The following is a 54,472-nucleotide window of genomic DNA, read 5'->3' as shown; positions in this document are numbered from 1 at the left end:
TATAATTTCCACAATCTATGGGATCACTTTTCTTTGGAATGGGCACAAATATGGATCTCTTCCAGTCAGTTGGCCAGGTAGCTGTCTTCCAAATCTCTTAGCATAACCGAGTGAGTGCCTCCAATGGGGTATCTGTTTGTTGAAATATCTTAATTGGTATTCCCTCAATTCCTGGAGCACCTAGCCAATTAGAGAGAGAGAGATTTCTGTAGAGATACTGCCTCGGAAACCCAAGGAGGGGTTGCTATGAGTCCCAATCGCTTGACGGCAGTGAGGTTTTTTTTTTGTTGTTGTTGTTGTTTGTTTGTTTTAATTTATGGCATAAATAGACTGCCAAGCATAACCCAAAATGCACAAACAGCAGGAGATAAACTAGATGAATGGGACCTTCTAAAAATTAAATTGTTATGTGCTTCGAAAGATTCTCCAAAAGAGTAAAAAGAGAACCTACATATTGGGAAAAAGTAGTCAGCAACGACATATCTGACACGGGACTTATCTCTAAAATTTATAGAAAAATCCAATACCTCAGCAACAACAAAAAAACAATCCAGTTTAAAAAATGGGCAGAAGACATGACCAGACACTTCACCAAGGAGAATATTCAGGTGGCCAACAAACACCTGAAGAAATGTTCATGATCATTAGCCATCAGAGAGATGCTAATCAAAACAACAGTGAAATACCATCTGGCCCCAGCATTAATAGCAAAGTTCAACATGACAGAAAATACCAAATGCTGGCGAGGATGTGGAGAGATTGGGACTCTCACACATTCCTGGTGGCACTATGAAATGATACAACCACTGTGGAAAGCAGCATAGTGATTCCTTAAAAAGTTGGAATTAGAAATATCATTTGATTCAGTGATCCCATTACTAGATATATATCCTGTGATACATAAGTGATAAGTGAGAGCCAGGACAAGAGCAGATATATGCACACCTATGTTCATTGCAGCACATAATGAGAATGAACTTGGAAAACATTATGCTGAATGAAAAAAGTCAATCACAGAAGGAGAAATATTGTATTAGTTCATTATTGTAAAAAGTCAAGGAAAGGTTTATATATAGAAAGAAACTTTCTTTGTTGGTTAGCAGGAGTGGGAGGGGAGGGGAAGAAACATGGCAAAAATAAAAATAAAATGAAAAAAAGAAAAGAAATCAAATGCTGTGTTGTACTGAGCAAATATGCTGCAAAAGATCTCTTTAAAGTGTTAAAGAGCAAAGATATCACTTTGAAGACTTAGGTGCCCTAATCCAAGCCATGGTATTTCCAGTAGACTCATATGCATGTGAGAGCTGGACAATGAATTAAGAAGAATTAATTGATGCATTTGAATTGTGGTATTGGCAAAGAATATTGAATGTACCAGACTGCCAGAAGAAGAAACAAATCTGTCTCGGAGGAAGTACAGTCTGAATGCTCCTTAGAAGCGAGAATGGCCAGACTTCATCTCTCGAACTTTGGTCATGTTGTCAGAAGGGGCCAGTCCTTGGAGAAGGACATCATGCTTGGTAAAGTAGAGGCTCAGTGAAAAAGGGGAAGACCCTCAATGAGATGGAGTGACGCAGTGGCTGCGACAATGAACTCAAGCATGACGATTGTGAAGATGGCACAGGTCTGGGGAGTTTTTCGTTCTGTTGTTCATGGGGTTGCTATGAGGTGGAAATGACTCAATGGCACCTAACAACAACAACAACAACAGGGACAGATTTTTTTCTAGGTGACTGATCCCTTTATTAAACTAAAAAAGAAGCAAACCTATTGCTGTTGAATCTATTCCCTCTCATAGTGACTCTATGAGAGGGAATACTCAACAGAGTAGAACTGCCTCATAGGGTTTCTAAGGCTGTAATCTTTATGGAAGAAGACCACCACATCTTTCTCCCATGGAGCAGTTGGTGGGTTTGAATCGCTCACCTTTCAGTTAGCCAAGAGCTTAAGCAGTGCACCACCAGGGCTCTGTGATCCCTTGATTATATACAGATTTTCCCTTAATTTCATCCTCAGAAGGTAATCTTAACCTCCAGTTTGGAGGTTTACTATGTTGTAGCCCTCCTACACTCGCATCTCCTACCCCATTTCTGAAACTCCTATCTTTGTAACTCTTCCATAAACTGTAGTACTTGGAACACCTGAACAGCTCCCTCCTGCCCCTATTCCATTTATTAGGTCACATAGGAGCCCAGCCCTAAAAAGTCTTAGGCTGCTTCCTGGAAGAGCCTCTTTCTGTCTTCCAGAGTTATTGCCCTGACAAATCCCCCTAAAGGGTCCACAGACCTCACCCACTCTCCGGGGAGAAATGTGGGGAGAGATTAAATGACTTGCCCCTGGACACACAGTTCCGAGAACCCTCAGGAAGATGGTGGAGACCTTCCTTCTCTCCCCTGGCCTGCTGCCCTCACAATAGTGGGGTAAGAATGGTTTCCTGAGAACTCACATCCCCAAGGGAGGGCCCTGGGGCAGAGAGTTAGCAAGACAAGAAGGGTGAGCCTTAGTTCTCAGATGTCACTGACTTCTGGCTAAGCCCCACCTAGGCCCCCTCAGCTGCTTATGAAGCCAGAACCAGGAAGCAAACCCCTTCTCCCTCACGGCTCCACCAGGCAGCAGGTCACAATGCCCCAGCTGCCCAGTCTGAGAATGGCTGGCCCAAGTGGAAGGAGGTAAGGAGGATGGGTGTGGGGGAGAGGGAGGTTCATATCCAATTCACGCCTAACTCCCTACTCTCAGAGGTTATCTTTGAGTGTCTGCTAGATCCCCATCCATTCCCCCACCCCACCCCTCATACTTTCTCCCAGCACTAGTCCTTCCTGTCACCTTCACATGTCTCCATGACCTGGCTCTTCTTATCCAGGCCCCAAGCCCTGAAAGATCCAATCCCAGTCCCTCCCAGGGGCCTGGCTGCTGGAGAAGGGTCGGGCAGTCCAGTTGGTCCAGGTGTGTCACTCTGGGACTCAAGCCTGGCCCAGATTCTGGACAGTGCCCTAGGGCTGGCAGCACTGGGGCTGGCAGTTCTAGCAGTCCTTTTCATGCTTGGACCAGCGTTGCTGCTGCTGCTGCTACTGGTCAATTTCCTTGCCTTCGATCTGCTCCATGGGTAAGTGAGCAGGTGGCCTGGCAGGTGGGCAGGCACATAGGCAGGTAGGCAAGTGATCAACCTCTCTGAGCCTGGCTGCCTCCCTTTTTTCTACACAGGCCCACAGTTCCCCGTCTGCCACAGCACAGGCTTCTCACAGGGGGCCAGAGTCAGGGGGCTGGCGAAGGTCCAAGACAACAGGGGGGTCTACTTCTGCCACCGGTGGCAGTCACAAGACAAGTCAGCTTCCAAGATGCGCTGTTACTGCTGTTCTTGGGCCTGCGTCTGCTCCTGGGGGCCCATGGCATGCCCTTGGCCCTGCTTGGCTTGGTTTTCTGTTTCCACCCTTGGGTCTGAGTACCCTCTCAAAACACTGGGTGCCCTCCTAAAATACACTGGCCATCCTGCTTCCTTAGGCCTTTTTTCCCTTCATCCTAGGCTGGGCAAGCAGGAGGTACCCTTATCCCCAGCCTGAACCTCCAGGAACCTCTGACTCCACGATGTGGGCAGTGGACAACTAGGTCTGATCTGGGGGTCCAGCTGGGGAAGGAAGGTGAGGGATAATATGATGAGAGACAGGGAGCCCCAGGCAGGATGGGAAAGTGATTTCAGAGCCTGCAGGTTGGAGGTAGCCACTCTGGCTTTCTCTGTGGTTCGAGAAAATGAGGGTCTAAAGAAAAAGCCTGTAAGAGAGTGGAGTGGGGCTGGATATTGGGCAGCAGAGAAGGGACAAGGACCTAGGAAGGGGCTTCCCCATAAGAAAGCTTTAGACACTGCGTACAAGGGTTCATCTGGCTCCCCTGCCAGCCTGGAGGGTCTACAGTGGCTCCTCTCTTGGCTGGACCCCACCCTGACCCGGGTCACAATAGGGCTCCTCTGGGGAGGGTGGGGGTGGGCAAATGTGGGGGCTTGGATCTGGCTGCCAGGCCGTCCTGGACACTGCAGGAAGCAACATGACTTAGGTGGCTCTGCCCAGGGGTAAGTTCCAAGCCCCTCTCACAGCCCCACCCCAACTATCCTAGTGCCCTCGCTACCCCTGCACCCTCACCTGTCCTGGGATCCCAGGCCTCTTCAGGGTTGCTCCTGCAAATTGCTGGGCCCTCTCCCCAGGTGCACCAGCTGTGATGCAGCAGCCACGAGTGGACACAGATGCCATCGGGGCCGGTGAGGGGCTGCAACCTGCAGCGCCCTGGTCCGTCTGGGTCTCGCGGCAGGGCTGGGCGCGCTGGTGGGCGTGCCATGTGCCCCGGAGCTGGGCCCAGTGGTGGACCACATCATGCTGGCGGCAACCACTTCAGCGCGTGCTGTGGGGTCTTGAGGGAATACTCTACTTGCTGCTGGCTCTGATGCTGTGCCATGCCCTCTTCACCACCGGCTCCCATCTGCTAAGCTCCTTGTGGCCCGTTGTGACTGCAGCGTGGCGCCATCTGCTGCCTGCCATCTTGCTGCTGGTGCTCAGTGCCCTCCCAGCCATGCTCTTCACCACCTCCTTCCTGCTGCTTTTCTCCACACTGCTGAGCCTTGTGGGCCTCCTTGCCTCCATGTCTCACCCTGGCCACACTCAGGACTTGGACCAATAGAAGGCAACCCCATCCTGCTGCCTGTGTCTGTTGAGCCCAGGCCTAGGGCCTGAGGCCCAGGGAGAGGGAGGGCAGTGGGACCAGGACCCTCAAGCCTCAGCAGGCCCCAGCACCCTAGCCACTAGCCAGGGCTTGTGTAGTGTTTCTGGAGCTAACAGGACAGACTGGCCTGACTTTTGGGCACCTCTCTCAACTTGATGCTACAGGTACTTGGTATGGTGAGACAGGGGCTTTGAGAGGAGGCAATGGGGCAGAGGGCTTAACCAGGCAGAGTTTGGCCAAGCCACTGAGGGCTCCCGTGTGGATGTGGTGGCACTACTGGGTGGTTGGCAGCTGGCAACATTTTCTTCTTGCTCAGCTGTCTTAGCCTCAGACCTCACTGAGGACTTCTACCCCAGTACCCCTGGACTCTCCATTTCTCCTATCAACCCCTCTTCCCACTTTGAGGTCCCAAAGATCAGGAGAGAGCCTCATTGACAGAAGTGTAGCTGGGAGAGGACTAGGCAGAAGCCCCGTGAGACTTTAACTCACCTTCTAGACCTTTCTATCCAGACATCCTCTGCTTCTTAGACTTCCTAGCACCTATCTCAGTCTACAGGATCTCTGGTAGCATAGTGCCTAAGGCACTTGACTGCTAACCAGAAGGCTGGCGGTTCAAACCCACCAGCCACTCCTCGGAAGGAAGGTTGGGCAATCTACTTCCGTAGTGATACTGCCTCAGAAGCCCAAGGAGGGGTCACCATGAGTTGGGTCCGACTCAATGGCACATAACAACAACAACATCTCAGTCTACATCCTCAGGTCTGGTAAATGGGCCAACCATGGTAGTAAGGTTTCCAGAAAGTAGCTACTCACTTAGTAAGACTCCCTATGTCTGTTGTGGGAAAATGAATAAGTCCTATTTCATCCAGCTACATAATGTGTGACCTTGGCCAATTAATTCCTTTGAGCCTCAATGTCAAGTGGGTTCTAACCCTGTCATGGGGTTGTTGGGAGTCAAAGGCAGTACGTATTTGTGAAGTGATCTGTAAGGACCAGAAAACAGTAAGATATTGTTTTGAACACTATAGTCTCAGAAAGTCTTTTGACCCTGAAGGCCCTTGAAAAAGCAGGCAGTTTCCCTAAGGCCTTCAGAGAAATCCTCTGTCATAGATAGAATTTGGGTCCTAAGATGGTGAATGGATGGGTGTGGACAAGATGTAAAAGGTCGTGTACCATGAAATCTCAAAATGTGCAGATATGAAATGCTTCTGATTGTGAAATGCTTGGGGCTGGGACTTGGTGCCAGGAGATGCTTGCACAGCTAGCTCATGGGTTCCCAAAACTGACCCAGCAAGCTGCCTGCAGCAACAAGAGGGCCTTAGAAGGTGCCGTCCCTTGATATCCTGGATGCTGGCCATTCCTACATCTCCTGACCCCCTCCAAACAAAACACTGATTAGTTATTACCAAGTAAGGTACATGATAAACAACCTTACCCACAGCTGAGACCCACTCACCTGACCCCACCCCACTCCTGACTCCCACCCAGTCTTTGAGACTGTAATGATCCCTAATCTCTGTCCTCTACTTATTCATAAAGCCCAAACCCCAGCCCAGTTCTGATTGTCACCTTATACATAATCCTAAAATCCCTGCTCTTGCAGCCCTAGACCCAAAGTTCCCCTCTCCTGTTCCCTAAATATCCAGGTCCTGGGGAACAGTTCCTAGAATCCTGTTGAATACCTGGTTCGTCTTTGCCGAAACCCATTTGCTGTGGAAATTTGTAACTCTGCATACCCCTGGTTAGAGGCTAACCAGTGGCATAGCCCTTCCTTCTCATTTCCTTGTAGTTCTTCCTGAAATATGGCCAGGTAATAACAGCAAGGCAGGACATGAGGTGAATGAGGTGATATAGTTTTGTAGTTATCATGAGCTTTGGCGAATTAGCAGAGGCTGGCCTCAAATCCCAGCATTATTACTATCTAACTCCATGACCTTGGTGGAAATCACTAAACCTCCCTGAACTTCACTTTCCTCATGGGTAAAACTGAGGTAAGAACGCCTGTCTTAGGGCTCTTGCCATATGAGTTGAGTACCATAAATTTCATGTAGGATGTTATTATCCCATGTTAGAGATGAGAAGTCAGGCTCAGGAGAGCAACTTGCAAGTGGCAAAGCCAGAGCATTTGAGTGCTAGTCTACTGTAACAGGGTACAAAAGAGTAAGCCACAGGGACTAGAAGAAATACAACCTTACTGAAGACCCCATGGCCTCTCAACGTTTGTTCTCAAGAACTCGTTAGGTATAAAGCACAGGCCTGGCAACGTCATGAGTCAAACTAGTCTAGATGTCTGGTAGGCTGAAGCTCCAGGTCCTATGTGGGTGGAGGTTGAGACCAGAAGGCCTTGGGGCCATTGGACTAGGGAGAAAAGAGGCTTTGACACATTTGGGAGCAGGATGAAGGCAGGAGCAAGAAGGAGGCCCTTTTCCCTTCTCTCTGTAAATATATACCTCACAACTTCCTGCCCTGCTGGTGTGGGGTAAAGTGGTACAGCCAGACAGATTGGAGAACAGATGGGTGACATTTATCAAATTAGGTCAATACATAACCTGTGACCTAGCAACCCAAAATGAATGCTCACAGAGGTCCGTAAGGGTCTTGCTCCTTAAAGTGTGACCCCAGGACCAGCAGCAGAGACATCACCTGGAAGCTTGTTAGAAATGTAGAGTCTCAGGTCATACCCCAGACCTGCTAAATCAAAACTTGCATTTTAACAAGATTCCTGAATGATACATGTGCACACCAAAGTTTGAGAAGTGCTGCATAAGAGGGTATATTTTAGAATGGTTATAGCATTCTCACTAATGAGTGTGGCATGATGGGAAGGATAAACACTGTGGAAAGGAGGCAACAGAAAGGGTGAAAGCTACTTGGATAGATCTTAAAATCCTAGTGTTGGGTGAAAAGAAACAGAATGAGACTTACAATCCCCTCTACGTACATTTAAAACGCATGCCAGCAAAACAAGACACTTTTTTTGTTTTGTTTGTGTAAATACATAAAAACAAAAGGGAATGGAAAGGCCAACCAGAGGAACAGGCAAATAGGAGTGAGGTATAGAGATAAAAGCAAATAAAGTGAGGGACTTTGTAGAGAGGAAAACCTATCACACACAATTCCTGAAATTCCTTGAAATGTAGGCAAAGTCATCCATTTAGAGTTAAAGGCTTAAAAAATGCAACTCTGGGATGGAGAATGGACGTGCTGTTTTGAAGGAGTTTCTAAGCCTTTCCAGTTTGGGCTAAGGAAAGGCAGCTGCCCTCCTTGGCCTGTGAGGCCTGGGCAGCTGGGTCCTCTGGGAGTCCTCCTCCGCCTGACCATGCAGCCTGTTCTGATGGGGGTGCCTGTAGAAATCCAGTGTGCGTCGCTATGAGTTGGAATCAATCAGATAGCTTTTTAAATTTTTTTTTAAGGCCGGATATCAGTCCCAAGGGTCCTTGCTAGGGGTTGGTTAGCATGGAGATCTTTCGTGGCACACACGTATTTGGGGGGTACCTAGGAAAGGAAGTAAGTGCCCTGCAGGACTTCCCCCCTCCGCAAAACACAAGCAACAGAGGGTAATAAGGAGCAGCCAATTGTTGTCAAGAGGACTCATTGAGGCTGGAAGGAGTGGTCAGTAGCCACCCTGGGGGAAGGAGAGGGGTCACGGAGAGGGGAACTAATAAGGGTCAGCTGTGGAAGCAGGTGCCCCGGGGGGGGGGGCTGTAGTGCCTAAGGCATTTGACTGCTAACAGGAAGGTTGGAGGTTCAAACCCACCAGCCACTCTGCAAGGAGTACGTGGCAATCTACTTCCGTAAAAATTTACCGCCTCAGAAACCCAAAGGGGGTCGCTATGAGTCGGAATCTACTCGATGGCGGTGAGTTTGTTTTTAACGCTGGAGCTGCCCGAGGGGTTGGGGTGGGGGAGCTCTCGGGACAGAGCAGTCAGAGGTCACAGGGGAGGAGGGAGGAGAGGGGGCAGTGGCGGAGAATGCGAGGAGGCGGCTTCTGCAGCGCCTGCGCAGGCAGGACGCCCAAGAACAGGCTGCAGAGCGTGGGGCACTGAGGCCGCAGCCCCCAGCCACAGATGTGCAGGGGAGGGAAGGCACGGCGTCGAGCGGGCGCAGGGAGGGCGGAGGAGCGCGTCGTCTGAGTGGCCACCACTTACGCTAGGGTCAGGGGAAGGTCACTGGTGGGGAGATCACTGCACAGCGTAGGAGACGCCTGATGCGGTCTGTGAGGGGCAGGACACTGTGACGCTCTCCTCTAGGCAGGTATGTAGGAGAGAGGCATGGGCGGCTGGATGTTGACCACAGGGGCAATAAGGGGGTTGGGTGAGAGCCTGAGCCTGGGCACCCTCATCTGAAAAGGCATCGCCAACCCCAGGCAACAACGCAGCACACGGATCCCGGCGACCGATGTTGCAAGGCCTGCACCCTGGCGGCGATCTCCGGCTCTAGCATCAAGGACTGGGCTTGGCGGGGAGGCTGGCCTAGGGGCAGTATCCGTAGGCCTGTACGCCAACCATCGCGGCGAGTACAAGTCCTGGGCCCAGGGAGGGCCACCTCGGGCCCACAGTCTTCCCAGTGGCAGCTCGTTGACTCCTTACTTCTTACTTCAAATCTCTGGGCTGGGTCCCCCACCTTGTATACTCAGTTCTTTCTCCGTACCAGAGCCTCAGGGAATCCTGGGAAAGGAAGGGTACAGTCCAGCCGGCTTCCCTGTGTCGAGCAACTGGCCCAGCCCCAACCTGATACTATCCCATTCTTCCAGGGATAAAGAGCTGTCTGTGTGAGGTATGTCAGGGTCTGGACCCACTCAACTCTAGACAAATGATTTTTTACTGCTGACCAAACATCTCCAACTATTCTGGAACTAACCCTTGCTTCCTTTGCACTGATTCCTTACCTTTCAAATATTTTCCACGTTAAAAAATAAAAGGACTTGATTTTACATCTGTGGCTTCTACCATATTTTCTGGCCTGTGTCTTCAAGTGTCTAACCAAAAAAAAAAAAAAAATCAGTTTTTAAAACTGAGATGTGATATTGGATACTTGCAAAACATATGTAACATATATGAAAGTTATGAAACTCTAAATGGAAGGGAACTGCTAAGTCTGAAAACTATGAGAATAGGCTCTCTTCCTGTGTTCATTTCGCTGTGCAAGTGGGATCCCACACAACAGTATGTGGGATTGCTGTTTAGAGGCACTATTGACGTTGCCCTGATTGAAAGAAACTGCTTCTAACATTTCACCATTAAGAATTATGTTTGCTTAAAATTTTTGGCAGTTAACCTTTATCCAGTTAGGAAATTCTCTTCCATTCCTAGTTCGCCAACTGATTAAATGTTTTTTTTCTGCCTCTATTAGGATTATTTGGTTGTTCTGCTTTACTCTGTTTATAGAGTGAATTGCATTTTTATCTTTCTCTTGGTAAACCATTCTTGCATTCCTGGAAAAAAATCCATTCTGGTTCCCTTTTGATTGAGGGATTTTAATTCACATGCATAGTTTACAAACAAGTACAATGTCCTGATATTGTGTCTAGCTCAATGAATCTGTGTGTGTATGTATATATAAAACCACCACCCACATCAAGATACAAAACTATAAAACTTTTCCATCATCCCAGAAAGTCCTATAATGTACCTCCTCCCCAAAGGTCACCACTATTCTCACTACAACCATAGATTGTTGTTATGTGCCGTCGATTCGGCCCCGACTCATAGCGACCCCTCCTTGGGTTTCCGAGGCAGTATCACTACGGAAGTAGATTGCCCCATCTTCCTTCTGAGGAGTGGCTGGTGGGTTTGAACCGCCAGCCTTCTAGTTAGCAGTCAAGTGCCTTAGGCACTATGCTACCAGAGCTCCTAACCATAGATTAACTTTGTCTATTCTTGAAATCATACAAAAATGTACTCTTGTGTCTGGCTTCCTTCAGTGCTTTGGGTGTGAGAATTATCCATGTTATTGCACTTGTTTTTTCTCCAACCTTGTTTTTCCTTAACAGTGTATTTCATTGTATGGACTGACCTCTTTACGGACATTTGAGCTGTTTTGAGGTTTTAGCTACAGTGAATAAAACTTCTATGAATATTCAAGTATTCTGGTGGAAAGATGCATTAATTCTTCTTGGAGTAGAATTGTTGTCTTTTCACCAACCAAAAACCAAACCCATTGCCACTGAGTGAATTCCTATTCACAGTGATTCTATAGGACAGAGTAGAACTGCCCTATAGGGTTTCCAAGGCTGTAATCTTTTTTTTTAAATTGTGATTTGGGTGAAAGTATATCTACTTAGTGTAAATGTTCACCTCATATGCCTGTCTTTTCTTTGGCTGGAAGCCACAGGAGTGGGTTCAATTCCAGACCTGAAGGGCAGCTAGGGACCATAGTCTCTGGTTCCACCAAACTCTATCAGACTAGCAAACCTGGTCCCCCCCTTTTTTCCCCCCAAATGATTTTGAGTTTTGTTCCACATTGTCTAAGGCTGTAATCTTTATGGAAGCAGACTGCCACATCTTTCTGCACGTGGCTGCTAACTGAAAGGTTGGTGGTTCGAACTTGCCTGCCACTTTGTGGGAGGACAAATGGAGCAGTCTGCTTCCATAAGACTACAGCCTCAAAAACCCTTTGGGACACTTCTCCTCTGTCCTATATTGTCACTATGAGCCAGAATTGACTCAGTGGAAACGGGGGTTGGGTTATATGTAAATACTCAACATTAGCAGATGTTGCCCGATAATTTCCAAAGTGATTGTAGCACCTAACTTATTATTTAGGGTTTCTGCTTTCTTCTGGTTTCATCAGATAGTGTTTGCATTTCTGTTTTCCATTTTTACTTTTGCTTGGGTGATTTCTGAGAGAAGAAGGAAATGCCATTTTTATTCCATCACCTTCAAACTGCACAACCTCTTTCCTTTTTTAAAACCAGGAATGCAAATTTGATTTAATGTTTCAAAAACAATTAATGTAATTCACCATATTATAAAAATAAGAAACTATATGAACAGTTCAATACATGAAGAAAAGGTATTTGACAAACTTCAATATATAGGCTGGATAAAACTCTCAGCAAACTAGGAACAGAAAGAAAATTTCTCAACTTGATAGAGGGCATTTATAACAAACATACAACTAACATCATACTTAATGATAAAAAAACCAAATAATTTCTAAGAGCAGTAATGAGACAAAGATTTCTATACTCTTACCACTTCTATTCAACAGTGTACTGGAGGTTCCAGCCAACACCATAAGGAAAGAAATTTAAACAAAGGGAATGAAGATTGGGAAGTAAGAAGCAAAAGTATTATTTATTCACAGATGACATGGTTGTCTATGTAAAAAATTCCAGTGGGATCTATAAAAAACAAAAGCCATAGGATCTAGAACTAGTAAGTGAGTTTAGCAAAGTAAAAGACACAAGGTCAATATACATCAATTAATTATATTTCTCTACACTAGTAACAAGGGAGCTCTGGTAGCCTAGTGCCTAAGGCACTTGACTGCTAACCAGAAGGTTGGTGGTTCAAACCCACCAGCCACTCCTCGGAAGGAAGGTTGGGTGATCTACTTCCGTAGTGATACTGCCTCGGAAACCCAAGGAGGGGTCTCTATGAGTCAGGTCTGACTTGACGGCACATAACAACAACAACATACTAGTAACAAACAATTGAAAATAGAAATTTAAAAAGCATTTGCAATAAAAAATATGAAAAAGGGATAAATCCGACAAAAGATATGAAAGATCTGTACACTGAGAACCACAAAATATTTTCGAGAGAAATTAAAGAAGATCTAAAGACATGGAGAGATATACCTTGCTCATGAGTTGGAAGACTCAATATTGTCAATTTTTCCAAAATTGATCTATATAGTCAATAAATTCACAATCAAAACCCCAGTAAGCTTTTTGGTAGAAGTTATTAACCTGACTCTAAAATTCACGTGGGAATGTAACAAAACAGAATAGTCAAAATAATTTTTTCAAAATGATAATAAAGTTGAAGAACTAACTCTACTACTTAATTTCAAGACTTATTGTAAAGGTACAGTAATCAAGACAGTATGCTATTGGCATAAGGGTGGACAGATTGATCAAGGGGACAGGGCAGAGAGTCCAGAAACAGATGCATACATATATGGACAATTGATTTTTGACAAAGATAAAAGGCAATTTGTGGAGAAAGGAACTGAGGTGACCAATGTAACAGATGACAAGTTTCCTGCTTTTGTTAGGAAACTTCTAGTTTGGATAGTATGTTTATTGGGAAAAAAAAAATTCATCAATTTTCTTTCATTAAAGAAATATTTTGTCCCCTGGAAAATTAAGGCGAACCATCACAACTGAAGTGATCATGAAAATTTTACTCCTTTCAGGAATAGCTTCTATGACAAAGGAATGGCTATTGGATCCACTCTTTAAAAATCAAACTTCCATGAAAGAGGCAGTCAACATAAAACTATCTTATTAAATGATTTTCAATAGTCAAGTATGGATTTTGAGACAATGAAGTTTGAAAAGTTCTTCATGGTTAACTAGCAAGCATGTCTACATACTGGAGCAAAGTAAGATTTTCATCATGTTTACATCTGAAAGCAAATGCCAGGGAACTATTTAAATGTAAGTGATGAGTTGCATGACTACTTTTTGTTGAATTCCTTATTTCCCAACTATAACTGAACAAACTCTGTAGGGAGTAGTCACCAACTCTAACTTTTAATTGTTTGGTACTATATGCTTATATGCTTATGTGGGAGCTCTGGTAGCATAGTGCCTAAGGCACTTGACTGCTAACCAGAAGGCTGGCAGTTCAAATCCACCAGCCACTCCTTGGAAGGAAGGTTGGGCAATCTACTTCCATAGTGATACTGCCTCAGAAACTCAAGGAGGGGTCGCTATGAGTTGGGTCTGACTCGATGGCAAGTAACAACAACAATATACTTGTATGACAACAAACTAAAATTAAATTTACCTTCTTCATTCTATTATGGTATTTTTCTAATTTTAAGAGAAACTACTTAAGTGATTTTTTTAAGGGCTACAAGAAAGTTTTAAAACTAAGAGGTGTTGGGACACTCCAGTAAAGGTTATGAAACATGGCCGATGGGAGTTATATAACAAGATGGGATAGAAATCAGAAATATAGAGGTAAAATAATGGAGATATTAAAGACAACACATTGGTAAGTCTCTGGTCTGCTTACAGAGTGAGAGTTCCAGAAGTAGAATACGGTCTGAGGAGAGCACAAAAGCCTGGGAAAGGCTTGGTGGGGAAAACCAAGCCAAACCAAATTCACTGCCACCTTGTTGATTCCAACTCACAGTGACCCCCATTGGGCTTCTAAGGCTATAAATCTTTACCAAAGTAGATTGCCCAATTGTCCTTCCATGGAGCAGCGGGTGGGTTTGAACCACTGACCTTCTGGTTAACAGCCAAAAGCCTTATCCACTACCCCACCAGAGCTCCTTCTTGGTGGAGAAGGTGACAGGCAATTCTTAAGAGAACAAGACGGCAAGACAACAAAAGAGTGAGGCTCGGTAACTCGTATTTTCTCTGTAACTCAGTCCAGGTGTACAAACTTCTCCGGCAATCCTGAGAAGCCACAAATCAGAGATGCAGAAGTGCCCAGACTGGGTTTTGAGAAAGAGTAGTAGAAAGGAGCGCACAAAGGATGGGGCAAAGTGAGTGCAGCTGAAGGAGGATGCTCCAAGGATAACAGGTTTTTGCTAATGAAAAGAAAAAGATAATTTCTGCACAAACTATCTAAAATCGTAGCTCCCTAACAAGAAGCTTTCTCTCATACTTGTATATGTCTTTCTACTTTTTGTCTGTACCCGATTCAGGCTTGTTTCAGATATTGGGCTGGTGCCTTTGTACCTGGTGTCATTTGACTTTCAACAGCCCTGTCCAGGTTGCTCTCTGAACTCACACTGTCTTATGAGTTTCCCTAGCACCAAAACCAAAACACCAAAACACCCAGTCCATTGTTGTCAAGCCAATTCCAACTCATAGTGACCTTATAGGACAGAATAAAACTGCCCCATAAGGTTTCCAAGGCAGTAAGTCTTTATGGAAGCAGACTGCCACATCTTTTTCCCAGAGTGATTGGTGGGTTCGAACAGCGATCTTTTGGTTACTAGCCAAGTGCTTAACCACTGTGCCACCAGGGCTCCTTTCCCCAGCCACAGTGCGTGTTAATTTAACAGCTTCATTTGCATTCTGTAGATCGCTAACAAGGATCAACACTTTTCTAGTCTCTATTTCTATCTCCTTTTGTATGAGGTTATCTGTCTCTTGTCAAGGTGAATTCTCATTGACAAGTATGAATAGTTAAAACAAAAAACCTGCACCCCTCTTCCTCTTCTCCAAAATTCTTTAATGGGTCTCTGTGTTACCCTATTTTCCTGCCCTACTCCCACCCCACATTCCACTATGTTCTTCAACCTAGGGTCAGGCCCACTTGTCAAACTCAAAACCCCTTAACCCATCTCATCTTTCTTTTCTTAGGGACTTTGACACAGTTTCTTCCTTCCATGAAACTCTTCTTCCTTAGCTCCTCTACTGCCTTCCCTAACAGTTTGGCCTTCACTGTGCCCCCACTGCACATCATACCTATTAAATGAGTTTCTGATCTCCTTCACTTGGGCTTGGGAGCTTATTTAGTTCCAAACACTTACTAAAGATCTACTGTGTGCCAAAAATTATGTAAGACAAGATAGGTGTCTTTCTATGGCTAGGTGAACACTGAATGTGGAAATGAATGCATGAGATTGGAAAACACAGGTAAGGAGACCTAGCCAAATCCAAAATTCCATATAAAATGCTGACAATTTCAACTCTGCCCTTGATTTTTTCCAATCCCAAAGAACTGCTGACAAGAGGGGACCCCTCCGATGTCTTTGTGCAGCACACGTGTGTTCTGGTGAATGTGGGAATGGGTGTGTGACACAGGAGGAAGGACACAGTCAATGGTTTCTAAATAACAAGGGGCCAAAGTTCCACGTTGGAGAGAGATTGGAAGAAGCCTCCCTAACTGTAAAACTTGGTTTGGGAGACCCACTCCCTCACACAGGAAGATGTCACTCTGTTCTTCCAAGCCTTTATTGGTGACAGCAATAGACAGAAAAACACTGGGGCATAGTGGAGACCCTGGCCCAGTTCCTAGGGTGGCAGGCAGGTCCTGAAAGGCCACTGGAAAACCCAGCCCCAATTCCAGTCTACCCAGGCCATGTCCCTGAATGAGGAGGAGGCCGTCCATCCAGTTTGTATGTCTGGATCAGTCTGTCTGAGTGCCTGAGCCGTTGCCTGCAGGGCCCTCCCATCCTTGGCACAGGGTAGGGGCCACTGGGAATACAGCGTGGCATCCCCCGGTGGACCACTGGGCCCCGGTGTTGACCATGAGGGACAGGGCCAGGGACTGGAGGTGGCAGCGGACCAGGCACAAAGTTCACTCCAGGGCCACATCCTAGAAAAGAACCAGTTGTTATCAGAGTGGGCTTCTGGCCACGTTCTCTGGGCTTCCATTTCCCCATCTGCACAATGAGGATAGCACTTTCCCTACTCTAGACCAAGATACTGTGAGGATCAATGAGCTGATTAATGAGTCTACAGATGCTGTTCCAGACTCAGATGCTGTGACCAATCCCAATCCTGGGGGAATAAGGAGCTACACAACCCTCAGTCTACCTGGACACAGGAGGCAAGGCTGGGGAGAGGTGCAAGGGGAGGCGAGAAGAGGTGTGAGGGGAGGCTGTGGAAACACCTACCTAAGTGGGGTGGCATCGAGAAGTCCTCCACTGGATTATAATTGAAGAATTCATGGGGTGGGAAGGGCTGGCCTGGGAAAAAAGGGGCATCCTGGGGCAGTGGTGGGAACAAGGGAGGTGGTGAAGGCTGAGGAAGGGGGTAGGGATAGGGTATGGGTGGGGGCAAGGGAGAGGGCAGGGGTGGGTGCAAGGCCAGCTGCTCCCCGAAGTCTGGGGGCTGCCTATGGACTCCCTGGAACGAATGATCCGCCTCTGGCCAGTCCTCAATCCACGGGTCTAGGAACGGGATGGTTGTTTTAGGTAGGCCTGGGAAGCCGAGATGCCCTTAACTCTTGCCTTCATACTTCCAAACCTCTCAGAGACAGGGCCAGTGGGCGGGAGCACCTTCTACGTTCTACTGTTTCCTTCTTATTTCAGATCAAGCCAAGGCATGTTCCTCCTTTCTTGGCTCTTTGAAAGGTCAGGATGTACCTTTGTTCTGACCTCATGCTTCCCTCCTGTGCCTGCTCCCCAGTTTTCCCATCTCCTGTATCTTTAGCTTTATTCCTTTTTCAGCTCCTCCCTGTGGATACCTTCTCTCTTATAAAGATCCGGTCATCCCTTTTCCCACTGGTCATTGTCTCCTTTTTCTTCCAAACTTCCACAAAGTACATTTTGCCCAACTTCCATTCTCTCACTGCCACTTTTCATCCTTCTTCACTCCCTCAACACTTCCTATTAAGCATAATCACATACTGACAAGTTTCACTAACTTTTTTCTTCCCAACAATCACGTGATATGGCCAATAGCCTCTGCCCTCCCTTAGAGTGCCTCCACCCTTATCTGTGTTTGTCTCCTATGTTGGCTCCTCTTCTCCCCCAACTCCAAAATGTGACCACTGTTATGCTCTCTCCTTCACAGTGCACACCGGAGCCTTCAGCTTCATTCATTCTGCAGCATGCTGCGGACTCCAAATCTGTGGCCCGCTCTGTATCTCCAAAGCACTTCACACAGACCTGCACTAGCCAAACTCACCGACTCATCCTCCCGCCTGAAATCAACTCTTCCTTTTGACATCCCTATTTCTGCAGCTCAAAACTTCAGTTCAAAACTAGCTTTAAAAGACTTGAGTCATCACAAATGACCATTAGAGCATTCCTTCCCTCTGCTGGGCATCTCTCATAATCTAAAAAACAAGGACACTGGACCATTATAGAGTCAAAGTCCTAATTCACCTCTTCCATGCTCCTACCCTCGGCTATCAAATCCTTGAGAGTGTACCTCTGTGATGCTCCTAGCCTCTGTGGCCCCCACATTCTCTGCTTAGCCTGCTGGTACCATATACAGAGAAACTATGCTAGGCATGGGGGTGAGGGGGATCAACAACTAAGGCAGAAACCCTGTCCTGTGAGAACATCATCCAGGGGAGAAGCAGACATGGAAACAATCAGCCATAATGCCTCCTTTGTGAGCACACAAGGTCTGAGACTGCCAAGGAAATAGGTTTCCTACAGGAGATAGCTTTATAACTGAGATGAGATAGGCAGCACACCTCAAAATGCGCAGGAGGCGTGAGGTGGGGTTGGGCCCATCATTCTAGACTCAGAAGCCTCCACTAATGACCCAGAGACGGGCCAGAGGAGAGCTGCACCAAGCTGGGTGCACTGGGATCCTGAAACTGAACCAGAGTCTGTGGAATATGTCCATTCCGTTCTTGCCATCAGACTGACCATCCCAAAATACCCATAGCAAACATCACGTTACTTCACTGCTCAGTTGCCTCTCTCCTTCCCCGCTGCATTGCCTTCCTCCCCTCAGGTTCTCCTGCCACATACTGCCTGGTTACTGCCTCCATTTCCGTCTTGCCACCCCAATAACTGTGCCTAGTTAGAAGTGCTTCCCTTTCTTTCCTGTTCATCCGTAAGGCAAGGCTCCTTGGATACGTATTTGATACAATGCTTGTATACGTTCATTCATGTACACAAAGCTGACTACAAGGCTAGACCATACAGAATGGAACTTGGACTGGATCTAATGTTCCCCAGGAGTTGAGGGAAGAGCACTCAGGAGCCACAACAATCCTCAAGGGGCCCCCACTCCCCATGACAGCAACTCTGAACCTCTGTCCTATTACAGTTTTGAGTCCTGCACTCTTGGGGCCCTCTCTGCAGCACTACCTTCCTCCCTTGTGGCAAGGCTCACCAGGGCGATGGTCTCGCTTGGGCAGCTCCACACCCCAGGCGTCAGCCACATGGCTCAGAAGCAGGTGTGAGAGGTGGCGGTGGGCATGTTGGTCCCAGTGGACACCGTCCCAGTGACGGTGCTGTACTGCATGCCGGAAATGAAAGTGGAGGTCCAGGACATCGAAGCAGTGGTCCCTGGCCAATGTGGCACTATAGAAGTTCCCTTCAACTACATCCCGCCGCAGAGTGGCTGCCAGAGACTGGAGCTGAGTGAGGAAGTACAGTGTCTAAGAGCAGAATGAAGCAGGGTGGAGAGTGAAGGTCCCCTACCTACCAGCTAGCTGACCCCTCCCAAGGCCCTGCTCACTTGCCTCTGGCAGAAGGAAGCCCCCAGTGACACGTTCTCCCAGAGGCATCGCCATGTTCCACACAAGCAGGCAGGAGTCTGGCAACACCTGGTCCATGCGCACGAACACCCGCTCTAGGTTCTCCCGGTAGCTCTCCATGGGACAGCGGCCGTACCTGTGGGGCAGCACACAGGGTGGGCAAAAGCACAGCTCTGGGGGATCTTGGAGCTACACCTCCACTTTCCCACCCTCTACAGGTATCTCCCACCTCTCCTGCCTCCCAACCTGGAAAGATCCCAGAGGCAGGAGTTGATGATCACCAGGTCCGGGGTGGGCCCATATGTCAGCTCCTCCAGGACGTCCTCCAGGTACTCCGAGTAAACGCGGGTGAGGAAGTAGAAGCGCACAAGATGGTGGCCAGACCCGGAGCAGAACTGGCGGACCTCGCGGTACTGTGTTCCGTTGTGCAGCTCGCCCAACTGGCCCCCAGCCACCAGCTGGTCCTGTTCAAAGCTCAGCTCCCCCTGCCCCCCCACCCCTAGCTGGTCAGACCCATGCCAGGGAGGAGGACCCTGCCAGGCCAGGGTCTGTGCCCACCCACCACTGGCATGGCCACCCAGCTTCCCTCACCTTGGCTTTTAGCTGGGCTGCTGTGAGCAGTGAGTCTTTCTGGAGCAGAAGTACCAGGTCCTTGTACACAGCCCGCTGGACTGCAAAGAGACAGACATCACAGGCTGACAGGCCCCACCCAACTGCAGCTCCTCTAAGTTTAGGCCTTCCATCCTCCCAGAACCGGGGCTACCTAACCCCAACTCTGTGGAGTGTTTACACAGAGGGAGGAGAAAAGGTGAGGTTAAAATGTCCTGCATCATTTCTGTTTCTTCTAACTCTGCTCCACCTCACCCCTCTTCTGTATGGGGTGACCCAAGATCATTTGGCAGAAGTCAGTCAGGCAAATCACCAGGGAGACAGACAACAGACAACACATAAGCCACTGCTCCCACAGGGAAATTATGGGGTACTGGAAATCTGGGAGAGAAATGCAGAGTAAGGCAAGGGTAAAGAGTGCACAGGGTACGTGTCAGGGCACCTGTGAATGGTGTGTACGGACAGAAAAAGAATAAAAGACCTACTAGACTGGGAGAGACTAAAGGGTGAAGAGGAACTTTGAGACGGAGATGAAAAGGTCCAGATACAGGCAGTGAACACGCTGCAGGTACATGACTGGGAAGGGTGATCCTAAAGGGGCACTCACTGGAGTCCCCCAAGATGACGACGAACTTGTTGTGTAGCAGCTGCTGGACTTCCGAGGCCTGGATGTGGACCATGGCGCTTGGCAGAGGGCGGCGAGGCTCCTTGTTCTCCAGATAGAAGACCATGCCGCTGCCGACAATGGCAGGCTGCAGGGAAAGGCCACTAAGCCGCCTGAGGGTTGGGGCTCAGGACAGAGTGGCCCGAGGGCCCGCTCTGGATAAAGAAGGCTTGCACGGGCCCCTCCCAGGCTGCCCAGAGCTACAGGGAGGAGGGGGCAGCAGCAGAATGGGCCCCATCACAGAGCTGGCCTTGGCCACGTTTGGCACTGAGGCAGGGGGTCACAGCGCGCGCCTCCCGGGAACTGTGGCGCTTTCTGCGCAGCACCGCCCAGCGCCTGGCCACGTGCCCGCCGCCAGCTCGCGCATGCGCGCGTCAGAAGGCGCCAATTACCGAGTCCCGGGGCTCGGCGCCGTTCACTGGCGACCCGGGCAGGCCCGCGCTCCTCGCGCCTCGTCTGCGGCCGGCTCCTAGCCTAGCCTCATGTTCTTGCGCCCCGGGAGGCCAGTCGGTTCTGTAAAACTCCCGCCCCGCGGAACCCGTGCGTCCGGGTTAGCCGTCGGTGCACAGCCCGTGGCCCAGCGTTCTCCATGCGTGCGTCGCGCCTGCCTCGACGGCGCTTCAGGCCTCGGGCAGCGCACCGTGAGCGCTCACAGCTTCCACTTCCGGTCACCCATGTCCTTCCCTGCGCGACCCCCAAAGCCTGATGGGGCGGGGAGACGACAGGGATGCCCGCCGCGGCGGGGAGGAGCCAAGGCCAGGTCCACCCGGGCAAGCTAGAGGCCCGGAGTGCGAGTGGGGGATGCTGCGGCAGCCGAGTGCGGCTGCCCACAGTGGTGATGGCGGCCGCGGCGACCTCGACACGTGAAGCCGATGGGCGGAAGCGGAAGTGCCAGCGCCATCCCTGAGCCCGCGCTAAGCGAGCGTTCCTTCAGCGCTGCTCAGCAGTCTTCTGCATCAGCCATGGACTGTTACACGGCGAATTGGAACCCGCTCGGAGAGTCTGCCTTCTACCGGTGAGCTGCCCCGCCCACCCATTACCCGGCTTACCCCGTTCGCCTGCGGACAAGAGTCTCCTGGTGCAGCCGGTGGGGCGCACCCCAGTCACTACAGGCGCTGGGTCTCTTAACGCCTGCTCTCCCCGCAGCTGGCGGGATCCCGGCACTCCCCGACTCTCCCAGCGCAAAGACCCCTATGGGCTGGAAGCTGGGCCTTCCCCTCCTCCAGAGAAGGAAAATGAGGCAAGCACGGTGGTCATACAAGTAGGGACAGAGGCCAGTACCGAAGCACGGGTGTGTCAGCCTCTGGAAGGATGCTCAGATCACGTTGAGGGTGGCCACCCACAGGTGGCAGCTAGTGCCCAGTCTCTGGCGGAGAACTACTGTTGCAATCAGACCACAGGAGCTCTCTCAGGGGGCCGGAGCGTGCAGGGGGCGAGATAGTGAAGTGGCCATCTCTCCCTGCCCTCACTCCCGTGGGTTGGGGTGTGCCCCCGTCCCCACCCTAGGCTCCCCAAGCAGCAACCCTGGCTATAATAGATATCAAAGCCAACACTCCTCAAATCTTGGTAAACAGCCTTAACCTAAAGCACCAACTATTCCCGGAATGTCCCCTGGGTTCTTGGAAGTGGGAAGTGTAATCAGCTGCAAGCTTCTGCAAAATCCCCTTGTGGTTTTAGCGTTTATAAAACAGCTTCTAAAACACAAGACACTGCAGCATAGGAGCGTGTTTCAGCGCCCTGCAGTTAGCTACCCTAAATAAAACTTTTACCAAAAGTGGACATTATAGTCGCTATTACTTTAAATTGAACCCATAGCATTAGCACTACTGACCAAGGTTGGGAGAAAGGGACAAGTCGTCAGTGACTCCAGGGGTAGCGCGAGTGAGGACCCCGGCTAGGGGCAGCCCTCCCATGAGAGTCAGAGTTCTAAACCACGAATCTTTCAAAACTATAAACGATCACATTAGGATTTTTCCGTGGCTTCTCTTGTTTGTAGGATGAAGTACAAAATCCTTGTGGAACATCTACCCTTCTTTATCTCTCCATTCTCATCTACCCTTCTCCTACCCACAGAATTACAGGCCCCAACACATCATGATGTTTCATGGCTCCCTGTGTTTGCACCAGCCTGCAGTTGCCTCTGTGGGGACTGCTATCACCTTCTCTATCTAACTGGAGAAGTCTTGCTCATTCTTCAGGACTTTGTTCAGGGAGTGTTCTTAAAACCTTCTTTGATTTTCTCCAGTAAGGTCCACTGACTCCTTTGTGCTTCACAGGGCCTGATGTTCTAGTGTGTTATGTATGACACCAAAACCAGAAACCAAACTCTCAGCTGTGGAGTCCATTCCTACTCATAGAGACCTTATAGGAGAGAGTAGAACTGCCCCCATAGTGTTTCCAAAGCTGTAAACTCTATGGGAGCAGACTATCATATCTTTCTTCCTAGGAGCTACTCAAACTCAAAAACCAAACTCACTGCCGTTGAGTTGGATCCAACTCATAGCAACCCCTTCTTGGGTTTCTGAGGCAGTATCACTATGGAAGTAGATTGCTCAACTTTCCTTCCAAGGAGTGGCTGGTGGGTTTGAACCTCCAGCCTTCTGTTACCAGTCAAATGGCTTAGGCACTATACCACCAGAGCTCCCTAGGAGCTGCTGGTGGGTTGGAATTGCTGCCCTTTTGGTTAGTAGCTGAGCACTTAACCACTGTGGCACAAGAGCTCCTATGTGTGGCACAGTAGGGCAATTTTGGAATCTCTGTAAGTTTCTTCTGCTAAATTAAGCTCCTTCAGGGCTGAGATCATGTTGTTTGCACCTCTTTATCCCCAATGAATATTTAGAATAAAACCGAAACCAAACTCGGTGCCATCGAGTCAGTTCCGACTCACAGCGAACCCATTGTGTTTCTGAGGTGGTGAATCTTTATGGAAGTAGGTCTCCCGGTCTTCCTTCTGTGAAGTGGCTGCTGGGTTTTAACCACCAACCTTCTGGTTAGCAGTCAAATGCCTTAGGCTCTATACCACCAGAGTGCCTTTATGTTTAGAATAGTGACTTCTATTTTTCCTTCACCCTGACTACTCACACCAGTGCTGGCCCACTGTTCTTAGTGACATTGTCCACTGCTTGGCTCCCTGGAATACTGGACAGAGATGAGCCCCCCTTCTTTCCTAGTAATTGTTATTTAACCTTTTATTATGAAAAATTTCAAATATGCGGCATAGTACACAATAGTGCTCAGTAGTAGAATTAACACCATATAGTCATCTATTATCGCATTGCTATGTTTGATTCAACTGTTTTAGAAGTTTTTGAAAAAAAAACTTTATTAAGGAAAAATTCAACTATAAACAAACATAGTGAAACTAATACAGGCATACCTCAGAGATATTGTGGGTTTGGTTCCAGGCTTCCACAGTAAAGCAAGTATCACAAAAACTGAGTTGAATGAATATTTTGGATTCCCACTGCATATAAAAGTTATGCTTATACTATCCTGTTGTTTATTAAATGTGCAATGACATTATGAAAATGGTTGAAACCATATGAGAATTGCCTGACTGTGACAAAGAGAAATGTAGTGAGTGGATGCTGTTGGAAAAATGGCGCTGATCAACTTGCTTGACAGAGGGTTGCCATAAACCTTCAGTTTGTTTAAAAAAAAATATAGCAACATCTGCAAAGCACAGTAAAGTAAAGTGCAGTAAAATGAGGCATGCAGCATGCCTGTATAGTGAATATCCATGTACTCATCACCTAGTTTCAACAACCATCAACATTTTGCCATTCTTTTTTTGTCTATCCCCTCACTTCCAACACAGGTGTACACGTGCGTGCGCACTCGCGCGCACACACACTTTTGTGGACTATTTAAAAACAAAGGCATCATATAATATCAATCATACTTTTCCTGCTGTATTTTAAAGTAAATCACAGACATAGCTTTAATGTACATCACTTAAAAAAAAATAGTTTCCTATAAAACTATAATGTCATTTCACACCTGGCAAACTTAGTTAGCATTTGGTATTATCCAACAACCAGTCCGTATTCAGATTTCTCCAGTTGTCTTCAAAGTGTGTGTTTATAGCTGGTTTATTCAAATCAAGACCCAAACAAGAATTACTTGTTTGTTTACATCTCATAATTAAGTCTCTTGTAAACCAGAATATTATTATCCTCACCACCTGTTGTTTTCATGCCATTGACTTCTTGAAGAGGCCAAGCCACATTCTGGACTTTTCCCCTTGCTTCCTTGTGGTACCTTTTCCTCTCATCTGTTACCTGTTCTCTATCCTAAGGTGGTTGTTGTTGTTGTTGTTGTTGTTGTTATGTGCCGTCGAGTCGGCCCCGACTCATAGCGACCCCTCCTTGGGTTTCCGACGCAGTATCACTACGCAAGTAGGATTGCCTAACCTTCCTTCCGAGGAGTGGCTGGTGGGTTTGAACTGCCAGCTTTCTGGTTAGCAGTCAAATGCTAGGGTGAATTTGTAGCTAAGAGGCAATAAATTGATAACTGGCACAGTCCACCCCTTTGGCTGTTCAGCTTCCCCATGCACCAATCTCTACACTTTCGAACTCCCTTACCCCAGCGAAACAGCTCTGTTTTTGCTTAACAACATGCTGCTTGCTCTCTGTCTTTCAAGCGAAGAACTTTGCTTTCCCAAAACAAGGAGACGTATAGTTTCATGGTCTCAGTAGTTGTATCCTTCAAAGGTGGTATTAATTACTCCTCAAATTTAGCCACAGTCCTGCTGAATACTCTGTTCAGTGATTCAGAATAGGTAGTAGTCTGTTACCTCATGGCTAAATGGTAAAGTAAACCTCCAGTAATTTATTTGTAAAATAAAATGAGGAGGAGAGACAAGATAATGGTTAGTACATGCAAATAAACACATGCATATAACCAGTTTAGAGAAAATATACAAAACTGCTGCAGTCTTCATTTCTGAAATTGGTCATGAGGTCACAGCTGATATCTCTGGCTTCCAACCACCCATTCCCTGTTTCCTTTGCCCTCAGAACCTCCACCACTCTGGGTTCTTTACCTGGTGGAGTAACCCAAGCCTTCATTCTTCAGTTACCTTCTTTTGGTGGCTGTAGTTTTTCATTAGCCTTCAGTGTTGGGGATGGAAGTACCAATTGGTGCCCTAGAGAATCCCTTGACCTAGTCTTTATTGTCTCTATTATGTGCCAGCTACTCAGTTTCCTCTGGTAATCAGGATTAATCACTTCAGCTGGTAGATTAATTCCATTTTTCAAATTCCTAATGGTTCTGTGGTGTAAGGAGCCCGAAATGATGAGGTGGCACAATTCAGTGGAACCACTGTTGTGTCCTCTGGTGGAAGCATTCTCCCTTGGAGACTAGCACCCTTCTAAGCTGCCAGGGGGACTGGAAGCAGCATTTCTCTAAGACGATGATTAGGTGTAAGTGTGAGAGGAGCCACTCCTCCTCCCACCCCTTGATTCTGAGTCCCATGTGTCCTGGCAGGAGGACAGCACCACATAATGGCCTCTGGTTCAAAGCATAAACTGCATCCTGTAAGACAGAACCCATGCTCTCAGGGTATTATCTCCTAATCTGGCACCATCACTGGGCCTACCAAACCCACTGCCATGGTGTCACTTCTGACTCATTGCAACCCCTGTAGGGTTTCTGAGGCTGTAAATTTTTATGGAAGCAGACTGCCTCATCTTCCTTTTGTGGAGTGGCTGGTGTATTTGAACCAGTGACCTTCTAGTTAACCACTGACTGCCTTAACCACTGTGCCACGAGAGCTCCTTTTTTAGTGAAACAGCCCATTTTTCATTTAGACTGGCCACTTGTGGCTGATGGGGTATATAGTAAGGCCATTTGATTCTTTCATCCTAAACCTGTTGCTGCGCTTCCTTTGCTGTGTAGTGAAGTCCTTGATTAGATGCAGTGTTCTGCAGGATGCCCTGATGGAAGATTCTGTAAGTCCACCAGTGGTGGCTGGCCAAACACTGCAGGGAGGGAAGGCAAACCCACCTCCAGAATATGTATCAGTGAAGAGAAATCTTTGCCTTCTCCCTGGTAGAAGAGGTTCAAAGTAATCAACTTACAGGGTAGTCCTTCCAGGAATGGTGCCATACTGGGGCATGTCTCTGCTGTTGGCACTCTAGGCACTTGGCAGCAGTGTTGGCCATATCAGCCTTGGGGTGAGGACTTCCCTTCCAAGACCATCAACCCTAAGTGAGTTTATCACAGGGTTTCCAAGCAGAGGAAGGCTTGTCCCTTTGAACATAGGAGGGCAAACTACTTGTACAGGTAAGGAAGGCGAAGAAGTTTTTTTTTGGGGGGGGGGAGGTCCAAGATTTGTTTGTTTCCCCTGGAGCCAACCAAGCTTCAGGATCTTTTCTGATAAATGCCCTTTCACATAAGAAATAAGGTGAGACTGTAAATTCAACTGTTGTAATGCAGCAACCCACACAATTAAGATTTGGGTTTGATTTTCAGCAATATCAATTGTGTAGCTATAAGAAATAAAATACTCTTAGGGCTATTATGGAAGCTCTGTGGTTCTCAGAGTCTGCTATGAGCTGAGATTTAACAGGCCCGAGCTGGTCATTTTCTCTTTGTAAGTGCTCAAGTGCACTCAAATAATTCGCCCTGTTGGTAGAATTGTGCGGTGGTACAGCCACTGTGCAAAATAATTTGGCAATTCCTCAGAAAGTTAAATATAGAATTAATTACCATACCACCCAGAATTTTTACTCCTCAATATCTACCCAAAAGAATTGAAAGCAGGAACACAAACAAACCCTTGTATACCAGTATTCATCACAGCACTATTCACAGTAGCCAAAGGTAGAAATAATCTCAAGTTCATAATGGGTAAACAAATTTCGGGGTACTATTCAGATAGAGAGATAAAGTCCTGATACTATAATACGGATGAATCTTGAAAACATACTAAGTGAAGTAAGTCATTCACAAAAGGGCAAATATCATATGATCCCACTTACTTGAACTATCTAAAATAGGTGAATGTATGAGACCATAGTTTATTTGGTTACCAGGGATGGGAAGTAGGGGAGAAAGGAGTGCTCCCATTCCTTTAGGGGTATTGCGTTTTTGTTAAGGGTGATGGAAAAATTTGGAAACAAGATAGTGATGGTATTTTTACAACCTGATGAAAGTAATTAATGCCACTAATTTGTACATGTAAAAAGGTTTGAAACGGCGAATGTTTTGTTATATATATTTACCATGATAAAAAAAAATCAGTCCTACATCACAGTCCTTATAGTCATTACTGCCTTAACAGTCAAGTGCAGTAGCCACTCGTAAAGCATATATTTCAGTTGATGCTTCATAGACTAGCACCAGTAGCTTGATTAAACGGTGATCCATCTAGTGGGTTAGTAACATCCCAATTCCCATTGGCAAGGAGCTCAGCACTGCACTCAAGCTGAAGAGTATGACTAAACCAATCCCCAAATCTCATCCATCTTCAGGGGTCTTTTGGTATCACTCCCAGTACAAGGTATAGTTTCAGCCCACTGGATGGCAGAGAAGTTCACTGGTTTGCCCAGGCCACAGTGAGCTGCTGGGCAAGCAGGAAGTAATGCTTTGGGGACACAGGTGACCTACAGCTGGTAGCCAGGGTCATGGAAACTGCAGAGGAAGTGGGGGTGCTGGTGTGGCCAGGAGGCCTGGAGCACACGGTCTCAGTAAGGCAGGCCACACACAGCCTGTGGCCTGGGGTACACGGGGGGCACAGTCAGTGACCAGGCACTTGGCACATAGAGGAAGTAGAGGTGTTGGTGTGGGCAGGAGGCAGAATCGTGTGTCAAGAGAGCTGCAGGAAAGTGATCATGTGTCTGGGTTGGGATGTCTGAGACCACCCATTCTGGGAGCATGACTAGGCCAGAGTACCACCAGATGTCCTCACACATTTGCTGCTGACCAGTGCGCAACCACTGAAAACAGGAGAGTCCCTTTTTCCTGCAGTGTTCCTCTAGTGCCCTCTACTGAGGAAATGTAGCATTGTGCTCAATGTAACGGAAATGCTTAAAGGAATAATAACCTATTTTCATTTAGCATGTATTAAAGGGTGAATTTGGAGCCAAGAGGCAATAAATTGTTAACTGGCATGCTAAGTCTGTGTGAATATCTATCATCTCATAAAATTTCATCTGATGGTTTTAGTAATAAAATGTTAAAAGCACGTGGATTGTAAAAAATTCAGATAGTGTAGAAGTATACAGTATAAAAATTTTAAATCCCCCACTTCCCTCCCATAATTCACCGCCCTTCCAAGAGGTAACAACTGTTCCTTTGCTTAGTGTGGTGGCCTCTGGGCCTTTTTCTATGTATTTACACGATTATGTGTAAAGATGCCTACTAAAAATATGCTGGGTTTTTTTTTTTTTATTATTACATAAAGAGGTTCATACGGTTCATACTGATCTGCAGCTTACTTTTTAAATTTGACAATATATCTCAGAAATCATTTTGTGCCAGTGTGCATAGTCATCTCATTAATGGTCACATAATATTTCCCAGAAAGGGCAATTTATTTAACCAGTCTCATTTTCACATAGTGGATAAAGCATTTGGCTGCTAATCTGAAGGTCAGCGGTTCAAACCCACCGGCTGCTTTGTGAAAAAAAGAGGGAGCGATCTACTTCTGTAAAGATTTATAGCCCGACTCAATGGCAGTGAGTTTGAATTTGACTCTCCTTATGATGGACATCTAAGGAAGTTTTTCCAGGTTGGCACAGTGGTTAAGTACTCATCTGCTAACCGTAAAGTTGGCGGTTCAAACCCACCAGCTGTTCTGTGGGACGAAGATGGTGGCAGTTTGCATCTGTAAAGATTTACAGTCTTGGGAACCCTGTGAGGCAGTTCTGCTCTGTCCTGTGGGGTTGCTGAGTTGGAATTGACGCCATGGCAGTGATTTTTAAAAAATTTTTTTTATTTTAAACAGTGCTGCAGGTACATTTATACCTTTGTGCATTTCTACAAGCAGTTTTATCAGTTTGAATATTAGAGTGAAATTGCTAGGTCAAAGGGTGGTGCACATTTAAAAATTACCTAGAACTTCATTGCCTTCCGTAAGGGCCAAACCAATTTATACTTCCAGCACTCTAGAGAATACTATTCATTTTCCACATCTTCAGCAACACTGGATGTGTTAGCCATTTAAAAAGTTTGCCATTCACATGGTCAAAACATGAAAATGATTTTTAAAACTCATATTTACCTAGTCATTAGAGATATCTTTGACTGTTTGACCTTTTACTCTTTTTTCAGGTGTGTTTATTGATTGGTAAAGGAGTGGTTTACACAGTTCTTGATATTAATCCTTTGTTACAGGTGTTACATATCTTTTCTCACAGTGGCCAACTTGGCTTTTATTGTATTTATTTATTTTTAACATTACAGATTTAAAATTTTTTACATACTCTTACCAGTTTTTTCCTTTAAAATTTCTGGATTTTGTGTCTAGCTCTGGAAGACCTTTTCATATTTTTCTTCTACAGATATTAGCCTATATAAAGTTTCTGTGTTTAGTTTTCAAATATTTTTATATAAAATAGTATGCGATACCCCCTGACCATTCTTCTTTCAGTGGTTTTTTTCTCTCCTTTTTTTTCTTATGGTAAAAACATCTGCCAACACAATTTCGATATTTACAGTTTCCTGATATTGATTACACTTTTCATGTTGTGCCACCATTATCGCTATTTGTTTCCCCAAAGTATTTATTAACATCAACTCAAATCCCCCCAAACAAAAACACCCTTTTTCTCACTTACTCTAACCCATGGTAACAATTAATAAAATTTAGTTTTTATGTATTTGCTTTATAAGTGAGACCATACAGTATTTATCTGTTTGGGATCATATAGTATTTATGATACATGGATCATATGGTATTTATTTGTTTTGTCTAGTACCCCAAGAAGACTGTCAAGTAGTAGGTAATGGTGGTCATCTTCCTGCCCTTTAATGGGAGGGCCCCTGGAATGATACCTGTTGAACTGTCCTTAAACACTGTCTTCTCGCGGCATCCTGGAATAGTGCACCCTCCTTCCCTGTCCCCTTTCCCCGTCTCTGACATCAAATGATGGCATGCCGCAAACTGCCTAATCCTCTCGGGCTGCTCAAATGATGGCATGCCGCAAACTGCCTAATCCTCTCGGGCTGCTCTTCTCGCACAGCGTGTGAGCGCGCTCTCTCTCTCTCTCTCTGTCTCTGGTTGCGCACATCTCACTGCAGTTACCGCCTAGTTGTGGTTTCAGTGCCCTCTCCTGTCAGCTAAGTGTTCACAGGTTGGCATCTCCAACGCAGGCCTCTCTCCTAAGCTCCTTTTGGATTGTTCTCAGGCCCTGCAAATGGAGTACCTGTAAAACTGAGTCAGTCGTCTTTACCTCAAGCGTATCTGCTCCTCTTCTTGTGATTCCTGGCTCAGTAAGCAGCACTGCCGTCTTTCCTTAGCTTTTTACTTAAAGTTGATCAGAAAATGCGGTCAAATCTGCCTTCAAACTGTCACTCAGATTTCTCTACTTTCTCTAGTCCCAAAGTCGCAGTCCTGAACAGCTATCTCAGCCGGATCCACACCCTGTGTAATCTCTGCTGCCCAGCCTCTCCCTTGCCCTCCGCACTCTCCACCCTGCTCCCTGCCCACCTACCTCTCTGTTCGCTCTTCTCCCTGCAGCCAGGATCGTGCTGGCCAAGTGACAGCACTCCTGTGCTCTGCACACAGTGTACAGGACCTGGAAGCACTGGCCCTTGCTGTTTTCTGTCATGACGGGGGCTTGGGCAGTCCTAGGTGCTTCCTCTTCTGCAGATGATCTCCTGCTCCATGCACTTTTCCCCACCCAGATATCCCTCCCTGGCTTCTGTCTCCCTGGTTGGTTCACAGCCGTTAGGTCTCAGTGTAAGTACTATACCCACTGGGAGGCCTCCTCAGCCCTCTGACCTGTTTAGGTCACCCTGTTCCATGTTCCTGTAGCAACTGTCATTTCTCTAAGCACCCTCTCTGTTTTTGTAGAAAGTGCTGTGTCCAGTGTCCATTTCCCATCACTAGGGAAAAGAACTTCCCAAGGGCAGGGCTTAGGCATGTCTGACATGTTCCTGTCTACACATACGTGCTGGGCTGGCACGAGGGTGTGGGTCTGTCAACATGTGTGGCATGGACAAGGAACTTTCTTCCCTTAAACCCCTTCAGCTCTAGCCTAACCCTGAGCACTCAGGCCTTAATCACTCTCTTGTTTTCTTCATGGGTGTAATGGGCTATGTAGCTTTGAATGAGGAACTGCCTCTTGGATGGTCCAGGCCCCCAGCCCCCAATCCATGTTCAGAGTCGGAGCTCACAGCATAGACCTGAAGCCAAGCTTTAACTTGAGTATGTTCCTTATGGGTCAACCATTTAACCATCTGGAATTACCCAAAACCTCTATTGGGTCCATGGGCCAGGTTAGGGCATCAAGGAAGGTCCCTAGTGATCCTTTTAGACTGAAGAAGGGAATGTTAAGAAGTGTTGAGCAGGACCCCTGGGTATAATGCCCACAGCTTGATTTACTATTAAGACCAGAAACGGAAGAAAGACTCCCTGAGAGACACCCCCCCCCCCGCTTTTCTCTCTCTTCATTTAGAGATGTAAAAACAGGTCTTGATAAGATAAGAGATTTATTTATTTGCATATATCCAGAAGTTTTACTTCAACTCTCTCTTTATTATTATTTTTTTAATAATATTTTATTGTGTTTTCAGTGAAAGTTTACATAGCCAATTAGGTTCCCATTTAACAATTTTTACACAAAGTATTCAATGACATTGGCTGTATTTTACATAATGTGTCAATATTCTCATTAATTTCATTCTGGTGGTTCTGATTTTAGCAATCTAGTTTCCTTGCTCCCTTACCTGTTATTCATCTTTGCTTTAGGGTAACTGTTGACCCTTTGGTTTCATATAGATGAGTTTTTAAAGGAGTGTAGTCCTCGTGTGTTATATTCTTTATTTTGTGAGCTACTCTGTTATTTAGCTAAAGGTGACATTGGGGTAGTTTCAAGGTTTAAAGAGTATTTCAGGGCATTAGTCTTGGGGAGTCCTCCAGTGTCAACCAATCCAGTAAATCTGGACTTTGTAAGATTTTGAGTTTTGTTCCATATTTTTCTTCTGTTCTATCCAGATCCAGAGAGACCCTCACTAAGGTCTTATTTCCCACTAAAATAGCCCTGAGCCAGCCACCCCACTCTAGTCCTGTTTCAGTATGTGCTCTGGATATTGCCACAGAGCCTGCCTGTCCTGAGAGTTCCTATCATCCATGGGCACTTGCCGCAAGGGCCACATCTTCTCCTGCCCACACTCTTGCCTTCTTTCATCTGCTGCACCTAAGCCTGTGGATGTCAGGTCTACCTGGCTGTGTCTAGTCAGCTTCCCTGCCCACCTCAGGGACCTCACCAACTGCCTGTGGAGGACAAGTGGAGGCTTTAGGGACTCTGTAAGGGATGGGGCGTCTCTCCCTCTGGGAGGCAGGGTCATGAGGAGGCTAATGTCCACTTGCCTCTGTGTGGGCAGGAAATATGAGCTGTACAGCATGGACTGGGACCTGAAGGAGGAACTCCGGGACTGCCTGGTGGCTGCTGCGCCCTATGGGGGCCCCATTGGTATGTCACTCCTCTGCTGCCCTGTGTTCTGGGACCATGGATGGGATGAACTCAAGGTCTTTGGTTCCTTGGGGCCTTGCTGTCAGGCGGTTCTTGCTGGCATATGCCACTCCTCACTCACCATACTGAGATGCTTTTAATTCTGTTCTCATGAGGCCTGCTTCCCTTGGGGTGGGCCTGGGGAGCTAGGTCAGACAGCCTCCTCTCAAACTGTAGCACTGCTCAGGAATCCTTGGCGGAAGGAGAAGCCTGCCAGCGTGCGGCCAGTGCTCGAGATCTACTCAGCTTCTGGCATGCCCCTGGCCAGCCTGCTGGTGAGTACCTCCAACCATCCCTGGGATGGGAAACTGGGCAGGGATTCCACCTTCCCCTAATAGCCCAGGCATCTCCCTCCCTGCAGTGGAAGAGTGGGCCCGTGGTGTCCCTAGGCTGGTCAGCTGAGGAGGAGCTGCTCTGTGTGCAGGAAGATGGTGCAGTGCTGGTTTATGGGCTTCACGGTGACTTCCGGAGACACTTCAGCATGGGCAATGTAGGGACCTTGGGGGCTGAGGAGGAGAGTTGGGGATCTGTGACCCTGTGGCTTTTTCAACCCGTGGCCCTTCTCCCCAGGAAGTACTCCAGAACCGGGTTCTGGATGCCCGGATCTTCCACACAGAGTTTGGTTCCGGGGTGGCCATCCTCACAGGGGCCCACCGCTTCACGCTCAGTGCCAATGTGGGTGACCTCAAGCTCCGCCGCATGCCAGAGGTGCCGGGTGAGCCCTGACATCCCAGGACAGCGATCCGTCGCCCCTGGATATGCCTACACACTGTGGGACCCAGGGAGGCAGGAGCTGTGGGCCCTGGTCATCCTGAGGTTGCCCCCTTCCCTGGCATAGGCCTGCAGAGTGCGCCCTCATGCTGGACCACACTGTGCCAGGAGCGAGCAGTCCACATTCTTCTGGCCATGGGTCCTGATCTCTACCTCCTGGACCACGCTGCCTGCTCTGCAGTGGTGAGAGTGCTAGGGCCAGAATAAAATGGAAGGGCAGAGGGAGGCAGCGTGGAGGGCTCTGAGAGGTCAGTGTACCTGGTGTCCTCCCGGCCCTGCCCCAGACGCCCCCTGGCCTGGCTCCAGGAGTGAGCAGCTTTCTGCAGATGGCCGTCTCCTTCACGTACCGGCATCTTGCACTCTTCACAGATACAGGCCACATCTGGATGGGGACATCGTCACTCAAGGTGAGATCCTGGGCCAGCACAGTGATTCCATGGCCAGGGAAGACCTCTTGGGGCTAGGGGAGGGGCCTTTCAGTCAGTCTGGGGACTGCTGGGACAGGGCTGTGACATGTCCCACACCCTTCCAGGAGAAGCTGTGTGAGTTCAACTGCAACATCCGGGCTCCCCCAAAGCAGATGGTCTGGTGAGGATGGGGGTGTTACACTAGGAATAGGGGTGGGACATAGCCTTATTTCCTGGGACACTTTGATTCATTCTGTGTGCCATCCAAGCCATGTGGAGCTTGGAGCTTATCTTCCCTGTTGTCCACACTTACGGGAAACCATTGCCCTGCTGTGGTCCCCATATGCCCTGGGGAGCTGACAGGGCATTCATGCTGTCTTGTCCCAAGGCAAAGGGAGTGTGGGCTGTGATGTGGGAGATGGGGCAGTGGGACCAGCATCCTGTGTTGTGTTCCAGACGTGGATGTGTGGTGGTGCCCCACAGGTGCAGCCGTCCTCGTAGCAAGGAGAGAGCCGTTGTGGTGGCCTGGGAAAGGCGGCTAATGGTGGTGGGTGATGCACCTGAGAGCATCCAGTATCCTTGGAGGGCTGCCTGTGTAAGGTATGCAAGGGCAAGGGGGTGGTGCCTGTCCTACTGCCTTTCTGAGTAATCTTGGGAGCCTTGACCAAGCTCAGGTTCGTGCTGGATGAAGACTCATACCTGGTGCCTGAGCTCGATGGAGTCCGCATCTTCTCACGTAGCACCCTCGAGTTCCTGCATGAGGTTCCAGGTGAGGCCCTCATAAGGGTAACATGTAATCTAGGATGGGGGCTCCTTGGCACCACAGCTTCCCTGGGCATGGGCCCCAGAGCAGGAGCAAGGTATTGAGGCAGGACTGAGGAGCTCCCAAACTCACCAACTTCCTCCCCCAGCGGCCAGTGAGGAAATCTTCAAAATTGCCTCGATGGCCCCTGGGGCGCTGCTGTTGGAGGCCCAGAAGGAGTATGAGGTAAGGTCTACCCTGGTCTCCTCCCCAGGCCCTGAGATGCTCTCCTCTTTCCCTTTCCCCTTCCCTTGATTGGCCCAGCTTGGGCCTCTGTGGGCATAGCCAGGAGCTACCTGTCAAGACAGGGGACCAGACAAGACACTGACCTGGGCTGGGGAGAACTGGCTTTGGTGGATTTCTGAAGGCTCACAGTGTCCTCCATGTGGTGATGGGGAGGGGCAGGGAGCCCCCAGCCCAGGTACAAGCTCAGGCTGCTATTGGGAAGTCTCGAGACTCGTCACAGGCAATTAGGTTGATGTGAGGGGACGTCTGTGGGCATCTCAGGTGGATTGAGCTGAGGAGGTGTGGGCTCTGGCCTGTTCAGCCCCCAAACAGTGCATTTGAACTACAACTCAGAGAGGCTGGGGGAGCCAGACTTGGGGGTGTCCTTTGTCATGACGCCCCATCCCTGGCACCCTTTTATCTCCAGAAAGAGAGCCAGAAGGCGGATGAGTACCTGCGGGAGATCCAGGAGCTGGGGCAGCTGACCCAGGCCGTGCAGCAGTGCATCGAGGCTGCGGGACATGAGCACTGGCCGGACATGCAGAAGAGCCTGCTCAGGGTGGACTTGGAGGGCAGACGTGGGGGCTGGGTCAGGGAGGCCTGGGGTGAGGGGAATCTCTCCTCTAGTGCCCTCTGACTCTTTATAGGCAGCCTCCTTCGGAAAGTGTTTCCTCGACAGATTTCCACCTGACAGCTTTGTGCGCATGTGTCAGGACCTGCGTGTGCTCAATGCCGTTCGGGACTATCACATTGGCATCCCCCTCACCTATAGCCAGTATCCCTGAGCATCCTGGAAGGGTGTCTATAGCCAGGGGTGGCAGAGGAAGGCGTAGGGGCTGGGGATGCTGCCTGCAGATCCATGGCAAACAGGGTTCTCCCCCAGCTGGATCCTTAACCAAATAAAATACAGATACAAGCAGCTCACCATCCAGGTGCTGCTGGACAGGTACAGCAAGGCCAGGGGGCTGTGAAAAGGGCTAGAAGTGGGTGGGCTTTGTGGCGTTTTGGGAGGATTGTCTTGTGGTCACTGCTCCTGATCCATTGCTTTGAGATCTGGGAGCCTAGGACACAGGCCAGGGCCACTGCCCATGCTCCATCCCATCCATTCTTTGTACCCTTTCCCCCCTTGCCTGCCAGGCTCGTGTTACGGAGGCTTTATCCCCTGGCCATCCAGATATGCGAGTACCTGCGTCTCCCTGAAGTACAGGGCGTCAGCAGGATCCTGGCCCACTGGGCATGTTACAAGGTGAGGATGTGGGTGGGGTCCAAGGGGATTTGGGGGTTTCCAGGCCACTGGTGAGGAATATGAAGTACAAAGTGCAGAGCTGAAGGAGTGGGTCCTGATCAAGGGCCTGTGTGTGTGTGTGTGTGTGTGTATGAGATCGATCCAGGTGTGTCTGACTCACTTCCTCTCCCTCTGCAGGTGCAACAGAAAGATGTGTCTGATGAGGATGTTGCTCGGGCCATTAACCAGAAACTTGGTGACACACCTGGTGTCTCCTACTCCGACATTGCTGCCCGGGCCTATGGATGTGGCCGCACAGAGCTAGCTATTAAGGTATAGGCACTTGGCCCTCCCCAGACACTCTGATGTGGGAAGTAAAGGGCCCCAGCCAGCACCTCTTCTGCGCTTTCATCTCCTCCCCACCCCACAGCTGCTGGAGTATGAGCCACGCTCAGGGGAGCAGGTACCCCTTCTTCTAAAGATGAAAAGGAGCAAACTGGCATTGAACAAGGCCATCGAGAGTGGGGATACTGACCTGGGTGAGCAGGGCAAACCTGAGGCCAAGGCCTGGCCCCTAGGCTGTGTGAGAGGGTAGGCCGGACTCCCCACCTCACATTCTTGTCCTGTAGTATTCACGGTGTTGCTGCACCTGAAGAACGAATTGAACCGAGGAGATTTCTTCATGACGCTTCGGAACCAGCCCATGGCCCTGAGTTTGTACCGACAAGTGGGTGTGGTGGGCAGGGCTGGAGCTGGGGCCTCCTGAGCCCTCGAGTTGGCCTCACTGACTGATTGCCTGCTTGTGGCCCCAGTTCTGTAAGCACCAGGAGCTAGAAACGCTGAAGGACCTTTACAATCAGGATGACAATCACCAGGAGCTCGGCAGCTTCCACATCCGAGCCAGCTATGCTGCTGAGGAGGTCTGGGGGCCATGGGTGGGTGGGGCCTGTGGGTCGGGACAGTAGGTCTGGTTTCTTCTTCCAGGCCTCTGTGTTTGGTGCACACCCCCACTGATCCTCACTGTTGAGACTGTGAGAAGGTGTGAGGCCAGAATGGGGGTGGGTTCCAGTGGAGCTAGCCATCCTACTAGGGACACCAGAGTGGTGTACCCAGTGGGTAAGGCGGCCTCATGACCCTGGGGAATTGAGGAGAAGGCTGTGCCCTGGGCAGGATGGCCAGGTCCTGTGTGCTGTGAGCTCAGGCCACCCTTCATTCCCTTGCAGCGTATTGAGGGGCGAGTAGCAGCTCTGCAGACGGCAGCTGATGCCTTCTACAAGGCCAAGAATGAGTTTGGAGCCAAGGTTTGTCCTGCTTTCTTCTAGAAACCTCCTTTCCTCCTCTCCCAGACTTCCCTCCTTATCCCTCATTCCCACCCTACTTCATCCCGGTCCCCAGGCCACAGAAGATCAGATGCGGCTCCTGCGGCTGCAGCGGCGCCTAGAAGACGAGCTGGGGGGTCAGTTCCTAGACCTGTCAGTACATGACACAGTCACCACCCTCATCCTTGGTGGCCACAACAAGCGGGCAGAGCAGCTGGCACGTGACTTCCGTATCCCTGACAAGAGGTAGGTGAGGGCCTGGCCTATATACAGGTCCTGGGACTGCCTGCTCCTTTTGCAGCACCTCACAGCCCAGCTTCCCCACAGGCTCTGGTGGCTAAAGCTGACAGCCCTGGCAGATCTGGAAGACTGGGAGGAGCTAGAGAAGTTTTCCAAGAGCAAGAAGTCACCCATCGGCTACCTGGTGAGGCAGGGGTCCTCCCTCCGCCTCACCTCTAGTGAGGGTAGTCCTGGGGAGGGGACCAGGCACAGAGGTAGGCAGGATGGCCTGTTCCTGCGTCTGTTTAGCTAGCGATCCCACAGGGTCAGGGAGAGCTCCTTGTGTGTGCATGGTTGTGGGCAGATACCAGACACTGTGCTGGGTGCAGTGCAGGATGGGCCGGGTCTGTCTGCAGATGGCAATGTGAGGGAGAATGTGCTGCCTTCCCTAAGGGGATCCCGGGGCGTCCACGTGCCTGAGGGAGGGTTCTGTCTGAGTGAGGCGTGTATCTGAGGCAGAGGAGGATGTTGAAGGGGTTTATTTTCTGTGGCAGGGGTTCTTAGGTGTGGGCAGCCGTGAGAGAAAACACAGGGCCTGAGAGGGCAGGAACCACCCATTGTGAGGGGATAGCTGTAGATGGTGGAGCAGAGGCTTGGAAATATTGGTTTCAAGGCTCTGAAAGATCTTGGGTATAGGTTGTTTTTTGCCCTGAGATGTTGAGATCACACCTGCTGCCTGTGTGGAAGGTGGTGCATGTGTAAGGGGGGTGGGAGACAGGGAAACATACATAAGGGAGAGTATATAAAATGCACACAGACAATGTATCCGTTAGGCTTTTACTTATAAAAGAGAGGACAAGAAGGCTGTGCCTTCTTTTTCCCTCCACCCTTTCCCTCCCCTTCTCAGCCCTTTGTGGAGATCTGCATGAAGCAACACAACAAATACGAGGCCAAGAAGTATGCTTCCCGCGTGGGCCCTGAGCAGAAAGTCAAGGCCTTGCTTCTGGTTGGGTGCGTAGGCTGGTGGCCCTGTGGATGCTGTGGGGCTGAGGCAGTAGGCTGAAGAGAGGCAAGGTGGGCAATCTTGACACCATCTCCTCTCCTGCTCACACCACAGGGACGTGGCTCAGGCTGCAGATGTGGCCATCGAGCACCGGAACGAGGCTGAGCTGAGCCTCGTGTTATCCCACTGCACTGGAGCCACAGATGGGGCCACGGCTGACAAGATTCAACGGGCCAGGGCACAAGCCCAGAAGAAGTGAGGCGCCCACCCTGCATGTTTCCCCAACAGAGGGTCTCCTCCCCTAGCCTGAGGGTTGGCTGAAGTATCTACTGCTTCAGAGCAAAGCTGAGGAACTGGGGTGAGGTAGGAATGGGGGACTGGTTGTAAATAAAATTGGAATGCTTTGACATGCTTGTCTCATGCAGTCCAGCCTAAGTGAAGGTAAACTCAAGGCAGAACCATTCAGACACCGTAGCAAAGCCCATGTATTTGATTGTGTTGGGGACGGAGGGACTTCTCCAGCTATGCTTACAAGAGGCCTGCTCTCCACAGCGTTACCAAGGAGACACCTCTCAATCTCACAACACTCCCTGAGATAGGTAACATCACCCCATTTTAAAGAAGAGGAAATTGAGGACTAGGTAGGTTTGCAGGAACTCTGGTGGCATAGTGTCTAAGGTGTTGGACTATTAACCAGGAGGTTGGTGCTTCAAACCTACCAGCCACTCTGTGGAAGGAAGACTGGGCAATCTACTTCCATAAAGATTTACTGCATCAGAAACCCAAAGAGGTCGCTGTGAGTAGGAATCAGTGACAGTGAGTTTGGCTTTTTGGTTTAGGTAGGTTTGGTAAGAACAAATACGTGACAAAGCTGGGATTTGAAACCCAGGCTGCTTGCTAAGCCTGGGCTCCTTGGCTAGGCATGTAGGGGTCTCAGAGCTGCTCCTTGGTTGCTGTGTTGACAGGAGGGATGCCTGAGCTGGAACTGGAATCTGGCCCTTGGTGAGCAGAAGAGCCTGAAAGCAGGACCCCCGGTTTGGGAGAAAGGCATGTGGTCAGTAGGGGATTGGAAGAGTAGCTCTGGAAAACCCTGCCCTGAGCAAAACCTGTTGATGTTGAGTTGATTCCGACTTACAGAGACCCTATAAGACAGTACGACTGCCCCATGGAGTTTCCAAGGCTGTAATCTTTACGGAAGCAGACTGCTACATCATCTTCCCATGGAGCAGCTGGAAGGTTCAATCCGCCAAGCTTTTGGTTAGCAGCTGAGCACTTTACCACTATGCCACCAGGGCTCTGCTTCTGAACCAAAAAAAAAAAAACCAAATTCTCTTCTGTTGAGTCACATCCGATTCATAGCCACTCCTCCTTGGGTTTTTGAGGCAATATCACTACAGAAGTAGATTGCCCAACCTTCCTTTGGAGGAGTGGCCATAATGAGCAATTCCTGAATGGTCTCTGGGCGGGAGAAAAAAGATGGAAGATCTCAGTTCTGCTAAATAAGAGCTCCAGGCTGGAGTCCCCTGCCTGACTCCACCTTACCTTCAATGGAGGGTCCATTCCCAGTCAGTAGGAGCGCCTTTTTTGGCCTTCCCATGTCCCTATCTCTAGCCTTCAGTCTGCATTCCATGGCACCTTGGCTTCATGCCTGAGCACCCCCACCCAACCCAGAGGGTGTTACCTTTTCCTCTTTTTGCCACCCCACCCCCTTAGTCTGGAAGGAGCACAAAGGAAGAAACTGAGACCCAGAGAGAGGGCAGGTCACCCTGGGGCTTCAGGCTACCCCCTTAGTCTGGAAGGAGCACAAAGGAAGAAACAGAGACCCAGAGAGAGGGCAGGTCACCCTAGGGCTTCAGGTTCATTAATGCTCCCAGGGCTGACCATGCTTGAAAAGAGATAGTGAGATTTAGGGCTGGGTCAAGTGATCCTTTCCTCACCCTCTGATTTTTAAATATCGGTTTTTGAAGATATTCCAACGGGATATAAATCAAGTGGTAAAACCATTTATTATGTAGGTCAGGGGTTTGGACAAGATACAGCAGGGATGGTTTGTCTGTGCTCCACAACTTCTAGGGTATCAGCTGGAAGACCAGGGTGAGGGTGACTTGACAGCTGGAGCTAAAGTCATCCCAAAGCTTTCTTACTCCCATCTCAGGCAGTTGATGCTGTTTGTCGACTGGGATCTTAGCCTGGCTGTCTACCAGGACATCCTCACATGGCCTTAGCATGTAACCTGGGCTACCTCACAGCGCAGTGGCCAGGTTCCAGGAGAGAGCCAGGCACACACTGTACCACCTTTTCTAACCTAGCTTCAGTAGTCATATCAGGTCACATCTGCCACATTCTCTTTGTCAAGGCAGTCACGTAGACCTACTCCACCCAATTTCAAGGGGAAATAGACTCCACCTCTTGATGGGGGAGTATCAAGCTCTGGAAGAGTATGTGAGACTGGAAATTTTGATGTGGCCAGTTTTTGAAATTAAAATCTGCCACAACCTATCAGCCTTCTTTTTTGGAATCAGCAGACACCTCTGGGAAAAGGAAGTGATTCCAAATACTGGCCTCATCATTCTGGGCTTTCTCCTCCCCAGTCTTGGCCCCTGAATTCCTCATTGTCTTGGTGGCTCTTCACTGCCTTTAAAAAATATTTTGTCCAGCTTTTCTGGTTCTTAATGAAAAAGTGTTGGTACCAAATAATGCCATCTAGGCTCAATGGATAGGGAGCCCTGGGCAGTGGTTTTAGAATGTACACAATGAAAGCTCCACATGCCGAAATTAACACACAGCATGTTTACTCATACACATGCAGACATTGGGAGCCTGGGTGGCACAAGCACTGTGTGACTGGCCACTAACCTAAAGGTTGGTGGTTGGAACCTACCCAGAGGCTCCCTTAGATTACAGCCAAGAAATTGCTGTGGGGTGATTCTGCTTTGTAACACATGGGGTCACTGTGAGTCAGAATCAGCCTGGTGGCAGTGACGGTTTTTTTTTAATGCAAACATTAAGCACTGTATGCATGAAATTGTATTAAAATGAAAACAAAACTACAACTACCAACCCCACTTATGTCGAGTCAATTCCGACTCATAGCAACCCTATAGGATAGACTAGAACTGCCCTGTAGGGTTTCCAAGGCTGTAAATCCTTACAGAAGCAGACTGCCTCATCTTTCTTCCATGGAGCCGCTAGTGGTGGGTTCAGACTACCAATCTTCTCGTTAGCACCTGACTGCCTTAACCACTATACCAGGGCTTTAAGTTTTATAATATGTGAGAAATAACTAATGATGAGAAATTGGTACAAACATGGTGATTATAACTTCATAAAAAGGGCCTATAAAGAGGCAGAAGCATGGAAATTTTACATGGGAAGAGTCATTTGAAAGTTAAGGGAAGTTTCATATACATTTTTGTCAAGCCAAACTCATTTCTCCCCCAACATTTTATTATAAAGAATTTCAAACATACAGCCAAGGCAGCAGAATTTTACAGTGAACACCTACCTGCATACCCACCACCTGGATTCTACTTTACTTTACTTTACTTTACTTGGTTTACCGTAGGTCTGTTCATCTCTCTATCCGATTAATAATCCATCTTACTTTTGATACATTTCAAAGTGAGTTTCAGACATAAATACACCTCTCCCTAAATACTTTACTATGCATATCATTAACTGGACTTCATTATTTGTTTGCAGGTTCTTTTTATTATTATTTTGAGGTAAAAACTCAGTGAAATACACAAAATCTCAAATGTACATTTGTTGAGTTTATACAAATGCATGACCTATCAGTAGTGATATTAAAAAAAACCCTTAGGACTTTTTTTTCCAAGTACTCAACTGCTTATTTCAAATAGTGTAAAATGCCTTCTACCCTGTAGCATGTGCATAGCAGGCCTGGAGCCTACAATGGTGGTGAAGTCAAGCCTTGGCCAACAGATGGGGCTGGGATTGTGGGGCTGGAAGCAGAGAATCAGGAATGTTTCTACTAGTTTAGAATATTGGTGGCTGCACTGGAGCAAAGGGAAGTTGAGAATCAGGGCAGATGTTCCCACAAGACACTTCAGAGTATCCAAACCCCTTGCCAATGAGTTGATTCTAATGCATGGCGACCCCCATGTGTTAAGTGGAACTGCCCCATTGGCTATAATCTTTACAAAAGCAGGTCACCAGACCTTTCTTCCATGGAGCCCCCGAGTGGGTTCGAGCCACCACCGCCTTTTTGTTAGCAGCTGATCATAAACTGTACTCAGGAGCTGCCCCTGAGTAAAGGGGTTGCATTTCCAGGCTCTTTCAGGTGCCAAGCTCCAGTAAATGACCCTTGGGAGTGAGACTGTGGCACTGGGAGGCACTTGGCTCTCATTTACTTGAACTCTGTCATAGCGCTCTGCTTTATTTTCATTACAGCAGTCATGACGTTTCCTTGTTCATTGTCTTTATCTGTCTCTCTATCCAGAATGTAAGCTCCTGAGAGCAGAGACTCTTCTGTCTCTAATTCCTGCCATGCCCGGCACATGGTCTGCACCCAACAGTATTTGTTGACTGAGTGATTCATTATCCCCTTTACCAGATGGAGAGGAGGCCCTGGAAGCAGAAGTGACTTGCCTAAAGAAATGGCAGTCCTTTACCCTGATCTTCCAGCTCTGCTTCTAGTCTAGTCTTCTCATGAACTCTGTGACTCTTGAGACACCTGTGGGGTGGCTTACAAGTGCCTAGCTGAAGGTATATCTTATGGGCAGAGACTAAAGCAGGGCTGGTAGCAGGAAGGTTGTGGCTTTTGCTTGGGTGGGCCTGGACTCAGGGAGCCTGCCTCCCTTCCCTCTCTCAGTCCTTCTCCATGCTGACAGGTCTTTGCCCTGTGCTGAGAGAGGGAAGTTCTGGTCACCAGGAGAAGCAAATACGATGAAGAGGCTGGGCAGGTCTCTGCAGGCAGGGAGCTAAGGCTGGGACTCTGACCTCTCCCAGTGGAGACAAGGTCTGTGTGGTTTGAGCTGAACCCTCCTTCCCAGGGCTTCCAGGTTGGGTCACCCAAGGCCCTCCCTCCCCTTGGTCTGAGAGTCTGTGTCACCCCTTTGCACATGCTCTGACCACAGTGCAGCTGTCTCATAGAGGAAGGAGAAACTCGTATTTCCTGAGAACGTGCTACTTGCCAAGCTGCACATGCCTGTAATTCTCCCCATGAGGTTCCAGGTTCCTGGGCTCTCTGGCTACCACACCCAACAGCAGCATTTCCCAAGTGTGGTCGCATCAGGGCCATCTCCTCCAGATGAGCTCAAGGGTGAATGCTTTTGATTTTAATAGCTATTTATTTAACGTGTATTTGAAACTTGAAGTACTCATGTCAAACTTTTTTATGGCAATATAAGTAAAAAAAAATCAACTAAAAGAAACATTAAGAAATGATGATACAGGTCAGAGGTAGATAAGGCAAAACAGCTGGGTAGGGACTGACTCCGGTTTGGGCCCATGCACATCCTAGCTACCTGCTGCCTCCTGTACTCACAGGCATTGTTTTTCATGGTTTCTTCAAACTTTCAGTTTGGTTTTTCACTTTTCCATTCAATGTACCTGACAGATTGAGTGTGGATTTCCTGGGAAATGTGAATGGTGGGTGAGTGGAAGGGCCTGCTCTCATTGCCTGAGCCAGGACTCTGATGCTAGGAGACTGGGCATGTGGCCTCCGGGCCTTTGGGCTGGAGCGTCTACCTGTCAGAGGGTCCTTGGGTTCTGCCATTTCTGTGCTGGCACTGCTGAGAGGGAGAGGCACAACTTCAGCTCAACACAATTTCCCTGGTTGGGTGGGGGGTGGGGGATGGCCTGAGGAAGGACCTCAGCCCTCAGCACCCCGTCTTACCAGCTTTTAACTCTGGTCATCATACTGAAGCAGTGATAGGAACTGGAAGTGGTCCCAGTTGCCACCACCCACAGACCCTCTTTGGGGCCATTGCAGAGAGAGGAAGCTCAGGCCTAACCCACTGTGGGGCTTGCCAAAGGTGGGGACTCTGCCCAGGCCAGTGGTAGATAGGTGAGGCGCTGCATGGCCTGGAGGAGAGGCTTGCCATCACCCAATAGCAGCAGTGCAAAGATTGGGAGGACTGGCCCCCCAAGCACCCCAACTAGGCCTATTGCAGACTTATGGTGAGCCAGGCCCCAGAATGGTACATCTGGAAACCAAACCCACCACCATCAAGTTGATTCTGACTTATAGACACCCTATAGGACAGAGTAGAACTCCTGCATAGAGTTTCCAAGGCTGTAAATCCTTACCTAATCAGACTATTTTATCTTTCTCCCACAGAGTAGATGGTGGGTTTGAACTTCAGTCCTGTTGGTTAGCTGCCAAACTTATCTGGAAAGCGGGGGAGATTACCCATGGGCGGGGCATGGGTGGGGATGGCGTGGGCTGGTGATGTAAGACAGAACCCATAGTACCAGGCGCCTGACCTAGGGGCTCAGCAGATTCCCTCTTGAACAAGATCTTTTGTCCTTTAAATACTTTGCAGCAATTAATTAAAAAAAAAAAAAGAAAAAGTTTGGGTTACGTTTGGAGAGGGGCAGAAAGACGACTTTCGAGTTCCAGGCCGTCTTAGCCACTAGATAGATATCGGCGTTACCTGCATTTGGCCTCAGTTTCCGCACCTGTAGAATGGGCAGAAGCCCCAAATGCCAGGGTTTGGTGCTATGGAGACGGGGGAGGCGCTAGTGTACGGGCAGCGAGCGCTTCCTGGGCCGTGCATATGCAGGGCTGGGCTGCCGTAGGGTACGTACGCGTCCCTCTCGTGGGCCGTTCAGTCCGTGACACCCTCGGGTTCGGGCTCTGTACTCCAAGCACGAGAGCGAGCGCCCGGAGGCGCGTAAGGGCCAGGCGGGCAAGGGCCCGGAGACGCCCGTTTGGTTTTGGCCAACCAGCGCCCGTCTCTGAACAGCCAATAAGAAGGCGCCTTACAGCCAAGGCCGGGTCGGGAGCGAGGCTGCGGCGAGTGCGGCGCTGACAGAGACGCGCGCGCGCGCGATTGCGCTCGAACCCCGGGCTGTCGCCGCCATCCCCGCCGCCCGCCCCGCCGCCCCTCCCCCGCTTCCCCTCGCCATGGAGGCGAGGCCGCCGCCGCCGCCGCGGGGCTCTGGGCCGCGGGCCGGGCGGCGGCCCTGAGGGCGTGTGGCGGGCCGAGACGCTGCCGCGGAACCCAGGCGGAGCCGCCGTCCTCGTCCCCAGCGGTCCCGCCCAGCGCCGGACTCGGTGAGTGTTCGCGGTCGCAGCCGCGGGGTGGGCATAGGCGGGAGGGCAGCTCCGGGCGCGGGAGGGTGCTTGTCCGTCCGAGCCCAAATCCCATTTGTCCCGGTGGAAACGATCGGGCTTCCCAAAGCCGACCGCGCATCTTTAGGTGTCCCGTGTGTGGGGGGGATGGGGTGTCCCCGGAAACGTGCTGGACAGAGAGCCGACCCCTCTGGACTGCCCAGCAACTTTGCGTGCGTCCTCTGGGGGCCAGGCCAGGAGCTGCCATAGTTCATTCTGAAGGAAGAAACTTGGAACCGTGAGAACAGAATTTGCTCGGGTCCTTTTAATGGGAGGAAAACTCCTGGCATGAGAAAATTTGCTCTTGCAGTGACCGAATTTTCTTTTCCTTAAAGCCCCCTCTGGCCACTTTCCCAGGCTCCTCTCTTTGCTGTCCACTCCCAACTGTTGAGACTGCTTATGGCAGAAGATAGGGGCTCGGAGCTGCCCAGAATTCACAATGTGCCCATTGGTAATGCTGCCCTTCCTTTTCACTTTTGCTAAATGAAATAGTATTTTTCTTTAAATAATTAGCCCCGAGATATATTTCCTGGAGATAAAGATAATAATGGCAGGACTGAGCCTGATGTTGAGGGTTTTTTTTTTTTTTTTTTTTTGAGGTCAGTGATGATATGGTAAGAAAGGAAAAGAGAAATGTTCAGAGCTTTCCTAAGCAGGGTGAATACCTTCCAAAGTCTTTGTCCAGAGGGATCCCTGCTCTAGAACCAGCCACTTCTCCCAGCGGATTCTCTTCACTTGCCACCTGCTTGCTGTTGAGGCAGCCAGAGAACCAGAAGATAGTGGGCTGGGGGAGGATTGAGTAGGAAAGGGCCAACATCTTCCTGTCTGGCCACTCCTTTCAAAAAACGTAGATCTGATGCTGTCACTTGTTTACTTAAAAACTTTCTCAGCTTTCCTTTTCCCATGGGCTAAATGAAGCCCAAAGTGCTTTAGCAGGTCATACAAAGCCCTTGACAGTCTTCCCTCAACTTACTCCTTTACTTTTAGCCCAGTCCTGCAATTCTCCTTCCCGTCATCCTTTTCCCACAGCCATTCAGAATTGCTTGACTGCCCCATAACGTGCTGGGATGCTTTTGCTGATTTGATCCTCTCTCCTCCCCTTCACCTGCCAAGCTCTTTTTCCTTTAAAGCCCTTCCCATTTGAGAAGCTTTTTGAGGGCAGAAACTGTGCCTTGTTTAAGACCTCTACATATCCCATGCTGGGAGAATTGTTTCTCACGATTGTCTTGTAGGTCCTCCCTATCCCTTCCCTGCACACCTTGGCTCTGTTTACCTCCAGGTGCCCACTTCCCAAGTGAATGTTCCGTGACTGCTTACTGGAAGCCTTCTTGGAGAGTACACATAGGACTTTTAGTACCTCTGATTCTCCACCTCCCCATCCCCATCCCACCCAGTCCCCATAATTAGTCAGCAAGTGGAAACTGGCAGGTCCCATGTTCTATCGGCCTCCAATCTGCTTGACTATTCTTAACTTTCTGAATGACCAAAAGCCCCAGGATATCTTCTCACCTCTGCCTGCCTGGAGTGGCTGGGCTGATGTGTGCACCATGAAGTATGATGAGGTCCAGGAAGCTGTTCACTGGGTACCTTTTAGCCACTGTTTCATCATCTGGATGAGATTCAGAACAAGAAAAGCCAGCCCTCTGACTTAAGTACATTCATGTGCCTCTCATTTGTCAGGTGTAGTGCCTAGGTACTTGGGATACAAAACAAAAATGAGGAAGTCACATCCTTACCTCTGAGGGTTCACGGTCTAATGCAGTGACAGGTGGGTACAAATGATTGTATCACAGGTGCTCTGAGACTATAATAACAGTAGCTATTTTATTGTCTTTTATTGACAGGCTATATGATAAATGCTTTGTGTGAATTATTTAATTGTTTCAGTAGTCATATAGGGGTTTATTCCACAGGAATGGAAACTGAGATCATACAGTGAGCAGATGAAGCACTAGTCAGTATTTGAACCTTGGCAGTCTGGTTCCAGAACCTCTGCCAGGATGTGCAGGGAGTACTCTGCCTGCGTTGCCCAGGAAAGCTTTCCTGGAAGAGGGCCTTTGAGTCATGAAGGATGCATGGGAGTCTATGTGGTGGATGGCATTCAGGAAAGGAGGGGCAGCACAACACAAGCAGGCTTGGAGGTGGAAGGAACCCGCTGTTCTTGGGGAACAGGGAGAGGCTAAGCATAACGTGATTGGGTGGGTAGAAGAGGGGTGGGAGAAGAGGTTCAGGTCAGCTTGAAAGACTTTATATGCCATGTTAGAGTTTGGGCAGTGGAGAGCCACTGGAGGAATTAAAAGGAGTTCAGGGACTTGAGACTGACCTGGGCTTTGGAAAGGTCATTTAGGGGCAGTGATCTACAATTTAGGAAGCAGTACCAGGCCTCACAGGCAGGATCCCAGCTTCTTAGACCCAGAGGGAGGCCTAGAGAAAGTCCTGCTCAGTGGTGGTTTTTCCTTTAGTTTTAACTAATGTTGTTGTTGTTGTTATGTGCCATTGAATCAGACCTGACTCGTAGCGACCTCTCCTTGGGTTTCCAAGGCAGTATCACTGTGGAAGTAGATTGCCCCATCTTGCTTCTGAGGAATGGCTGGTGGGTTTGAATCGCCAGCCTTCTAGTTAGCAGTCAGGTGCCTTAGGCACTATGCTAATACTTCCTACTTGGCCAGACACTTGTTTAACTGTTTTAACTAGGTTGGTTTTTTTTTCCCCCCCCCGGAAAAGATAGTAAATGCATATGAGAAAAAAAAATTCCAACAGTACAAATATATATATATAAAAAAAAAAATCCTACCCTGACCCTAAGACTCCTGTGTTCTACACCTCCTGCCCAGAAGTGGCTGTAGTTTACAGTTTCTGTGGCCTTATGTAGACACTATTCCTTTATAAACTTAGGTCTGTGTATCCACCGCCTTCCTCTCATGGTACATGTCAGTCACGCTTTGCTCTTTTTTACTTAATGCATTTAGGAAATAATTCCATATTAGTACATCTGGAGCTATTCATTCTTTTGGTTGACATCCTTGTTTCATTGTATGGCTGTACCAAAACTTGTAACTAGTCTTCAGTTAGAGAACATTTGTTTCCAGGTTTTTCTACTGTAGTGTTACTGTGAATATCCATGAACATCCTTTGTTATGCATAAATGTAAATTTCTCTGAACAGTATACTTCTAGAAGTAGAATTACTGGGCCAAAGGATATATGCATTTTTAATTTTCAGAGATGTAGCCAAATTGCCTACCTACCCCTTCAAGAGGATTGTACCAATTTTTCCTCTCCCCAGAGGAGCTCAAAATAGCTCTGGTGGTGTAGTGGTTAAGGCATTTGGCTGCTAACCCAAAGGTTAGTGGTTCAAACCCACCAGTTGCTCCGAGGAAGAAAGATGAGATATTCTGTTTCCGTAAAGATTATAGCCTTGGAAACCCAATGGGAATTATTATGAGTTGGAATTGACTTGTTGGCAGTGAGTTTGATTTTCTTTTTCCAAAGGAGCTGTGATGGAGCAACAGGTGAGTGTTTGGCTGCTACCAGAAAGTTTGATGGTTCAGACTTACTCAGCCACTCTATGGGAGAAAGACCTGGCCATCAACTCTGATAAAGATTACAGCCTAGAAAATGCTATGGGGACAGTTCTCTGTAATACGGTATTGCTATGAGCTGAAATCGACTTGGGCACCTAACAACAATAACATCTTTCCAAAAATGTGAACATGACTTAACAGATCTTCATCAGAATATCTAACAGGATTGCCTGGGCAGCTTTTCAGATCCCATATGCCTATTTTCCCCCACCAACCCCTCTCCCTATGTGATTTTAGCCTATTTCTTTCCATTTATAGAAGGAGAGATTGAGGCTCAGAAGAATAAAACGATTTTTGCAAGATGGTCAATGTGGGTGGTGGTGTTTTTTTAAGCATCTCTGATGTTTGCTCTGATGTTTGTGTTTGTCCAACACCTTTCATTGGAAGAACTCAAAGTCGATTTGTAAACATTGTTGCATTATTTTTATCAGCCTTCATGTAGAAAAAGTGAGATGCATGTGAAGTTTGAGTTATAAGCAGGAAGCTGACTGAGTACAGAATCTTGTCTCTTCTAGTTCAGTAACAAATGTTGCCAAATGCTAAAGATGAATATATATGTGTATGTATATATATATATATGTATACATATATATTTGGTTAGCCTTGTGTAACAATATAAGTAGCAATAACATAACTCTAGGCCTGGTGGCATAGTGGTTAAGCTAGTAATGGAAAGGTTAATGGTTTGAATCAACCAGCCGTTCCAGGGGAAAAAGGGGCATCAGTCTGTTCCAGTAAAGATTTATAGCCTTGGAAACCCTAGGGGGCAGTTCTGCCTGTCCTGTAGGGTCACTATAAGTTGGAATCAACTCAATAACAACGGGTTTTGGTTTTTTGGATAGTAGTCCATGCGTTAAGGAGCCCTGGCGGGGCAGTGGTTAAGGTGCTCGACTGCTAACTGGAATGTCAGTGGTTGTAACCCACCAGCCACCCCACGGGAAGATGTGGCAGTCTGCTTCCATAAAGGTTATAGCCTTGGAAAGCCTGTGGGGCAGTTGTGCTTTGTCTGTGGAATTGTTATGAGTTGGAATTGACTAAGGGGCAATGGGTTTGTGGTTTTTTGGGTATTCCATGCATTGATAACTGTAGTATGGACATTTTTTTTTTTTTTTCTTTGCTATTATAAATAATTATATAAACCTGAGCACCGTTATTTTTTCAAATACTTCTTTCTTTTGGGTTATTTTCTTGGACTCTTCTTCCCCTAAAGTGGGTTCATTGAGTCAGAAGATAAAAGTTCCAGTGCTGGATTGTTTCATGGAAAGATCGAACTAGTTTACAGTGAATGCAATCATCAGTTTATGTGGCCTTGTTTCCCCCCCCCACACACAAAACAAACAAAAAATAATATTGTTATTTTATTAATTTAAAAGAAATGTGGTGGCACTTTGAATTAGGCTTAATTTACCTTTCTTTAGAAAAGAAGACCATTAGGTCATTTAGAGTTGGAAATAAATACATACTGTGCTGTGATACATATCATATCCAAGAATTATATAGCTAAAGCCAATTTGTGGTTGAAGACAGCATGACTGGTGAGACAGACATATTGGAGAAGTTTAGGATAGGATGATAAGTATGAAATAAAGTTTGATACCAAACAAAACCAAACCCACTGCTGTTGAGTTGATTCTGACTCATAGTGACCCTATAGGACAGAGTAGAACTGCCCCCATAGGATTTCCAAGGCTGTAAATCTTTATGGAAGCAGACTGCTTCATCTTTCTCTCAGGGTAGCTGGTGGGGTTGAACTGCAGACTTTTTGATTAGCAGCCAAATGCTCCTTAAGTAATTAGAGTTCAATTCAGAATACTGGCCACTGTGTCAGGAGCTGGGGCTACCCCACAGAGTAACATGGATGTGATGTATGTCCTGTGACACTTACGGGTTAGTGAATAGACAGACATTAATAACTTTATGGTAATTATAGATGTGATGAATGTGACCAAAGGGGAAGAATAGAGAGTTAGACAATTAAACACAATAGTTAAACATTTGCAAAGGTTTGAGCTGGGAAAGGGATTTGGTATCTCAGGTGCTTCTCTCACTTGAATGTACGAGCCATCTGGGGATCTTGTTAAAATGCCAAGTCCAGATTTGGTAGGTCTGGGGTGGGGCTAGGATTCTGCATTACTAAACAGTTCCTGGGTGAGGCAGATGCTGCTGGTGGGTGGATCACGCTTGGAGTGGCAAGGCCTTACTGAGAGCTTATTGAGCACCAGAAGCTGGCTAACCATGGTGAGCAGGAGGGAGTGGATGGTTTACAGTGACAGTACAGCAGTGGCAGCGGTGGTTCTTCACCCTGGCTGTACTTCAGATTCACCTGGTGCTGAAAAGGCAAGGAGGCCACATCTCCTAATCCCCTCTAACCCCACAAGAGGAAGACAGAATTACCATCAGCAGCCCAAGGCCTATCCCTGGGAGGCCAGACATGCTGCCTCCCTCCAGCCCTTTCACCAACCGTTCCTCCCAAAGCACCCACCACCTCTCTCTTGGGTTCAGTAATTCACTGCAGTGGCCAGACAGACTCACAGATTATGGGGTTTATTAGGGAAGCACCAGATTACAATTCAAGTTCAGGAATAATGCTCAGTCTCTCTCAGCCTGTGGTCTCTCACCCAACAGTCCCTCACAGTTTCTCTCCCAACAGTGTGTGTCCCTCTCAGCAGCGCATGTCCCTCAGGAGCACGTTTCTTCTCTACGTCCTTCTCACCCACTAATCACAGAGACTTCTGCCTCTAGGATGCCTCCTTTTGAGCCTGGCAGAGTGACCAAACTAGCCAGTCATACCATCAGAATACTAAGCACCTGAGAGAGAGCGAACCTTCCAGAACATTGCTTTGTGCCACGCCTAACATAAATACCCCAGGTGGATAACATTTACAACCAGGAGCTCCTCAGTTGCTCACAGCACTTATGGCTAGAAAAACCATACCAGGTAATTTACCACACTGCACCTGGGGAACGAATCAGGGATACAGATGACCCACCCCCAGATATTTTGATTTAGTTGGTCTGGGGTGGGGCAGAGAATGTATATTTTTTAACTCTCAAGGTGATTCTAATGTGCAGCCAGGATTGATATTCACTGAATTAGAAAGAGACAGTGACCTGAATTGAGGGCCCTGTAAGGCATGTGGGGATAGCCATTGAAAGGTCTTAAGCAGGAAAATGAACTGATTTGATTTGCAGTTGTAAAAAGTTTTGCTGTGGCTGCGGTCTAGACCAGTAATTTTCAAGGTAGGTGCTAGAAGGAAATATTAGAACTACTCTTTTTGTATTTTTATCTGAGAAAAATAAGAGTAAGTATCTAATTTAGGAATTGTTGCTGGCATCTTCTTGGGTTCATAGGTCAAACAATCATGTTTGGGTACTCTGAAGGAAGAGAGTTCTGTAGTGAGCAGAGCTTTGTTTTTATACATTTGCTTTCAATGTATTGCAGCTTATTGGTAACAGGTTTTATTATACAGATTTCATTAAACCAACCTTCATGAAATGGACAGGTGGCTTAAAACAATTCCTGCAAAGAAACCAGTGATTGAAGAAAATACTAAGAATGCAAGCCCAAGCAAGCAAGCAAACAAAACGGCAGTGCTGACCTGTATTCAACTCCTGTTATGAACCAGATTAAATCAGATGAAGTCGACTCTTATTAAATTTGAAAGTATCAAGAAGCCTATTTGAAACATGGATTTACATTTTCTGTCATTAACAAGAATCTGGCTTTAATAGTATGTAGAGCCTTGAGATATTAAATAATGAAATATGAGGCTACCATCAGTACCAAGACATTTGAAAATTAAGCATCTTTACATAAAGAGAAGCCCTAAATTTTCTTTTCAGTGATGTTTCAAGTCATGGGCTATTTAATTAAATGCTTTATGAAATTTTGCTAACCTCAGTGACTCAAGTTTCTATTTTGAGGTTTCTTGTCTTTGCAAAAGACAAAAACGACTACCATTGGTAGGTTCTTCCTGTCACAATTAAAAAAAATAAAGCTGATAAAATATATGGAAAATAATATGTCATGAAACACAAATGCATTCCTTTGTCAGCAAATACTATTGGAAGATGCACAGAAAACATTGCTGAAGATTCATACATGCTTTATTAGAACAAATTTTGCTATGGGAGGTTTGCTATCTAGCTATAAATGTGTAGAAGCTTTTTGCATATCTCAGTATTTGCTAGATTCTCTTTTAATAATTCAAAACATGAGGAACCACTTCAGTGATGCTGGAAGAAAGTTGTATTGGAGAAAAAAAAAAAACAACAACTCACTGCTGTGGAGTCAGATCCGACTCATAGCGACCCGTTCTTGGGTTTCCAGGGCAGTATCGCTATGGAAATAGATTACCCAATCCTTCCGAGGAGTGGCTAGTGGGTTTGAACCACCAGCCTTCTGGTTGGCAGTCAGATGCCTTAGGCATATTGGAGAAGATATTCTTAATAGTAAATGGTTATCTTAGTAAGAGTTTTGCTATATGGAATCGTTGTCCAAGTGTAAACTACGGACAGAACAACTATTTTGCCTGTAAAAGGGTGATATTCATTAACTACTTTTTTATTTCAAAGAGCAGCTCGAGTAGACAAAGCCAATTACTATAATGAAATGTGCAAAGACCTGGAGTCTGAAAACCAAAAAGGAAGAACACGCT

At 47.9% G+C, this 54,472-nt stretch overlaps 3 protein-coding genes across 3 annotated transcripts; 2 read left to right on the top strand and 1 right to left on the bottom strand.

The window, feature by feature from the left end:
• Positions 1-2,837: 2,837 nt before the first annotated feature.
• LOC103191805 lies at positions 2,838-4,662 on the top strand. The gene is made up of 5 exons (XM_007934685.2): positions 2,838-3,103; positions 3,202-3,433; positions 3,521-3,635; positions 3,952-4,045; positions 4,128-4,662. Exons 1-5 carry the CDS (start codon positions 2,838-2,840, stop codon positions 4,660-4,662), a joined length of 1,242 nt encoding a protein of 413 aa, XP_007932876.2.
• Positions 4,663-15,909: 11,247 nt separating this feature from the next.
• On the bottom strand, positions 15,910-20,347 carry PCED1A (PC-esterase domain containing 1A). The gene is made up of 7 exons (XM_007960009.2): positions 20,224-20,347; positions 19,599-19,678; positions 19,254-19,492; positions 18,993-19,143; positions 18,641-18,887; positions 16,459-16,734; positions 15,910-16,157 (listed from the first exon to the last, which is right to left on the bottom strand). The coding sequence occupies exons 1-7, from the start codon at positions 20,345-20,347 to the stop codon at positions 15,910-15,912; spliced, it is 1,365 nt and encodes a 454-aa protein (XP_007958200.1).
• Positions 20,348-21,242: 895 nt separating this feature from the next.
• VPS16 (VPS16 core subunit of CORVET and HOPS complexes) lies at positions 21,243-39,190 on the top strand. The gene is made up of 24 exons (XM_007960006.2): positions 21,243-21,295; positions 32,833-32,921; positions 33,138-33,235; positions 33,322-33,450; positions 33,531-33,675; positions 33,799-33,914; positions 34,016-34,138; positions 34,264-34,319; positions 34,622-34,711; positions 34,813-34,907; positions 35,050-35,126; positions 35,593-35,724; positions 35,813-35,940; positions 36,076-36,111; positions 36,303-36,411; positions 36,589-36,723; positions 36,821-36,929; positions 37,020-37,117; positions 37,203-37,310; positions 37,614-37,691; positions 37,786-37,955; positions 38,037-38,133; positions 38,836-38,939; positions 39,046-39,190. The coding sequence occupies exons 1-24, from the start codon at positions 21,243-21,245 to the stop codon at positions 39,188-39,190; spliced, it is 2,520 nt and encodes an 839-aa protein (XP_007958197.1).
• Positions 39,191-54,472: the final 15,282 nt, after the last annotated feature.

Source organism: Orycteropus afer, unplaced genomic scaffold, assembly GCF_000298275.1.
Source record: "Orycteropus afer afer isolate SDZICR_OR568_19922 unplaced genomic scaffold, OryAfe1.0 scaffold00020, whole genome shotgun sequence".
Taxonomy (NCBI): domain Eukaryota; kingdom Metazoa; phylum Chordata; class Mammalia; order Tubulidentata; family Orycteropodidae; genus Orycteropus; species Orycteropus afer.
The sequence above is the reverse complement of the archived record's forward strand: the minus strand, read 5'-3'. Positions and strand labels throughout refer to the sequence as shown.

Excerpts from the sequence above, each read along its gene's own strand:
- PCED1A (XM_007960009.2), bottom strand. The coding sequence starts at position 20,347 with ATGGTCTTCTATCTGGAGAACAAGGAGCCTCGCCGCCCTCTGCCAAGC. Across the intron at positions 18,888-18,992 it reads GGGGCTTCCTTCTGCCAGAG|CTCCAGTCTCTGGCAGCCAC; the intron begins GCAAGTGAGCAG and ends TTCCTCACTCAG. Across the intron at positions 16,158-16,458 it reads CTCGATGCCACCCCACTTAG|GATGTGGCCCTGGAGTGAAC; the intron begins GTAGGTGTTTCC and ends GTTCTTTTCTAG.
- VPS16 (XM_007960006.2), top strand. The coding sequence starts at position 21,243 with ATGGACTGTTACACGGCGAATTGGAACCCGCTCGGAGAGTCTGCCTTC. Across the intron at positions 33,236-33,321 it reads TGCCCCTGGCCAGCCTGCTG|TGGAAGAGTGGGCCCGTGGT; the intron begins GTGAGTACCTCC and ends CCCTCCCTGCAG. Across the intron at positions 33,676-33,798 it reads CCGCATGCCAGAGGTGCCGG|GCCTGCAGAGTGCGCCCTCA; the intron begins GTGAGCCCTGAC and ends TCCCTGGCATAG.
- LOC103191805 (XM_007934685.2), top strand. The coding sequence starts at position 2,838 with ATGACCTGGCTCTTCTTATCCAGGCCCCAAGCCCTGAAAGATCCAATC. Across the intron at positions 3,104-3,201 it reads GCCTTCGATCTGCTCCATGG|GCCCACAGTTCCCCGTCTGC; the intron begins GTAAGTGAGCAG and ends TTTTCTACACAG. Across the intron at positions 3,434-3,520 it reads TTTTCTGTTTCCACCCTTGG|GCTGGGCAAGCAGGAGGTAC; the intron begins GTCTGAGTACCC and ends CCTTCATCCTAG.